Below are 70,776 nucleotides of genomic sequence, written 5' to 3'. Positions count from 1 at the left end.
AATACACAGAAGAAGTGTACAAAAAAGAGCTTCACGACCAAGATAATCACGATGGTGTGATCACTCACCTAGAGCCAAACATCCTGGAATGTGAAGTCAAGTGGGCCTTAGAAAGCATCATTATGAACAAAGCTAGTGGAGGCGATGGAATTCCAGTTGAGCTATCTCAAATCCTGAAAGACAATGCTGTGAAAGTGCTGCACTCAATTTGCCAGCAAATTTGGAAAACTCAGCAGTGGCCACAGGACTGGAAAAGGTTAGTTTTCATTCCAGTCCCAAAGAAAGGCAAGGAAAAGAATGCTCAAACTACCACACAATTGCACTCATCTCACACACTACTTAAGCAATGCTCAAAATTCTCCAAGCCAGGCTTCAGCACTACGTGAACCGTGAACTTCCAGATGTTCAAGCTGGTTTTAGAAAAGGCAGAGGAACCAGAGGTCAAATTGCCAACATCTGCTGAATCTTCAAAAAAGAAGAGTTCCAAAATAACCCATCTATTTCTGCTTTATTGACTATGCCAAAGCCTTTGACTGTGTGGACCACAATGAAGCGTGGAAAATTCTTCAAGAGATGAGAATACCAGACCTCCTGACCTGCCTCTTGAGAAACCTATATGCAGGTCAGGAAGCAACAGACTGGACAGGGACAACACACTGGTTCCAAATAGGAAAAGGAGAACATCAAGGCTGTATATTGACACCCTGCTTATTTAACTTCTATGCAGAGTACATCATGAGAAACGCTGGGCTGGAAGAAGCACAAGCTGGAATCAAGATTGCTGGGAGAAATATCATAACCTCAGATATGCAGATGACACCACCCTTATGGCAGAAAGTGAAGAGGAACTAGAAAGCCTCTTGATGAAAGTGAAAGAGGAGAGTGAAAAAGTTGGCATAAAGCTCAACATTCAGAAAACAAAGATCATGGCATCTCGTCCCATCACTTCATGGGAAATAGATGGGGAAACAGTTTCAGACTTTATTTTTCGGGTTCCAAAATCACTGCAGATGTTGACTGCAGCCATGAAATTAAAAGACGCTTTCACCCTGGAAGAAAATTTATGAGCAACGCAGATATCATATTCAAAAGCAGAGACATTACTTAGCCAATAAAGGTCCGTCTAGTCAAGGCTATGGTTTTTCCAGTAGTCATGTATGGGTGAGAGAGTTGGACTGTAAAGAAAGCTGAGCACTGAAGAATTGATGCTTTTGAACTGTGGTGTTGGAGAAGACTCTTGAGAGTCCCTTGGACTGCAAGGAGATCCAACTAGTCCATTCCAAAGGAGATCAGCCCTGGGTGTTCTTTGGAAGGAATGATGCTAAAGCTGAAGCTCCACTATTTTGGCCACCTCATGCAAAGAGTTGATTCTTTGGAAAAGACCCTTATACTGGGAGGGATTGGGGGCAGGAGGAGAAGGGGACGACCGAGGATGAGATGGCTGGATGGCATCACCGACTAGATGGATGTGAGTTTGAGTGAACTCCGGGAGATGGTGATGGACAGGGAGGCCTGGCGTGCTGCAGTTCATGGGGTCGCAGAGTTGGACACGACTGAGCGACTGAACTGAAATGAACTGAACTGAACTGAACTGAATTGAACTGAAGAACCAATGACTGAAAGAAAAACTTTATAGAATTTCGAACAATTTTGGATGAAGGAATATCTTTTAAGTTCAGGTATTGTTAATTTACAATAATTTGTTTGTCTAAGGTGTATAGCAAAGTGATTCAGTGATTCAGCCTCTCAGGTGCTTCCTTGGACAAAATTCATTCCCTCTGGGAGGCCCGTGGGCCATGCCCTCAACTCAGAACAGCTAAGAATCCTGAATACGCAAAGCAGCATGTGGTGGTGCTTGTGGGGGTTTTTAGACTGAATAAATTATTCTAACATGATACAAGTACCAAGCCCAGAGGTCAAGAGAGGATCTCATAACCTATCTTCAAACAGAAGGCCCTGCTCCCTTGAATGTGGGTGCGTGAAACAGCGCTTGGGAGGGAAAGAGGTGTGTCATGAATATTTTGCCTGCAGAGGACAAAGTGGTGTGTAGAGAGGATGCGCAGGCACGTCCCAGGACACTGAGCACACGGACACAGTGACTGGACTCTCAGCCCTGCTCTTGGGCATCGCACTGTCTCCACCGCTGACACAGGGGGAGCAACTCACCCGTGTCCTGGAGAGTATGGTCACATGACCTGAACCTGGCCAATCGGTGTGTTCTATCCCTCCTGGCCACCGTGATTGGCTCAGGACTGGTGCGGTGACCAGTCGGGGCCCAGGGCCGGGCCTCTCGCTGGAAGCAAGGGAAGAGGAGCTCGCCTTCTGCCAGAAGGGGTGGGGCTGGGTGAGGTCAGGCTCCAGCAGTGGGAGGGGCGTGAGGTCAGCCTGGGGCAGTTGGTGACCTTCCTGAGCCCATGAGGGCAGAGCTGCTGGCCTGAGAATGAGGGCGTTGCTGAGCCCAGGGGTTGAGAGCGCCGGTTCCTGCTGTGGTCCCGGAGCTCCACCTGAAACCGGAGGGAAGCGGTCTGCCTGTGAGTCCTCTCCTGCTTGCCTGTCAGCTTGTTTGAACCATGTTGGGTTTTCTGTCCAGCTGGCTAAGTGGAGACCCTGGAAATGCAGCTGTGTGGGTTTTGGCTGGCTTCAGGGAAGAAATGCCAGATGACACTTGGAGACACCAGTTTAATCTGGATTCAGGTCATATCTCTTGAAAATGAAGTGAAAGTCCCTCATTGGTGTATGATTCTTGTGACCCCATAGGCTATACAGTTCATGGAATTCTCCAGGCCAGAACACTGGAGCGGGTAGCCTTTCCCTTCTCCAGGGGATCTTCCCAGTCCAGGGATTGAACCCAGGTCTCCTGCATTGCAGGCAGATTCTTTACCAGCTGAGCCACAAGAGAAGCCCATGAATACTGGAGTGGGCAGCCTGTCCCTTCTGCAGTGGATCAGGATTCCCAGCCCAGGAATCAGACCTGGGACTCCTGCATGGCAAGAGGATTCTTTACCAGCTGAGCTATCAGGGAAGCGCAGTATCTCTTAAGGCCAGCTATTCATTGATATCTCTTAAGGCCAGCTATTAATTGTAGGATTACCCTAATTAGTCTTCACAGGATTAAGGTAGCAACCTGCTAAGGTAGCAATCGATGTCTTTTTTCTAGAGGACAAAACTGGGGCTCAGAGAAGCGGCTAACAGGTAACACAGCTACAGCAAGGAAGTGTGCACCTAGACAAACTCCCCAGATCCTGCTGTGAGAACCCAGGGCAGCCATATGGTGTGGCTTGTCCATGTGACAGGGGCTAAGGCACCCAGCCCACACTGGATACTGTGGGGACCTGACTCGGTAACTGCCGTCTGGAAGCTCTGAGACTCACAAAAGCAATTTGCACTGAAGAGAGGAAGGACACCTCCCTTCATCCGCCCCACCACACCCTCCGGGTTCTGCCATACCCTGCCCCCTTTCTCTTGCTTTGTGAGGGAATAAGAGTCACACTCATGTGACCACTATTGGCTGTCCACTGTTCATGAGCTACCAAGTGGAGCTGCTACAGGAGAGGCCACGAGCCTTTGCCCCTGAGTACCTCTCCTTCCTTTGCACCGTGGGAGCCCTCCTCCACACCTGCACACCAGAGGCCTTTTCTGAGACACGTAGGGACCCTCCCTCAGTTTGCAACAGATTGCATCCATCGCTGTCCTTTCAATGCCTCCCTTGAAACTCAGCTCATGAGCTCCTTTGTCTGCATCGCGGCCCACCTGGCTGCCACGGGAGGGACAGAGCTGACAATGAATCCAAAGCTCGAATCTCACAGCCAGGAATCTGTGTATAAAGGACCTGATCATTCACGCTGTAGAGGCTGTAGTAGGTTGCAGGGATCCGTAACCAGGGCTTAGGCCAAAGTGACTCCACAGCTGTTTTAATGCCTGGCGAGGGTTCTGGCTATAGTGTGGGTGGGGTGAGTCTCCTGAGGTTCTGAAGGCCCCCTGTGTGCAGGTTCATGGTGCAGAGAGAAGAGAAGGTGGAGTCCTTCCCTGGAGGTGGTCACAGCTCATGGACGAGCCAGACAGGCAGGCAGGGCTCGATAGCACCTGAGCTGCCTTCATGAGTGAATGGTGTGGGGGCAGAGGAAGAGAATCAGGTCTGCTCCCTTATGTGGTGCCCAGGGCAGGTTGTCACCAGAGTAAACACTTACTATGGTGATGACCATCACTGCTGTCTGCAGAGGGTTTACATTGGTGTGTGTCTACATCTGAGCAGTCAGGCCGTTGCTAAACCACACTGGCCATGGGCATTGCCTCTCCTTAGAACTTGATATGTTTCGTCTCTTCCTTACTGAACATTCATTGCCAAGAGGGTTTTGGGGCCACAAGGATATTGGCTTTTTCTCTAGCTTTGTCTCATGAGGGATGAGTTTCTGGTTGTTGGTGTGGTTTGTTTTTCCAGCTCCCTTTCTTGGCTTATTTTGTGAATTTGTTTCTGCCAGAGGAAGGGCTTAGGATCTGGCTTCTGGCTGAGATGTGACACTTACCACAGCAATGCCGACCTGGAGATCATGACCACATTTGCCAAAAGGGCTTTGTTTTGCAGAATACATCTCGAAAGTACCTACACTGTCCTTTCAGATACGCAAAGGCTATTTGAAATGAAATAAAAAACAAGAATTCTCAAGTTGACTCTTACAATATGCGGGGAATCAGAAAAATCCCCTGGAGAAGGGAACCACTACCCACTCCAGTATTCTGGCCTAGACAGTTCCTTGGAGTGTATAGTCCATGGGGTCACAAAGAATCAGACAAAATCGGATGACTGAACAACAACAGCAATGATGTCTCACCATTTGTCAAACAGAGATACCAACAGTATTTGCACGACTGTGTGCATGTTCAGGTGCTCATTTGTGTCCAACTCTTTGCAGCCCTGTGGCACCCAAGATCCTCTATCCGTGGAATTTTTCAGGCAAGAATACGGAAATGGATTGCCATTTCCACCTCCAGGGGATCTTCCCCACCCAGGGACTGAACCCAGGTCTCCTGCATTTCACAATCTACCCTGGCTGGCGGGTTCTTTTCTGCTGAACCGTCTGGGAAACAACTCATTACATCACTGGGTTATTCTAAAGTACTTCACTTAGAGTCTGGCACTCGGGAAGTTCTCATTGGTGATGTGAATATTCAGTCATGTATCATTATTGCTCATATGATAATGGAATGGCCACGCTCACAAAGGAGAAAGAAGAGCCTTTCCAAGTCCAGTTAAATCCTTCACCACACATATCTTCTTTAAATCTTCTGACTTTGAAATAAACATCAAGCATGAAGACATTGGTTATGGCCACCAGGAAAGATCGAGTTCTACTAGTAAGTGACGAGGCTTCTTCCAGTTCCAACATGCATGTGTTGTTTCCCCGGCATCACCCAGCACTTCTGTGACAGCAGCTGGGGGTCCTGCAACTTAACTCAGTGTGGACCCTGCCTATCTGGGGGTAGTTCCAGACCCCACAGGTTAAAGGCCCAGCCCTACAAGACTCTCCCCCCACTCCAGCCATCATTTGCAAGCCCAGATTGTCACCTGCGCTCCGACCCACTGGCTACCCGTTCAGAGGTTCTAATGACTTTGGGTTCTATTAATTTTTTGAGTGGTCGTGGAACTCAGAGAAACATGTTGCCTAGTAGATCACAGCCTTATTGTAAAAGGTCATAAACTCAGGAACAGCAGATGCAGGGGGATACATAGGACAGGGCGTGTGGGGGGGGGAGGCACAGAACTTCACGCTCTCCGAGCCTCACTTTCCCCAAATCTGCATGTGTTCCTCAACCCAGAAGCTGTCCAGACCCTGTTTGGGGATTTTTATGGAGGAGTCATCACACAAGCACAATTGATTAAATCAGTGGCTGTTGGTGATTGCTTCAACCAGAAGCCCTTTGGGCTTTCCCAGACATGGTCAGGGGAGGAGCGGGGCAGAGGAGGGACCGGAAATTCCAATCCTTAACCATGTGCTTAGTTGCCCTGGCAAACAGCGCCCCCCCTTTGGAAAGGAGGCACTCTCCGAAAAGCCACCTCATTCACCTAACAAGAGACACCTTGACTGCTCTCCCCACTTCGGTAATTGCCAGAGTTTTAGGAGCTCTGTGCCAGGACCGGGGGCAAAGACCAAAAATGTATTTCTTATTATTAATACAAATCACAAGGTCACGGTGACCCCAAACATCAGTGATAATTTGGTTCTATAGCCTTAAAAGTTTTTCAGCAGTTGAGTGGGCTTTTTTAAACAAAATTTGGGGGCCACCCCTCGAGGCATGCGGTGATCTTAGTTCCCCAACCAGGGATTGAACCCACTCTCCCTGCATTGGAAGGCAGAGTGTTAACCGCTGGACCACCAGGGAAGTCTCTGATTGGGCCCTTTTTAGGTGAAACTGTTATTGGCATAAACTAAATGGTTCAAGATTTCAAAAAAGCTGGAGCTGAGCATGAGCCATCTTCCTGTGGTGTCTTCATATCATTACCGACTTTTCCGTGGCCCCTGCAACCCTCAGCTTTCCCCTGAGATGAATCAGTCCCCAGGAAGCCTGTTGCCTGCCCCTGCTCGAGACCAGAGTCTATTCAGCGGCCACTGGGCACAGGCAGCGTGCGGGGTGTGTGCGGGTCCACACCAACCTGAGTAGTGGAGAGATGTCAGGGAAGACTCATTCCCGGGTGTGCTCTGATTACAAGAAGTGAGAAGGTTTGGGGAACCAAATAGCCTCGGAGAGAGCCCAGTCACACTACCTTGCCCACTGTGAAACAAAACTGGGGCTTCTGCATGCTTCCCCAGGGAGAAAGAAATCCATGGACTCCATTGGATACTCAAACAATGACCTCCAAAAGATGAAGAGTCTTAAAGTGGGGTTTCTCAGCCTTGGTGTTGTTGGCATTTAATATCTTGCAGCATTCATAAATGCAACTGAAAATGTCCCCAGATGTCACCAGTGTCCCCCGGGCCCAAACATGAGGGCCAGCTGGACAGGCTGGACCAGGAGCAAGGATGAAGGAAATGAAAGTCGCTCAGTCATGTCTAACTCTTGGCGACCCCATGGGCTATACAGTCGATGAAATTCTCCAGGCCAGAACACTGGACTGGGTAGCCTTTCCCAGGAGACCGAACCCAGGTCTCCTGCATTGCAGGCAGATTCTTTACCCGCTGAGCTCCAAGGGAGGCCCAAGGGAAGCCCAGAAGCAGGGGTGGGGGGATGCAAAAGGACAGGGAAGCAAGAGCAGTGGGGGCAGATAAGCAAGTCTGCCCTCCTGAAATGTCTGCGGGCCCGGTCGTCTGCAGTTATGACTGGGCAGGGTGTGGAGGGCACAGGGGCTCAGAGGTGTGTGACCCCCTTTGCTCCCCCTGGGCCAGCAGGTGTGTGAGGCTGAGCCGCTCTGAGGCAACATGGGCTTTGAGCCCCACACAGATGGGGCCCCTGTGTGCAGCGTGAGCCTTTCTCCCGAGTCAGGAGGTTTATTGTTGAGAAGACATCCCGTGATGACCGGGGGAAGACTGGCCTGGCTGAGGTAGCGGTCGATTGGTGGATCTTAGGGACACAGAACATTGAGTGTCCCAGGTGGGGCTTCTGATACTGACGACCACAAACTGGGGTGGTGGGGAGGCTTAAAACAATACTAATTGACAATCTCCCAGTTCTGGGGGCCAGAAGTCTAAAGTCAAGGGTCAGCAGGACCAGGCCCCCCGACCTGGGCTCTGGAGGAGCGTCACTCCCAGCTCTTCCAGTTTCTGGGGCTCCAGGTGTTCCTGGGTTTGTGGCCACATCCCCTCAGCCTCTGCTTCCTCCTCACATGGCCTCTTCCTCTCTGTGTGTCTCTCCTCTTCTTATAAAGACACCCATCATTCTGCATAAGGCCCACCTAATCCACTGTAACCTTATCTAACTTGATTTCCTCTGCAATGACCCGATTTACGAATAAAGGCCCCCTGGCAAATATGGGGAGTTGGGATGTGGGTGTCTCTTTTGGAGGGCACCATTCACCCCGCTACAAAGCTGAGTCTTGACACACAAGCAGGCATCCCAGGAATGGGGGGAGCTCACGCAGGACCCCTCGAGTACAGCCATGGATGGGTGTGGTTGGAGAGCTGAGCAGGGCAGGTGGTCTGGTGGGGACCAAGCCTTGGCCTGGCTGCCTCGGTGCAGGGTCCCGGGGTGTGCACGGAAGCCCCTGAGGTCGTCAAGATGCAGGTTCTGACTTTTAGCAGGTCTAGGAGTGCCCCACAGTGCGCTTCTCAGCTGGTCCCAGGGTGTATAAACTGCTGACCCTGGTCCATGCTTAGAGGTGCGAGGAGCGTGCAGGCCTGTTTCCCAGGAACTGTCAGAAACTTCCCCAAGGAAGGCCCCCGACTCCAGTGTCTATGCAAGTCCCCAATCCCCTGTCCAGTGCCCCAGATGTACCCCAGACAGAGACCCATACACAGCACTGGGTGCCTGGGTCAGGAACTCAGTGGAGGGGGAAGTGGTGGGTCTGGAAGAAACATGCTCATAACTTTGCGTATAGGATGGATGGAGGCTGAGCCTGGCCAACTGGCTGTGACCACAGGTGACCCACTTGCCCCCCGACCCTCCGCCAGGCACCGTGGGCCCAGAGGAGCTCAGCTTAAAAGTTGCTTCCCCAGCCACCAACGAGAGGGGCCCTCATTGTCAAATCAGGATCTGACCCCTTAATCCAGAGACGACCCCCGAAGTCAGTTTCACACATGAGGGTCCAGGAGGGATGTCATGTCAGAGACCCCTGGGACAGCAGACAGGATGGAAATGGGAGGAAAAGGTCCTGGAGGCAGGTGGCCCAGGCCTGCCTTCTGCAGGAGCGCCTCTTCCGCCCATTCCCCACTGCTCTGTCCCTCCGATGGCTGTGGGGTTAGCGGCCAGGGTTCCCAGGAAATGGACAAGAGCAGCTTGTGGGCCAACATGTTTCCTTGTAACTGAAACCCATCAGCATTTTTCAAGGGCAGACTCAAAGCCAGGGCATTATGTATGTCCACTGGTAATTGCTGAAAAGCCACACAGGAAAATCCCGACTATGTACTGGGGGTGACCGAGGCCCACACCTCCCTGATGTTGAACTTGACTCCGGATTTGGCCAGTTGTTAAGCCCGCGGACATGTGAACCCTACAAGGTCAGTTTGCTTTCAAGCTGCCGTTCAGGGCTCGCCACCGCACCCCACGGCTGGCAGGCTGTAGTTTCTCCTCATTCCTTCCCGGAGTTGGTGTGGGCCGTGGCGGTATCTGTTTCCCGTCTTTTGGATATTGCTTTTTTGAAAAGCAAGCGAGCAACTGCCTACTGGAGGGCGGGAGCCACCTCCACACCAGACTCCAGGATGGCTGGTCAGGCGGTAAGGGTACCTGAGCTCCCAGAGGGGCTCAGACCCCACACAGCCCGTGTGGCCATGTGTGCAGGTCCGGACCCAGCCCGGCCACTTCCTGAAGGCTGAGCAGCCTCAGGCAAGTGGCTTCCCCACTCGGGACCTTGGTTTTTCCACCTTAGAATGGAGGGGCTTTCACCTGCTGGGGGGTGGGCAGGGTTGCCATGGACATGGGACAGGGGAGAGGGCCATGTTTCTTGCAGTTTCCAGCTGAGGCTTTGTGGGCATGAGCTGGTGTCTGAGACAGTTCCCAGACTTGGCTAAGTGTGGTGATGAGCATGGAGTTGGGGGATGGGGGTCCGTCCCCATAGCCTGGACATTGGAGTGGGGGTTCTCGACTTAGGGGCACCTCAGGTCTAATTTCAACAACTCCATATGTAAGGATAATGCAGCAACAGATGTTCTCAGGGACTTGTCAGCCTGGATGCAAAGCCCCATCCCCACCCCACCTTCTGTGGGCATCCTGACCTGGCTTGTGGTAAAAGGGTCAGATCCCTTTACCCAAGGAAGGAACTGAGGCTCTGAGAGGTGGGGCAAGGAGATCAAGGCCACTGGGCCCGACAGGGGCAGTTGAACGTGGGTGCTGGGTTCTCACGTCAGACTCTTTGCCCTGAACCGTGAGAACTGGACTGTCGGGAGGGCTGAGTGCCAAAGAATTGATGCTTTTGAACTGTGGAGTTGGAGAAGACTCTTAAGAGTCCCTTGGACTGCAAGGACATCAAAGCAGTCAATCCTAAAGGAAATCAACCCTGAATATTCATTGGAAGGACTGATGCTGAAGCTGAAGCTCCAATACTTTGGCCAACCCGTGTGAAGAGCTGACTCATTGGAAAAGACCCTGATGCTGGGAAAGATTGAGGGCAGGAGGAAAAGGGGGCATCAGAGGATGAGATGGTTTGATGGCATCACGGAGTCAATAGACATGAGTTTGAGTAAGCTCTGGGAGGTGGTGAAGGACAGGGAAGCCTGGTGTGTTGCAGTCCATGGGATCTCAAAGAGTCGGACGTGACTTAGTGACTGAACAACAACAAAATGTGGTCTTCAGCCTCCATCTCACTCCTACCCCCAGGCTTAGTGCCTATGCCATGAGCCTCTCCGACAGTGAGGCGTCAGGGGCCATTGTCTAGTCCCAAAGCGATTCATATCTCTATTCATAATTCCACCATTACACATTCATTTCTCTGGCTGTAAAGTTTTTATGTCTCTTGAGTCTTAAGTGCTGAGGCTTTTCTACACCCCACCTGGCTCCCTCTGGGCCTCTCCTGGTTTTGTGGAAGCGTACTTGTTCTAAACTGGAGAAGGAAATGGCAAAGTTATCAAGTGAATTCTGGACATGTTTTAAGAGTCTTGTCTTTAAAGTTCCCCAAGGACGACTCTTCCCTGGTCCTAGGTAGTCGGGCTGAAATCTGTGCCCCTCTGGTTGCGGTTTTGATGTCCTCCCATGTCTCTAGGCCGGTTGTGTGCCAGAGTCAGCTCTCTCTGGCTCATCGGGAATTCTGCCAGCCGGGTGTTAACCCTTTGGTACATGAAACAGGCCACAGCGGGAGAATTTACACCATGGAAATTGGCAAATGATGCAGCTACAGATCAGGGTTCCTTCCTGGAGAGCAGGGGGTTGGGCAGGGGCCTGCATACATTATCAGCATGCCCCTGCTGAGTGGCCACGTGTCTCCTTTTCCTGAAGAGGCCAAGTGTCTTCAAACGCGTCTATTGTATTTTCACTTCTCGTTATGACACTTTTTTATTTCTGCTGGTTCTGTTTGGTTCTTTTCCAAGTTGGCTGTGTCATTTTCTTTAATGGTTTCCTGTCCTTGGCAGGACCTTTCTATCTTGAGGTTCATTTCTCTAAATGAGATGAGCTTAGCTGATTTATGAGATGTATTATCCATCAAATCCTCTCAGAATCCCAAAGCTGAGGGGGTCACTTCTGCTGGTTCTCCTCCAGCTGTCTTTCATCCTGGTGTGCCTGGCACTCTTCCATAACGGCCACCACTCTTCCATAACCCGTGGGGCAGTTCCCAAGCCTGGGAAGAAGGTGTCCTTATCCGGAAAGACTTGGCACTTGCATTCTCCACTCATCTGAGGGTGTTATGGATAGGGTTACCTTGAACCAAGGTCACGGGCTGACATGTCTGGACCCACTGGGGTCCTCACCTGCTCCTTCTCCTGCTCGGCACCAGAACCACCTTCCTTGTCATTCCCGAGGCTGGAGGAGGGAGGCCCTTTCTGGGTCACCTGAAAGTGTCGTCTCCTGGGAGTCCAGCTCCACGGGGGGGGGGGGGGGGGGGGGGAAGGAGTCTTCTGTTGGACTCCTCCTCTTGGGCAGTTGCTCCTCTGGGTCTTCTCAGGTCTTCACTAACTTTAAGGCATGACACTTTTTGATTGTTTTTGTTTTCCATGAGAGGGTGGATCTGAGTAACCTACCCACCAATCATCAAAGCAGAACTGTGAATGAATACATGTCTTTTATTCCTTCAAGAAGCCAGGCCTTAGGAACCAGACCCTATGCCGAACCTGAGGGGTAAATCTGCCCCAGCCGGTCCTGCAGCCCCAGCTCCCTGAGAGACTGCATTCTGGGTCCTGGCTCACTGGAGACAGTCAAGGGTACCATGTCCAGGATGTGGAGAAAGCATGCTTATGCCAGCACCCCATGTGACCACTCCTCCTGGGCGGTGCAGACGTGGTCAGCAGGAACCGCAGAGCAGGAATGCCTCCCTGCAGACCCTTTCCCAGGGACTGAGCACTTTGCTGTCCGCTTCGGGAGCCGTCCAGGTAGAGGGCAGGCGTGAGCAAGTCAGGGTCAGCCCCCAGGGCAGTCCCAGCCTGCCTCCTCGTCCACGAGTATTAAAATGAACCCAAGGACGCTGCCAGAGGTTGGGGAAGGACCTCAGGAGCATTCTCGGCCTGCACACAGTAGGAACTCAGCAGGACTGTGCCCCCGGCCCCATGCATCACTCAGCAAATATCCTCAACCAAGGCTCCTGTGAGGTGACACGTTCAGGTGACCCAGAAAGGGCCCCTGTCTTCCAAGTCCGGGAACTGGAAGGAGGGTGGTCCTGGCGCTGATCAGAAGGAGGGGATGAGGCCCACCCCATGCCAGACGCTCTCCCTCCCGGGGGGCACGTCTGTCACCTAAGCAGAGAGACTCAGCCTGGAACCAGCCTTTCAGCTCACACCCACGTGGGACCCCGGTGCCAACAGGAAGAGCAGGCAGGACCCAGGGCTGCCAAGAATGCACCCGGTCATTAGGGACAGACCAGCCATCACGTGCCTTGAACACATTCGAGGAGAACACGGCCTCTCCCACAGAGCGGCCCTGGCATCAGAGGCCCTCCGAGTGGTGGTATTATCCTTAGAGCTGAGGAAGCCGAGGGCACAGCGGGGAGGTTGACCAGTCCCCTGTGGTGGTCAGAAGTCCGACCCAGGCTTCCCACCGGGGCTCTGCGGCTTCCTGGCCCGGCGGTGCTCGGAAGCCGTCCTGTGTGTCCCTGCCATGTACACACGCTCCCCACAGCTCCTGCTGGACCATGAGCCAGTTGGGGTTCACACACAAGATGGCGTAGAAGCGTGCCCACCACCCTCAGGCCTGAGATGTGGCACCCCTAATTCCTTGATGGCAGTGACGGGGCCCTCTGGGGTGGGTGGCAGCTGTGGGGTCAGGGTGGGTTGGGGAGGTGTGCTGCCCGGGAGGCCTCTGGGGGGAGCTAAGGACCCCAGGCTTGGCCTCATTGAGGCCAACCTTCCAACAACCTAGGAGGCTGCCCTTCAGCGAAGATGGGTGACTGTGACATATAACACGGCGGCTCAGGCAGCCGTGGGGACGAATAGGGGCCCTTGGCATCCTCGACCACAAGGAATCCCCACGGGGATGTTTTTGCTTGTTCTGTGATTCCCTTCTTCCTTCTAAAAGGAAAGTGCCGGGAACACCTATGGTGAGGTCGCTGTTCCTGTGAGTTGAGCCGGGAGTGGAGGTTTAAACCAGTCCAGTCTGTGCTGGGCGAGCCTCCCCTTCCCCTCCCACACCTCGGACGGCACAGACCTGGTCACTCTTCTGGGCCTTCTTGGCTCTTTAGGAACTTTAAAGTATGACATTTGTTATTTCTTGTCTTTGTCCAGCATTTGGCAGCAGTCCACTGCAAGGGCCCTGACCCTGTCCTCTCCCCGAGCCCCTTGGCCCTTCCCATGCCCACGCCAAGGCTCAAGGCCCCTGCAGTTCTGTGGCCTCCAGACTCCCCACCCGAGGGGCCAGTCCGGCCAGAAGCCACCGCTCTGGGGCGTCCTCCTGGCGGAGGGGACCAGCATCTTATGGTTTCTTCCTGCCGGGAGCAGACTGCTGTCAGGCCAGGCACCAGGGTTTAAAACATCCTATATGTGTAAGAACGAGGACATCCCATACGTCCACCGAGTCCCACGACCCTTTCCCAATCCTGCCAGATGTTTTACTTGGAGGGACCCTGTCGCTTACATAAACAGCTGAGCGTGTTTTCCCAGGGATGTGGCCCGGGCACTGCTTCTTGACCAGCATCGAGAGAAATCTCCATGGACTCGGAGGAATATATTTTGGGTCTTTTCATGTGGCTGAACAGAACGCATAGAAATAAACGGGAGCTGTAACAGGAAAGACGGGGTTGGCCGTATGGGGCCATCCATGGTCACTCCCACTGCCCCATGTGGTCAACCCCGCGCCCGGGAGCCCCCAGGCTAGAGGCGTTGCTGCCTCTTGGGTCTCGGTGCCTCACGGCTTCCTATGGTAGGGGAAGCGGCTTCCAGCTTCTTTGCAAAGAGAGTCTGTGCAGGGGTGGACTTAGCGGCTTCAAGGTCGTGGAGATATGGCATAGCCCCAGCCACGGGGTTGGGCGGGGATGCTGAGAGCACCAAGATCTCCCCTCAACTGTGAAGCAAGTCACATATGGCAAAGATTTGCAGAGGAGCAATAGATGGTCTCAGAGAGGCTGAGTCACAGCAGCAGACCAGGACCGCGACCCCTGTCGTTTAAACCGCGGCTCCCTCCAGTGCCCGTCTGACCTGCCCCTTGAGGGCAGCAGGAAGATCTGGGCTTCCCCGGCCTGAGCGCCCATGCCTGCCTCCCCTCGTCTGTGCTGGGATGTGTCCATTCCCAAACCCATGCGCTATGTCCCCTGGCCCTGGGCTGTCATGTCAGGCTCCAGGTTCCCTGCAGGAGAGCCCCACGCCCACCAGCACACCTTGGAGCCCTGCTCATCTGTTCTCTGTGCCCAAATGTCCTGATGCTAACTGTCTTCTTGAGGCAGCCTTAGGACTGAAGTCCTGGAGCCCTGCTTCTTCGAAGCTCCCTGCACCAAGCCCAGTGAGGCTCTGCCCGGTGGCCTCATGACCAGTATGGTGGTTTGAGTGGTGGCCCCGAAAGCCATCCATCCTTCCACAGCCTGCAAATGTGACCTTATTCCTATGAATGGTCTCGGCAGATGGAAATAATTTACTGACCTCTGCACCAAATCACCCGGGATGCATGTGGACCCTAAATCCAATGGCAGGTGTGCTTGGAAGAGAAGAGGGAGTGATCTGAAGCGCAGAGCCACCCAGGGGAGAAGGTTTGGCACATGGACGCAGAGGTCGGGGTGATGTGGCCACAAGCCCGGGAAGGCCTGGGGTCCCCCAAGAGCTGGACCAGGCCAGAGGGACCCTCCCCTGGAGCCTCTGGAGGGAGCTGAGCCCTGCCCGCACCTTGATCACAGGTTTCTGACTCCAGAACTGGGGGTGAATGAGTTTGTGTTAAAGCTGTCCAGTCTGTGGCCAGTGGCTTCAGCCACCCCTGGACACTGAGAGTGAACTTGCCAGCTCCAAGGTGAGAACAGTGGCAGGACCGGCCCCTGCCCCCCACACACAGACACACAACTTTGTCATGAGGTTAAATGAGTTAATACGCACAGATGCCTGAATCAGGGGCTGACACTTGGACCTCCGCCCCCTTCACCTCTTCCTCCTCGTCGTCATCACTGTCATTGTTAGGGGCCCTCATCCACTCATTCAGTGGACCCACAGTGCTCCTGCACAGCCCTGATGTGAGCAGCAAGGCCAACGAGCTGGGAGGCTCCGCACAGGACTCACCCTGCCTGCTGGGGCCATGTGGAGAAGGCCTGTGCCGTGACACGGAGGCCCCGGGAGAGGCTGGATCCTCTGGTCGTGGGAGTCACGGGGGCCTCAGCATCAGAAGTGTAGGGGTGAGCCGGGTTAATCCAGGGGGTGCAGCCCTTCATTCAAAGTGGGGGAAGAATGCCATGTGTCACCCTGTGTCCGGGAGGCTGCCCTTGCCCTGGTGGGCTGCGGGCACAGCCTTGGATGACCAGGAGTCTGCATCTCAGTAGGGGCCAAGGCTGGCGCTGAGTGAATCTTCAGTGAGGTTTTTTCCTTAAAAAGCATGCCAAGTGACTTTGGCTCCATTGCTTTTTGCCAGATACCCAGAATGACCCCAAGAACTTTGTACACTCCAAGGGTGGTGACTGGGTGTGGAGCCCAGCACAGACCCGAGTCAGTCCTGCCCTGAGTCCCACACCATCCCCCTTCCATGGCCTGGCTTTCTTCTGCCATGACCTTCAGAATGGTGGAAAGGCAAGTGTGGCCTCAAGCTGGGGGCCCCAGCGTGGGCTCCTAGCCCCTGGGGGTCCCCTTGGGACACCTGGGGGACCATAGTCCCCACTGCCGTCGGGCAGCTCTGTCTCGGGAATGTCGAGTTTCTTTGCTTTTCTGTGTGATGCAGCACCCAGGGGTGATGGGGAAGTCTGCTGGTGTTACATGCTCCTGCCTTAAATGGGGAAACATTCTTGCTGCATTGACGCTGCTCACTCAATGCTGGGAATCTGTTAAACACAAATGGCAAGGGGAACAGAGGAAAACAGAAAAAGAAAAATGGAGAGTGGCTTGGTTGCTTCAGGTCTCACATGTGATTAAGAGAGTGTACAGCCTGCACATGAACCCGAGTTCCCACACCTGCCAGCTATAAGGTGCCAGGCCCTGATTTTAGAACCCTAGCTTCACTAAGCAGTCAGTGACAGAGACAGTTTTTGTGTATTTCAGGTCTACACTGTGATGACTTGATGCCCATAGACATCATGGAATGATTGCTCAACATACGCATCACCTCACACAGTGAACTCTGTGTGTGTGTGTGTGTGTGTGTGTGTGTGTGTGTGTGTGTGTGTATCTTTAATGTTCCTATAATCCATGGAGAAGGCAATGGCAACCCACTCCAGGACTCTTGCCGGGAAACTCCCATGGACGGAGGAGCCTGGTGGGCTGCACTGCATGGGATGGCTAAGAGTGTGACAGGACTGATCGACTTCCCTTTCACTTTTCACTTTCATGCATTGGAGATGGAAATGGCATCCCACTCCAGTGTTCTTGCCTGGAGAATCCCAGGGACAGGGGAACCTGGTGGGCTGCCGTCTGTGGGGTCACACAGAGTCGGACACGACTGAAGTGACTTAGCAGCAGTAGCAGTATGCTAGTCTTCGAAAACAAGGTGGAGAGTGTTCCTTGTTTACCCTGAGAGTTCCTGTGAGATTGCTGTTTTCTTCCCTAGATTTTTGGAAGCATTGATTGACAAAACCAGTTGGTTTCATTGTGGGGAGGCTTTTAATTTCAGATTTAGTTTTTTTCATGCAAATAACATTTTCTGATTTTGTATGTCTTCCTGGGTATGTTTAGGTAAGGCATTTCCCCTTTGCTAGGCCCGTAGACTCTCCTATGAGTAAGTGAACTGTGGTTCACACTATCTTTCTTTTCTGTAAGATGTGTTGTGCCCCCTTTTAAAGGTCCTTGATACTGGTGATTTGTGCTCTGTCTCTTTCTCTAACCAGTCTCCCTAGGGGTTTATCAGGTTTATCGGTCCTTTCCAAGAGCCGACGTCTGGCTTGTTTAAACAATTCCCTGTTTGCCCTGTGTTCCCTCATTTCCTGCTCCTTTTCTCCCATCCACCTTGTGCTCCACTCGCTGTGCTTTCTGTCTGGATTTTTGGGAGGAGGCTCAGCTGATTTCGGCCTTCCTTCTTTTCCAGTATATGTGTTTAAGGCTTTAGGTTACCATCTAAACACAGTTGGCTGGGTCCCACAAGTTTGAATAAGCCAAATTTTCATTATGTTTTATGTAAAAGTATTTTCTAATTTACATTGTGCTTTTTAAAATTATTATTCATGAAAGTCTACGAGAAGTCTGTGATTTATCTTCCCAATGTTTGGGGAGGTTTTTCTGGTGACCCATTTTTTGATCTCTGTTAATTCCATGAAGAGCCCCGTCTCGGTCTTTAGGGGCGACTGTTATGAATACCGTAGACCAGCTGATAAACAACAGAAAGTTGCTTCTTATAGTACCGGAGCCTGGGAAGTCCCAAGATCACCAGCAGGTGCCGCATCTGGTGAGGCCTGTTTCCTGGTTCCTAGACTGCCTGCTTCTTCTCCCTGTCCTGGCAGCACGGGAGCCCATTCCCTCCTGACCTGAGCCCTCCCAGAGTCCCTGCCTCCTGGTATCATCACCACGTGCAGGGTGAAGTTTGAGGGCACATAAGCCATCAGCCGATTGCAATCCGTAAGTATACCCTGCATTATCTCAGTCCTCTGAAATAATCTGAGCTTTCCTAAGGGCTCAATATATATTCATTTTGTTATATGTTCCTTGAGCTCTTAAAAATAATATCTATCAGTGGGAATGCAGTGTTACGTGCGTATCACTTAGATCAGATTTGTCAATCATAATTCAGATTTCGGTAGCCACGTTGAGTAAAGCAGAAGTAGCTGAAGTTACCTGTAATATATTTTATTTTAACATTCCCCAAATATTGTCATTTCAGTGTGTAATCAACCTGATAAAACCTAATGAAATATTTTACGTTCGTTTTCTCATGCTAAGTCTTTAAAATCCAGCGTGTGTTTCAGGCTTGAAGCACATCTCATCGTAGAGCCAGCCGCATTTCAGGTGCTTCGTGGCTGCAGGTGACGACGTCCCAGGGAGCCCAGTTCCCCGAGAGATGTGTCTTTAACATCTCCCACTGCAATTATGAACTTGGCTGTGACTGCTTTTCTATTTCTGTCAGTTTGTATGTATTGATGTTTTGAGGTTATGTTATTAGGGACATTCAGATTTAGAATCCTCATCGTCTTGGCAGACTGGACTTGCGTGAGCATGAGATGCTCCTCTTTATCGCTAGTGATGCTTCTGACCTTAGACTCTCTCTGACAGTGATGTTGCCGCGTCAGGTTTCTGCCCTTGTTCGCCTGGGCATCTTTTACTCTCACCTGTCTGTGGTCTTCCATCTTAACATGTGCCTCTGGGAAGAGTGTGTGGCTCTAATCTTAATCAGGGTGACGCTTTTATCTTTTAATGAGGACATTTGCTCTGTTTACAACTTTGATGTTTCTGTCTGTAGATACCGTGTTGCTGTGTGTTTTCTGTTTGTCCCACCTGTTCCGTGTTCTTTTCTCTTGCCTTCTTTTAGAAGGATGAGGTGTTTCTCTAGTTCTGTGCTCCTCTGCCAGGTTGGTGGGTGCACATTCGCAGACACAGCCTGTGTTTTACATTGAAGTCTAACTTAGTACTTTTACTGCCTCCCTGACACGACTGTTTCCTCCTTGTCACTGTTATCCTTTAAAATTTTAGATATATTGTCGGCGTTATCATCACTGTAGCATTAATATTTACCCTGACAGTTACCTCATTGTTGGTCTTTACTTGTTGTTTATATTTCAGTCAGAGACGGCTTTTCTTTCTCCCAAAGCACTGCCTTAATATTTTTTTAGTTCATGTCTGTGTTTGATGAATTGTCTCATTTCCATTTGCCCTACAAGTCTTTATTTTGCTTGCACTTTCGAAGAGTGTTTTTGTTGGGTATCGAATTCTAGGTTGGTGGTTATTTGTTTTTCAGCATTTTACAGATGCCAGTCCATTATCTTCTGACTTCCTTTTTCTTGAAATGTCAGCTCCTAGTGTTGCTGTGCCATTAAAAGCCACACCTTTTTTCCTCTGAGAGCTTGAACATTTTCTTCTTGCCTTAGGCACCTGCAGAGCTGCTGAAACCAATGTGTGGTTTTCATTTTTGAGTCAGTGCTCTGATTCTTGAACCAACTCTTGCCACTGTCCCTGTCAATCAGTTCAGTTGCTCAGTGTCTGACTCACTGCGACCCCATGGACTGCAGCCCACCAGGCTTCTCTGTCCATCACCGATTCCCGGAGCTTGCTCAAACTCATGTCCATCGAGTCAGTGATGCCATCCAAGCATCTCATCCTCTGTCTTCCCCTTCTCCTCCTGCCTTCAGTCTTCCCCAGCATCAGGTTCTTTTCCAAAGAGGCAGTTCTTCGCGTCAGGTGGCCAAAGTATTGGAGCTTCAGCATCAGTCTTTCCAATGAATATTCAGGACTGATTTGCTTTAGGATTAACTGGTTGGATCTCCTTGCAGTCCACGGGGCTCTTAAGAGTCTTTTCCAACACCACCGTTCAGAAGCATCGATTCTTTGGCGTTCAGCCTTCTTTATGCGCCAACTCTCACATCCATACATGACTACTGGAAAAACCATAGCTTTGACTGAATGAACCTTTGTCAGCAAAGGAATGTCTCTGCTTTTTAATGTGCTGTCTAGGTTTGTCATAGCTTTCCTTCCAAGGAGCAAGTGTCTTTTCATTTCACCGTCTGCAGTAATTTTGGAGCCCAAGAAATTAAAGACTGTCACTGTTTCCGTTGTTTCCCCATTTATTTGCCATGAAGTGATGGGGCCGGCTGCCATGATCTTCATTGTTTGAATGTTGAGTTTTATGCCAGCCTTTTCACTCTCCTCTTTCACTTTCATTAAGAGGCTCTTTAGTTTCAGGCCCTGGAGGCATTTCTTATTCCCCTGACTGTCTTTTCTCCACCATGAGGGGCCCCATTTATAGTTTTTAACAATGTAGTTTAACAGCGGGTTCCTTCGCTATATTCTGTACTTTTTTCCCTCATATATATTTTTTTAACCGATCCATTCCTCAGTTCACTGATCCTCTCTTCAGCTACACCCAACTTGATGTGAAGCCCAGAGCCTGAGTTCTTAAATTCAGTCACTGTTATTTGAAAGTTCTAGAATCGGTTTTGAGTCTCAGAAAGTTTTCCTTTGGTCAAGTATATTTTTGAACTGGTGAAGTTTGCATCTGATTCCTCTAGCATACCTCTGATATGCTGATATACATCAGATACCTCTGGACCTGTTTCCGTTCTTTTTCTCTTGGTCTTATTTGTTGTTACACCCTTATTTGCTTTTTTGGTTGCATGGTGGACGTTATCTACGGAAACCCTAGAGTTTCTGGTGATGCTGTCTTCTCCAGAGGTTCCTCTGATGCAGACCTCTAGTGAGGACAGAGCTGTCTGTTCACTCAGGGTCTGAGTGACTTGAGGCTGGGGTGTCTTTGTAAGCTGAGTCTCAGCAGCCTTCACCCACCTTCTCCCCCTGATCCCAGGGAGGAGCCCTCCAGCATCTCCATCTGGAAGCCTGGGGTGCCTCCCATGGCCCCTTCCCTTCTCGGCCGGTCCTGAAGCCCACCGTCTGTCTCCCGAGCACCACAAGGTGATTGATACTCAGCGCTCAGCCGGTTTGGGCAGAGTGCTGGGTATGTTTTCTGTGCCTCCCTTTTCTTGGGGAGCTTAGTCTCTACCATCCGGACTGACTTGTCAGGCCTGCAGTTGAATTTTTGTCTTCCCAGCCCAAGGAAGTGTCCAGAGCTGTTAGCCAGTCCCCTCTGCTTGACTTTTTCCCTGCCTTTTCTTCCCAGAGTCAGCTTTGTTCTGATGCCCCGAGGGACGGAGCGACCCTCTCAGTCTCCAACTCCCTCACTGGGCTTTTGTTTGAAATCTTGGATTGTGGCTGCCTAAGGACCTCTTTTGAAAAGTATTTAGCTTCTCTAGCTCTTGGTAGGCTGACCCACAAGCTGCTTGCATCTATAACTGGTAGTGGGGAAGCCCCGGGTGTCGTCTCTCATCTGAAGCCACATGTAAAATTCACAGTAATTATATTGATCATCTTTGGTGCTGGGGTAAACAAGAACCAGGGGCCCTTGCTTACTACCCACGGTTGTGTTTCTGATCAGAATCCCCAGCTTGCCTGGGCTGTTTCAGTGCCACTTGAACTTGGGAAGAAGGAGGGGCAAGCGGCCCATGCGGCCTGGGGACAGAGGAGCCAGTCTGCCCTCTTCCCTTGTCCCTGCCGGCCCAGGGCAGGCCTTGTGATGACAGGCGGCTGGTAGTGGAGGAGAAGGCTGAGGAGGAAGGGGTTGCGTGAACTGTATTCTGTGATGTGGTCAGGTGCGGGTTTTCTTTTTCAGTGTGAAAAAATGACTGCCTTGACTCTTCTCTCCAGTTTCACTTTAAGGTTGAAAATGAAGATTTTATCCTTAAAGTTGAGCACAGTGATTTTACAGTCTTTTTGAAAGCAACAGTTGAGGTTTTCAAAAGATATCTCAGAGAACTCTAGCAGATAAAGCGATAAAAAGAGAATGTGTTCAGGGTGAACTGCGGGCAGGACCCCAAACCGTACTCTGTATCTTCCAGAGTCTGTAACTGCTGAGATGGGTGGATATGGGGGCCTCAAGCCCCCGGGGGACAGAGGTCCTCAAGTGACAGCAGAGGCCCCGGCTGAGCCAGGAGCAGTATGGCCTGTGCCCTGGCGAGTGGAGAGCCGCGAGGCTGGGAGTGGGGCCAGGAGAGGGGGTGGGAGACTCGGGCGTGGAGGGAGGGGCAGCACCTGGCGGGGTCTGGGAGGCGCTGGCTGTCACGGCTCAAGGCAGGGACACCCCTGAACCTCCACCGTGCAGCCCCCACGGGGCAGAGTTGTCTGGCAGCCCAGGGTCAAAGTGAAGAGGGCGAGTTCGCAGCAGATTGACCGAAGCCCCGTACCCACTGTGAATTCATTTTAAGTGCCTGGAGCGAGGTTGGTCAAGCCCTTGCTGAAGTCAAGTGAGGGAGTCAGTCAGGGAGGACGGAGCTCAGGGTGAGTGAGGGGCAGCTAGTGCGGTGAGTCCTTGTCACCCGGGTGGGTTCCGGGGACACCCTTGAGTTCAGTGGTGCCCTTTCAGTAGCCTCCCTGGAGGCTTGTTTGGGGGGTAGAGGAGGCAGAAGCCCACTTAGAAGACGTGCTCATTCCTAGTGGTGGTGGTTTCTGAAGCAGTTTCTACTATTTGGTTCGACTGTGAACCAGTATCCTTGCAGGGTCAAGTCTGATGGTGGGCCTGAGCTGTGGGCACAGCCTTCCTTCTCCTGCACCCCACACTCATCTGTCATCTTTTGGGAAGCCCCTCCCCCCTCTCTGCACCCTTGATGGTGGGCCTGAGCCCAGCCCCCCTGTTACCACGGAGCCCCTTATGACCCAGTGGGTTCCAGGTGCCAGGCTCCTGGGAGACGTGCGGGAGGCAGAGCCTTCGTGCCATTTCTTCTAGAGACAGCAGCGCTGATGGTCGTGGTGTGAGAGCGGTGGTCCTAGTGTGAGAGCAGTGTGTCTGAGAGTGGTGTGTGAGAGTAGTGTGTGAGAGTGGTGTGTGAGAGCTGTGTGTGTGAGAGCGGTGGTCGTAGTGTGAATAGTGATGGTCGTAGTGTGAGATTGGTGGTGATAGCTCAGGTGCTGAGGTATCTAACCGTGAAACAGCAGTTGCCCCTGAGTGGGGGGCTGCCCCCATCCGCGAGGATGGGTCGCAGAAGGGCCCGTCTATGGGCACTTTTCCAGTGCTGCATCCCCAAGGCAAAGGCCAAGACAAGGAAGAACTTGGCCTCGGCCCAAGTCCTGGAAGCAGAGCGGCCTGAGGTGAGAGCAGCCGGGGGCTGGGCCCGTCGGATTGGCCTTCACCCAGCAAAGCGTTGGAGCTGTGTTTCATTTTGTTAGCGTGGTTGTAGGCCCTGCCGGCCAGGGCGTTTTGGCCTTCTGGGCAAGATCGACCCCAGCAGGTTGACCTTGTAAGTGGTTGTGCAGGTGCTGCGTGGAGGACGGGCGGGGGCCCCACAAGAAGGGAAACACTGTCTGGAGGAGTCACTGGGGCACATGGATTGAGCTATAGAGTCAGTCCTTGAAGCAGTAAGGCTAAGCCCCTTAACCTCTCCCATCTTACAAAGCACAGAACAGTGTGTCCAGTATCTTAATGACGGGTACCTACTGCTTATGTGTATAACATATACCCTCGTAGCTTCACATGTCTACTACATGCCTCGGAACAAGTGTTGGGCAGTGTTCTAGGTGCTGAATACTCAGTATGTAGTAGGGAATATGTAGCCCAGGATTTTTTTTTGTGTGTAAAGAAAACTAGAAGAATGAAAGACTCCATGTGGTTCAGTGTGAGCAAGTTCACCACGTGGACGGCACCGCGTGCATGAAAATTGTGATAAAATACATAAAACATGAATTTAACATTTTCTCCAGTTTATTGAATGACTGGGTGACTTCAGTGGAGTCAGGCTAACAGATGGCCTTGGGGTGCCATCAGCCTTTTTCCCAGAGGAACACTCCAAAGCCTGATGGCCTTGTAGATCTTACCTTTCTTCCTCACTCTCCCCAGCGGTTCTAGGTCACTTGTCTGTGTGTCGTTTAAGAATCTCTTTATCCACTTTGTTGTTAGGTTTATGTTTAGGGAAGTTTCTCAGACGTCCCTGGGTCTTGAGAAGGCAGGCTTGGATTCCGGGTTCTCCCCTGCCGCGTGCCTGCCAGGTCGAGGTGGAGGCTGAAGGCCGGTCTGAGTTGTGGTGGTCTGTGTGGTCTTGGGGTCAGTGGACCCCCTCTTCTCTGGAGGGGCAGGGAGACCCTTTGTGTGGAGCCTGGAGAGACTTGACAGGGTCAGTCTTCAGAGTCTCACTCTCTTTTTAATTTGTGTTTGCATTTAGTTACTTACTCATTTCACTGTTTTCTAGGAGTTGGCAACATCTATGGAAGAGCTCAATATATGCCGGGAACAGCTTCTTGCAAGAGAAGAAGAAATAGCTCTGCTGATAGCAGAGCGGAATAACATCATGGTCAGTAGGGGAATTCTCACATGTTGACATTTGCCCCGCGGGGTCACCGCTGGGCTCCGTGTTGCTGTCTTTAAACTCTTTCTGGTTTTCAAGTCATTTTTCACATCTTCCCACTGAGCAGACTAGGGTGGATCAGTTTGGAGTTCTCATACTTTGCTTCAAATTTATGATGAGAGCTACTATAATTTTAGTACATTTGAGGGCGGAATTCTCTTAACCTACAATTTTGTCCATGCTACAGTTTGTGTGGGGTCTTAGTTCCCTGACCAGGGATTAAAACCCATGACCCCTGCAGAAGTGTGGAGTCTTAACTACTGGGCCACTGGGGAAGTCCACTCTAACTTTAGACTGAAGTGGCGGGATTCCGACTTGCCTTAGCATGTTTCCGGCTGTAGCATGAGGCTGAGAGGGGTTGTCGGCCCTGAATTCAAGCATGAGGTTGATGGTGCTCCTTTGGCCCTGCCCTGCAGCTGCTGCTGGAGCACCTGGAGTTCCTGGTTTCCCGGTATTCACCGTCCCTCCAGACGACGGCGGGCAAGTGGCAGGCGCAGTCCCCAGCCGGCATGACCAGCGAGCTGGAGGTGATCAAGTCGCTGAAATTACTCTTTGAGCACCACAAGGCCCTGGACAAGAAGGTACCAGCCACCCGGCCATCCTGGATTTGTACACTTGCAGCCTTGTTAGGTGGATGATGCACGTATTTATGTAACTAGTTGACTTTTGAGCTTCTTGAATTCTTGTAAATACTTTTTTTCTGTAAGAAGTCAGAGTTTTATGTGGTTAAAAAGTGTTGCCTGCATACATGCTCAGTCATGTCCGAGTCTTTGCGACCCTGTGGACTGTAGCCCACCATGCTCCTCTTTTCCTGGGACTTCCCAGGCAAGAATACTGGAGTGGGTGGCCATCTTCTACTCCAGGGGATCTTCCCGACCCAAGGATTGAACCTGCCCTCTTGCATTGGCAGGTGGATTCTTTACCATTGGTCCACCTGGGAAGCCGCCAGTTGAAAAGTATTAGTTGGTATAAATGTCTCAAGATTTATTATGTTCTGTATATCAATTTGCAATAAAAAACTAAGTAATAGAGTTATTTTAGGAAACATTTTTTTTCCTCTCAAACTTAGAATTTAAAGCTGTTAATAAGCAGATTTTTTGATGTTAAGATCAATGAGATACATTAAATGTATTCTGTTATAGTAGCCGCGTATTAGGGTGAGTATACAATGGCAACCCACTCCAGTACTCCTGCCTGGAAAATCTCATGGGTGGAGGAGCCTGGTAGGCTTCCGTCCGTGGGGTCGCGAAGAGTCGGACACTGCTGAGCAACTTCACTTTCACTTTTCCCTTTCATGCACTGGAGAAGGAAATGGCAACCCACTCCAGTGTTCTTGCCTGGAGAATCCCAGGGACAGGGAAGCCTGGTGGGCTGCCATCTATGGGGTCGCACAGAGTCAGACACGACTGGAGCGACTTAGCAGCAGCAGCAGCAGCAGCATACGCTAAGAAGTGCACTCACGTATATACACACATCAACACAGGAGGAGCACTTGAAAGGTGTAGTTTGTTAGAAGAATTAGCTGCCACACATAACAAGGTAAGTTGGATCATTCATCGTGTAATTTCAGTTAGTTCAGTTCAGTTCAGTTCAGTCACTCAGTCGTGTCCGACTCTTTGCGACCCCATGAATCGCAGCACGCCAGGCCTCCCTGTGCATCACCATCTCCCGGAGTTCACTCAAACTCACGTCCATCGAGTCGGTGATGCCATCCAGCCATCTCATCCTCGGTCGTCCCCTTCTCCTCCTGCCCCCAATCCCTCCCAGCATCAGTCTTTTCCAATGAGTCAAGTCTTCGCATGAGGTGGCCAAAGTACTGGAGTTTCAGCTTTCGCATCATTCCTTCCAAAGAAATCCCAGGGCTGATCTCCTTCAGAATGGACTGGTTGGATCTCCTTGCAGTCCAAGGGTTTGTCATTTGTATCCTTTCATTTTAAAAAAGTGTGAAGGCTGTAGTGGTGGACATCAGATGTTCTTTATCTTTCTGATTGAGGACCAGCCCACCTGGGTTATTTTAATGACTAGTAAACTAGACTTGTGGCTCAGAGCTGCAGGATCTCTTAAGCACCCCTTTGTCTAGTCGGAGACAAATTCTGACTCGAATCACCTGTTTCTATTCGGGATGGATAACATCACCATGTATTTTCTTTTTATGCTGTATTTTCAGTTTTGAGTTGAGTTTTTCCAAATGGAGTTTTGCTGTCTTTACTTATTTCTTTATTCTGATTCAATTTTTTGGTTTTCACTGATGATTCTTAAAGAGAAGAATAACCCGAAAAAGATACTAATGGACGGGGTGCTTGATGTAAATCACAAGCAAGAAAACATGCCAAGCGCCAATGGAAAGGCATGTCCTCGGTCTCACTCTCTGTCTGGTTCTCGTCTTACTATCCAGTCTGTGCGGGGCTGCTGAGACCTTTCACCAATGCATCATGTAGGTCTGAGTGGCCGTGAGGGTCGTGTGAGCTCCAGAGCGCAGAAGGCAGTTTTGACTTCACCGATTTTCCGGAAGTGCTGTGTTCCCTCCCTCCCAAAACAAGGCTGTCTAAGGTTTCCTTTCCCCCTTAGAGAACCCGCGACGAAGACCTGGCTCAGGGGCCCGAGCTCCAGGAAATCATCGAGAAGAAGTCACGGGAGCAGAGAGAGATAAAGGACCGCCTGGCAGCCCTCTCTGCCCACGTAACAGAGCTGGAGAACGACCTGGACACGGCCAGGAAGGACCTCCTCAAGTCTAAGGAAGTGAATGTGAAATTACAGCAGGACGTCCGTGAAGTGAGTGACAGTGGACGTGTCTGTTGTCCTGAGGCGGAATGTGGGTCCCTTGTTCTCCCCGTGATCTCAGCCTTGGCACGGCTGCGTGAGCAAGAGCAGAGCACTGGCGAGACCGCCACTGGCTGCCTTCCCGCCTCTGCGTCGAGGTCTCTGGGGTAGAAGAGGCCTGGTCCAGGCGGCCCGTTGGCAGTGGACCAACATGGCTGTGCTGCACCCTGGGTGTGGACTCCTCATTTCCACAAGTTCTAGGGGGCCCAGTGTGTTCCTTTTTAAAAAATTCATTCATCCACTCATTCATTTATTGGAGTTGATTTACCCTGCTGTGTCAATTTCTGCTGTACAGCAATGTGAACCAATCATATATATATATATATATACACACACACACACACACACACACACAAATCTCCCTGTGTTTTAGGTTTCCTACCCATTAACCTCACCACAGAGCACTGATAGAGTGCCCTGTGCTGTTCAGTAGGCCCTCACTCGTTGCTGACTTGATGCATAGTATCAGTAGTGTGTATATGTCAACCCCAGTCTCCCAGTTCATCCCCCTACCTGCCTGCTGAACATATTCCCGATGATGCTGAAATTTCCTTCTGATTCACTCAGGTGAGTCTGAACATCTGTGGAGCCCGCTCTCCCAGAGAGATGGGAACATGCTGTGTGGGCTCTGCTGAGGCAGCTTGCCTGGCCATCTTCTCTAGTTTTCTGAGGTTCCGCTCCTTGAAAGGATGTGTGACAGTGATACCAGCGGTCAGACAAGTCGAGTGGCTTTTGCTCACCCTCAGATCCTCAGGCCCGTGCTGTGTAACCAAGGCAGAATCAGGATGTTTCTGGCGGTCATGTCTGCGGGTGTCGTGATTTATGAGAAGCTCCCTAACGGTCACTGTGAAAACAGAAGAGAGCTGGGGGCTCAGGCCTCCTCCTGTGAGCCTCGCCTCTCCTCTCTGCACAGAGAGACAGCGCCCACTCTGCCCCACCCCTCCCCGGTGAGACTGTCTCAGAGGGCACCCCTCCAACATGTGGTACAGCAGGTGTACTTGTTTAGTAGCTCGGTGTGAGAACTCAAAACAGAAATATTTGCACACGTTTGTATAACGTGTTCACACTACTCTTTGGCAACAGGAGGAGATTAGGTGGCAGAGATTAATACACAGAGAATTCTGGAAAAAGCGTTTTTAAGACCTTTCACTTTTAATGTTAGGACAACATCGGTTACTTAGTGAGCACGGAGGGACCTGAAATGGATTTTGAGCCAGTGGACAGGAGTCGCATCGGCAGCAAGCTCTGCTCCTGGTTTGGGCGTTTCCTCCATGTGGTGTAACTGCTTGAGGAGGACTCGGCTGGAGAAGGCTGCTCCCAGTTGTGTAACACTGTGACTTCTGTTTCTACTCATTGATATTCTTATGTAATTTTGAGGAAATTGCATGAGATTTTTCCAACTTTTACCTGAGGAAATGAGCCTCAGAGCTCCCGGTAGGATCTGTTGAAGGTCCCTCCCTGTTCTGGGTCAAGCCCGCCTGTATGGTGTAGGAGATAGAGATCCTCATTTCATGCCAGATACCTTCCCTCCTGGAATTCTTGCAATGACAGAGTAGTTTAGTGTACTTTTTGTTTGCTGGTCGGGTTTATGATGTAGAAAAGAAGCTTGGTAAATCGAGTGGCCAGACAGACGTTAAGACAGATGGGTTCCATTGTGGCAAATGTGACATTTGAGGTAGGTGCGTTTTTGCTCACATCTCAGAAAACTGCCATGTCTAGGACTTTATTTTTGAGGACACTAATTTTATGTTTGATTTGAAACTTAGGATTTAGTCCAGCTTTTTTACTCTTAATTGTATTGCAGTATTCTATGATAATGACTTACCTTTTCTCCTCTGCAATGCCTGGTTGTAGGCTATGGCCCAGAAGGAGGACATGGAGAAGAGAATCACTACACTTGAGAAACGCTGCCTCGCTGCACAGCACAAAGCCATCTCTGTGCACAACCTCGATGATAAACTTGAAAATGAAATCGCAAATAAGGATTCTATGCATCGACAGGTAATGGCTTTTCCTGAACTGTGTCTGACTTCTGTAGTAGTGAATACTGAGGAAGGAAGGTAAAGACCTTTTCATGTGACTCCCATGTTGGAAATCAAGTCCCAGTGTAAAGTTCTTATGACCCTAAAATACTGCGTTCAAAAGTGTGGATGTACATCATGATCAATCAGCTGTACTGAAAGGAAATACATTTTTTAAAAATTGAGGGTGACTGCAACTTAGAGGTTTGAATTATTTGGGATGTGGGTTAACCATTTTGTGGAATTCCACTCCTGACTCTTGTCTCACTTGACTTGAATCTATTGGCTTGTTAGCATTTTTCCTGAAAGAGCAGAGAGCAGCAGGGAACTTCACAGCAGCTGGCTGCCTGTTAGGAACTTGGGTCACTGTGACAAAAGGCAGGGTTAGAGCTCCAGTCTGATTAGGATTTGTACTTCCTGTGGTTTGGTGAGCTTTACTTGCTCCTGTTCCTGTGTGGGTCTCACATAATCAGGACTTAATCAGGAAAACCAAATCTGGCTTCTCCAAAACAAAGTGAGTCAGTCTGGTGTGTGACAATGTATATCATTGGCCCCACTACAAAAATAAAATACTAGAAAGCCATTGAAATGTATGATGTGGAATGCTAATTAAGAGCATTCTGATATACAAAATAATGGCTGTAAAAGGCAGATCAGAAAATACTACGTACCATATGCTGTTGTTTTCTGAGGGTTTTAAAGCACATCTTATTGTTTATGTACGTACATAGAGTAATACACACAGAGAAAAAATAAGAAAGCTGCTTAGAAATAAATGCTAACCTCTCAGGAACCCGAGCGTATAGATCATTTCATTTTTTTTCTTTTTCAAAAAAGAATCTGTCTAAATGTTCTACACTGAAAGTTTTCAGAGGAAGAAGATCTATTAAAAGAATAATCATGCATTTACAAATGTTAGTTGACTGACATTTCCCCAGGCACACTCTGGTCAGGTTTGTATTTCAGAGGAGATGAAAGCCATATTTTGGCTTACAAGCCCATGGCCGTCTGCGGTCGGTAGGGTTCCCTTCAAATGATGATTCTGGTGATGTTTTAAGAAGGGTCAGTACTGACCCATAACTTGTCAATAAGAATGAATAAGCTTCTATAGAAACCTGATCTTCTTTAATATATAAGAACTTTTTTTTTTCTTTAAAGACTTCTTTGGAGACGTTTAGGAAAAGCAAATACTCTGGCAGAAGGTGTTCTGCCCACTGAGACCAAGCCCAGGAACACTGAGAGAAAAATTACCGTCACGCGGCTTCCGAAACAGAACTAATCCTGTAGACACATGCATTTAGGTTTTGTCTCAGCTTACTAGGAGGCTGCACCACTTGGCCCGTTTTGATGTTCTGCTTTCCCTTTGTAGAAGGAGGATAAAGACCGACAGCTGCAGCTGTGCCTGGAGCCGGCAGAGCAGAAGCTGCAGCAGATGCTGACAGAAGTGGAGGCTGAGCTGGCTCAGGGGGTGGCTGCGCTCTCCAAGGTGCTTCTCTTGGTCCCCAGGGGGCGGGCGCGGGGAGGGCCTGTTCCCTTGCTGTCCCACTGTGTCACTCCCGGTGCTGCTCAGTCCACAAAGGAGCGCAGACGCGGGGGTCCTGCTGCCCGTCTGCGATGGGAGCGCTCCCTGAGTGTCAGACAGTCCCCGCTCCCATGTCATCCCTACGTTAACTTCCCTGCAGTTTTGTCCTGTGCTCTGTGTGTCCGCAGGATGCTTCAGCTCCGAGTCACTGCTGCTCAGAGTTCAGTCAGCAACTCAAAGCCTAGCAGGATACAGAACGAGAAAAATCCCATTCTCGTTAAGAGATGGCCAAAATAGCTCTGTCATGAACACAGTTTTAAGTCTTTATTCATACACTGTTGAATAAGTCACAGCGGGGCACGGTGCAGACCCAGGGCCCCACTCCCAGCTTGCAGTCCCCGGGAGCCCACGGGTGAGAGGCCGCGTCCAGGAGACGTGGCGCTGCTAGGGATATGGTGCCCACAGCCAGCTAGCCACCCCATCCTTCTGGTGGGAAAGGTGTTGCCCCGCACTGCTGGTGGGCACTGGCTGGGCATGGAGAGGCAGGCCGGGCCTGTGCTGGCCTGGCTGTTGGAGCATTGCCTGGAGCTCAGGGAGCACCTGAGGGGCCGGCCGGTTTCCGGAGGCGGGTGGTGTCCTGTGCTCGCAAACCCTCCCCGAGCAGGGTCACTAACAGCCGCCAGGGGGCGCCCTTCTGCCTGTGATCTTCCCCTCAAGGGCTGGTTTCTTCTCTCCCCTGGCATCTTTGCTGTCTGTCCCCCGGTCGGCCTTGTAGTCTGAACTTTTGTCTTCCGGAAGCTCTGCCACTAAGGAGGCGAAACTGTTCGAACTTACCTCCCAGCTTAGGAAGGAGGAACGTGTGCCCTCGTGTGTCCCGTGCTTGCCACTGCCTGCTGCCCGCGCTGGCTCGCCCCAGGCAGTCTGAGGAGGGGGTCTGGGGCCAGGGGGAGCACCTCTCCTCTCACGAGCCGGTCACCAGCACCCTCCGTCACCCACGTGTCACACACGAAGCCGCGCCGGCTGCGTGAGCAGGCGTGCGGGTGTGCCCCCCGCGAACCCGGGGCCAGTGGTCCGCACAGAGCATGGCCCGCTTGCCGCCCCTGCGGTCACAGCCCGCGTGCCGTCAGGACAGGGTCGTTGCGAGCGGAGCTGACGCTGTTCTTGGCCGACAGGCGGGAGAGAGACACAGCAGCATGGAGGAGAGGGGCGTGTGGGCCGGAGACGCGGCTGGGCGGGGCCGGCGCTGCCTTTCTCCGCCGCTCCTGTCTCTGGCGTCCAGTGTGCGTGTGTGGCCCTGTCTGCTGATCCAGGCACCCAACCTCGGGAGCAGGGCCAGATGTGGTCGCCCGTAGGTGGTGGGCAGGGGCCAGGGGGTCCCCACGTTCAAGGAGGACGCGTGTTGCTCTGACCAGCCAGGCCGGGGAGCTGCTCAGCATACAGTTGGACCTTCCGAGTGGCCCTCCAACCTGAGGGAGCCAGCCCGAGGCCCGTGAAACGGAAGGCATGGTGCCCAGGTGTGGAGGTGCTTGCCTCGGACGTGGCGCTGGAGTCCCACATGCCAAACTGCCGGTCCAGACGTGGGGTGTGTGTGTAGGATGGCTGCTCCTAGACAGGAGGAGAACCGTAGTTGCGCTGCGACAGAAGGCGCTCCAGGAAAGGGCGATGGTGGAGGCTCGCATCAGAGAGCCCTGAGAGAGGTTTCCCGGAAGGGTTGGCCACACAGCGGTACCGAACATCCAGGAAATGGAGTGGGGATCCCAGGTCCAGCCTCAGGGGTCAGTACTATCCCCACCATAGCTGTGTTCTTGGGCCTGGACTGCAGAGCCTCACATGTGGGCTCCCAGGGGGCTGTGGTTCTGAACTCCCATCATGAGACCTCGGTGGGGCTCCCTCTCTGCTTAAGCAGAGAGCTCAATGTCTCCCGATCAGGGGTGCACTTCCTTACTTTCAGAACTGCTGCTCAGAGGCTGTTGAGATTGGGGTGCTGTTTATGACTGAGCCAATTCAAAGTAAACTTTTGGTTTGCTTTAAAAATATTTGAATGCCGATGCCTTATTGGGAAAGCTGTGACAGGTTTTATTTCCTTGGGCTCAAAAATCACTGCAGACGGTGGCTGCAGCCATGAGATTAAAAAATGCTTGCTCCTTGGAAAGCTACGACAAAGCTAGACAGCATATTGTAAAGTAGAGACATTGCTTTGCCGACAAAGGTCCGTATAGTCAAAGCTATCGTTTTTCCAGTAGTCACGTATGGATGTGAGAGTTGGACCGTAAAGAAGGCTGAACACTGAAGAACTGATGCTTTTGAATTGTGTTGCTGGAGAAGACACTGTTTTAACAGAAAATATTTAGCAGAAAATAACCTGTCAACCCACTCCAGTACTCTTGCCCGGAAAATCCCATGGACGGAGGAGCCTGGTGGGCTGCAGTCCATGGGGTCGTGAAGAGTGGGACACTGCTGAGTGACTTCACTTTCACTTTTCACTTTCATGCATTGGAGAAGGAAATGGCAACCCACTCCAGTGTTCTTGCCTGGAGAATCCCAGGGACGGCGGAGCCTGGTGGGCTGCCATCTGTGGGGTCGCACAGAGTCGGACACGACTGAAGCGACTTAGCAGCAGCAGCAGCAGCAACCTGTTTTTTGATTTTTTATGATGGGATATTTCAAACATGCACAAAAGTGGACGGAGTAGTATAATAAATGCCCATGACCAATCAATTGGCCTCAGCAATTTCTAACACGGGGCCAATCTCAAATCTAGCATTCTTTTGTCTTCTCTCCATTCTTTTTTATACAGTAGGTCCTAAAACAGCTTTTTAAACCATGAAATTGATGCTCATTTTATAAATCACAGACTTTCCAATACAATTAAAAATTGCTTGAGGTAATTATTTCCAGTTTTTTAATATGAATTTTCATCTTGGAAAAGACCCTGATGTTGGGAAAGATTGAAGGCAAGAAGAGAATGGATGACAGAGGATGAGATGGTTGGATGGCAGTTCTGGGAGTTGGTGATGGGCAGGGAAGCCTGGCATGCTGCAGTCCATGGGGGTCCTAGAGTCAAACATGACTGAGCAACTGAACTGAACTGAATATGAATTATCATTAGAAGAAAAGCTATGACCAACCTAGACAGCATATTAAAAAGCAGAGATATTACTTTGCCATCAAAGGAACACTTAGTTAAAGCTATGGTTTTTCCAGTAGTCATGTCTGGATGTGAGAGTTGGACCGTAAAGAAGGCTGAGCACCAAAGAATGGATGCTTTTGAACTGAGGTGTTGGAGAAGACTCTTGAGAGTCCACTGGACTGCAAGGAGATCAAACCAATGAGTCCTAAGGGAAATCAGTCCTGACTATTCATTGGAGGGACTGATGCTGAGGCTGAAGCTTCAATACTTTGGCCACCTGATGTGAAGAACTGACTCACTGGAAAAGACCCTGATGCTGGGAAAGACTGAAGACAGGAGGAGAAGGTGCAACAGAGGACGAGATGGTTGGATGTCATCACTGACTCAAAGGACGTGAGTTTGAGCAACTTCTGGGAGACAGTGAAGGACAGGGAAGCCTGGCGTGCTATAGTCCATGGGGTCACAAAGAGTCAGACACGACTGAGGGACTGAACAAGAGCAATCATTACAAAGAATTCAAGTGATGTTTCATGTAAAGGAAAATATGTGAAAGTCTATCTCCACTGGCTTTTTTTCCAAAATGAATTTTCTCACTTTTTGCTTTATAAATTGAATTCATTTTACACCCTTAACCCAGAATCAAGCTTCTATTTATATACTGGGAAATTCCTCCACCGACGTGTGTGTAAGCCGATCCCCTTTCAAGTGTACTTGTTTCTGAGTGTAACTCTGCTTGCTCCTCGAGCCGCTTCCACAGGAAATGGCTGGTGACACTAAGGTCCCCCAGGTGCTCTGCCAAAGAGAAGTGTTGGGAGTGACCTTTGACCAGTGAAGTCCCTGCCTCCCTCTGCACCCGCCCGTCTGCTCTGGGGATGCTCAAGAGCCCACCAGAGGTGGCCGTGGGAGGGGACCGCCTCGGGAACCAGGGCACAGGCCGCTCACGTCGCGGCTCCCTGGTGCTTTTAAAAGAACGACTGTGCTTGCTTTTGAAGTTTATGAGTTTTTGTTTTTCCTGTTTTAGGCAAGGCAAAGAGAAAAAATGAATGAAGAACACAACGAACACTCATCGGATACCGTGGATAAGCTTCTGTCTGTTTCAGAGGAGAGGCTTCAGCTTCATCTGAAGGAGAGAATGGCTGCTCTGGAGGATAAGGTGAGCCAGCTTCATGGCCCCTTTACAAGAGGCGCATGTGGCCTGGCCTGGCTCGGCCCGGTCTGTGTGTGGCGGGGGTGAGAGGGGGAATCTCCAGGACAGGAGTTGGGAAACTCCCATAGAGGGCCCCAGAGTGAATGTCTTTGCTGGTTGGAGTAGCAGCATTTCACGCTAGTCAATAAGCGTGACAGCATCCACAGGCAGTGTGTAAAGGAACAGATGTAGATGTGTGCCCACAACCCTTCCAGAAAGCCTCAGTGAGGCGGAATCACCAGTGGCCCCGATGTTACCAGCCGCTGTGCTAGAACATTCTTCTAGGTCCACCCTCACCCCTTCGTTTCTTTCTTAGAAGTTTATTTCTGGGATTTGCTGGCAGTCCAGTGGCTGGGAGCCTGCCTTGCAAGGTCAGGGACGCAGGTTCGATCCCTGGTTGGTGAGCTAAGATTCCACGTGCCACGCGGCAATCACATCAAAGGAATCGCGCATGATGCAGCTAAGGCCCGATGCAGCCAAATCAATAAGTTTAGTTCAGGATCTTTTATATAATGTGATAGAAAAGATTGAAGCAAGTAAAAGCAAGCATTCTCATATTCCAACTCCAGCCATCTCTCTTTTTATTTGCTTTGGAAAATGTCTGAGAACCTCTATCAGAGCAGCTCAGTGGGCAACAGTCTGGTTGAGGTTCGGTGAAAACCTGTCCCAGCTGCACCAGTGCCCTAAAGACGAGGCCCAGAACCTTCACCGAGGTCGGCGCTTGGGCAAGGCTTGTCTGAGAGAGACCCATGGTCACTACAAGTTCTGCGGCACATTTTTCCCCCACAAAACCCAAGATGATACCCACACCTCACTAGAGAGCTCACTTCACCCTGACCTGTGGGCTGGCCCTGAGGTGGGGAGAGTTTTGTCTCAGGTTTGAATTTTACATGTGAAACCTGCTCCAGTTTCCTGAGTGACCACTGAACTGCAAAAGCTGAAAGCAAGTATAAAGCAGTTTCACTTACCCCAGGGACCTGGCCTCCTTGGATCTAGAAGATCAGTCGGGGAAGGAGGAGTTTTTCTGTGTACAAGTTAGCGTTAACAGTTGTCATCCGGCTTCGTGCCGACACTTCGCTCTGGGCGCGAGGTCCGCCCCTCATCCCGAGGTGCTTTATGCTTTCAGACAGGAGAGTAGCCATCCCGCAGTCCACGCAACGTCTGTTAAGAATTGACTCGAAAGCACTGTATGTATCTTTTTCAGAATTCTCTCCTATGGGAAGTTGAAAATGCAAAAAAGCATTTAGAAGAAATGCAAAACGACAAGGTCCTTAAATCTCTAAATCCTTTAGAAATGTGTTAAGAGCTGAACTGACCTGGGTTCACTGTTACAGTTACTGCAGACGCTTCGCGGAAGTGGAGTTACATTTTCCTTATGGCTAGTCCACTGCTGTAACGTGTATAGCGTTTTCTGGTTTTGAACATTGAATGTGATTTGCATTATAGGTGGATTGAGAGTGTGTGGCCGTTGTGTGTGGTTCAGAATTCTAAGTAGTCCTTTCTGGGTTCACCCGAAAGCTGAGACAAAGCATGAGCCTTTCACGTGGACAGTGCTGTCCGTCAGAAAGATAATATGAGCCACATACACAATCTAAAATTTCCTAAAAATGAGCGGGCTGCTTTTCATGCTTTTTTCACTGCGAGTCTTGAAATCTGTGTGATTTCCACATCGAGCTTTGCACCGGCCTGCGTCACATCCTCAGTGTGCTGCACAAGGCGAGTGACTGCCGTGGCCGACAGCACAGAGCTGCCAGGTTGAGTCGAGTGACTCGGAAACTTGGCCGTTTGACTTGTTTTGCCCCGTGAGGAAGTGAAGTGGGGTGTAGAGGAATGAATGTGAGCGATGCCCAGGAATGAATGTGAGGTCCATGGAGACAGTCTAAAGCAATGGGAGGAGCGAGGGCAATAGAGTGAGTCCTGTCCCCCACCACCCGACCCCCGACCCCAAGTCCAGCTTCTCTCCATAGACTTCGTTGTCGTCAATGGCTGGCCATGTTTCCTCCAGAAGCTTTTCTACACCTGAGATGTGACTTCTTATTCATTATGGTTTATAAGGGTTAGTATTGTTCTGAGTGTTTCTCTTTGCGATGGAACACTTAGAGTACAATTTCTCAGAATTAAGTGTTCAAAAATGTGCGATTTTAAGGCGAGAGAATGGAGAGGATGTGCTCATCAGGCTGATGGGGGTGAACCCATAGGCAGCTAGTTCGCCAGAGCAGAGCAGGAATGATGGCAGGTGGTCCTGGAGCCAGGAAAAGGGGTGGCCCAGCCCTGGGGAGGGGTCGTGACGAAGACAGAAAGCGAAGGTACTGGCCACGGGGGACAGGGAGCCGGCAAGCCAGCAGCTCGAGGCTGCCCCTCCGTTGCTTTGAGGTCATGTCTGGGAAAACAAGGCAGGACCTGGGTGAGAGTGGGGCAGGGGGAGATTTGCGGAGAGAAGGGAGTGAGGTGTGAGGAGAGCGGGAGGGTGGCACGGGGCCCAGCAGGCACTCTTGCATGCGTCTCAGATGACAGAGGCGCCCTTGAGGTGTGCGGGGCCATCCCCAGAACAGCCCGAGGGCCTGTGCCCTGAGAGGAGAGCCACGGGAGGCTGGCCCTCCCGTCCCCTGGCTGCCCCTGCTCACTCCTGTCTGTGCGTGTTCAGACCAGCCTGGAAAACGGAGGGCTGGGAACCCGCGAGGACGGCACTCCTTGGCGAACTAGTACCAGTGATGACCGGTGGGGTGGACCCAGCGGCTGCGGAGCTGAAGGGTTTTTTTTTCTAATTTTCCTTCAGCCTGGCTGATGGAAGCAAGGATATATATTTGCAATTTTCGGTTTTTGTCTCTGACTCCATCAGCCCACCCTTGTGAATAACCTCATAGGATTGCCTTCCGTCCACGCTGAGACCTGAATGTCACCAGGCCATCTAGGAACTGGATTCTCCTCCTGCCCGTTTCTTCAGTACTGCTCGCTTAAGAGATGGCAGTGTCTCATAAGCATGGCCCATTTGTCCAAAGTCAGGGCTTCCATGTAAAATTGTGTTCAGTCCCTGATAGACTTGAGGTGCCCAGAATGTTGCTGACGAGATGTGGTCCTCTCGTGCCCCAGGTGCAGCCCCTGAAAGATCAGGACCAAGAGCGCGGGAAGCAAGCCAGCATGCTGGCCAACGTGGGCCAGGTGTTGGAGAGGGACGAGGGCATGTCAGACGGCGAGGGCGACAGGGTCACCGTCTTCAGCTCGCCTGCTCTGCTGTCGCCCAGCGGCCAGGCCGATGCCGAGACTCTGGCCATGAGGACTCAGGAGCAGCTGGACAAGATCAATGAAGAGATCTGGTGGGTGCGCCTGAGCCCAGCTCCCCGGAGACTCGGCTTCTCTGAGGAGCTGTCTTCTGCTTAGAGAAGTCTGAGTGTTCCATAGTGAGAAAACTGACTTCAGGTCTGCTTCAGGAATTTTCAGTTCTGAGATTGCCCTTGATTATAGAGCTCAGTCAGCCAGGGCATTCTGTCCACAGTGTGGTGTCAGCACTCTGTGGGGGGGCATTGTGGGGTGTCCCCCCCTCAGCTCTGGGCCCCAAGGTGGGTGAGGTCCCGAGGCAGTGTCCCCTGTGGCCCGTGCACCCTCCAGCACTGAGGGTTCGCCCTCGTGTGTCCCTCGGAGCCTTCTACGTTCTGGTGAAAAGCCACCTGGAACAGAAAAGCTGGGGTTCTGGGCTTGGCAAATTCCCACTCAGATCTGCATTTTCCTTTTTAGCTTAATACATTGTGAAGATTGGCTTGTTGTAAGACAGTGATCCATGGACCTGTGTTTGAGTTTTTCTCATCTCATCAGTATATTTAAAATGTTTTCTTTAGACCCAGTCTTGGCAGTTAGAACAGTTTACAAAACAGGATAGAACCCAAAGGCCCGCCTCGTGGTGAGCAGGGGGCCCTGGGTCTGGGGGCAGCCGGGTGGCTGGGGCCCCGAGGCCTGCCTGGTGCCACACCCGCACAGCTGTGCCTCCTGTCCCGAGTCCACGTTCAGAGTGGCCGCAGGCCGGTGACCCTGCACAGGACCTGGCAGAGCTGCTGCTCAGATTGTTCTCATCCTGTCACCCCTGGCCGAGGTGCCCATTCCCGCTGGTCGAGTGCGGGGAGCTCGGGGAAAAGGCAGGGGTGAATGGCACAACCAGAAAACACAGATGGTGCCACCTGTACTTTTGACGCTGAGACAGACTGCTTTGTGGGCCGTGTTTGAGCACAGACAAGCTCAGAAAGATTGTCTTTCCTCATCCCCGTAGGAAATTGGGAACACTTCTGTATTAATATTTTTATTTTTAGAGCAAGTTGTCAGGTAAAAATGATTTTTCCTTATGCAACAAGTTGACTTGATGTAAATGGTAAATTCTGTCCATCAACTTGTCAACAGTGAAAAACTTTCAAGATGTATAAGTAGAAGTGAAACTGGAGAGTTTACTACCTGTAAGGATCTTGTATTTTAATGGGAAAATCATTTTACTTGCATAATCATGCATGTAATCTGTATATAAAATCATCCATGACACATTAGGGGAGAAGAGCAGTAACTGTGAATTCTAGGTTAATGCAGCACATTGACCTGAATCCAGAAACTCACACAAAGCTGGTGGAGAATTTCATCAAGTGATGCGTTTGCACATACACAAGCTTAAAACAAAATGAAAAGTTCAACTCAGCACTTCATCTGGTCTGGAGACGTGTTTAGAAACTCCAGCTTGCTCGTGAATCGCTGTTTTGGTTATACGGAGTTCCGGATTCCCAGTGGAAAAGATCTGAGGCACTGACGTGCATCTCTGCCCTGAGAGCAGGGAAGGTAAAGGTGGTCAGCTTCAGGTATCTCCTCACAGGGAGAGTCACCACACAGGCCCCATCAGAATGTTAGAGTAAATAAAATCAAACGTGAATGATGAGGGGACACTTTGTAAGACTCAATGATAAGTTATTGTAAGTTTGAGAATATTCCAAAGAGGGAAAGCTGAACCTTTTTGCTGAGATGTTAATTGAGCACCTCTTCCTGGAATTTGCTAATGGTGACACAGAATGCAAGCCCAAATTTGCTGTCCAGACATGTTCCTCTGCTGACAAAGGCAGGTGATGATTTTATTCTGTTTTAGGTTCATCCCAAAAGACAAAGAGAACACGAATCAGCGGGCGGAGGGGATTGAGAGCAGGGTGGGCAGTGGGAGCTTCAGCAACCTTCGGCGCTTTAAATGCTCCAACTCCCTCAACCTGGATCTCGCCTCCTGGTATGCCAACTCCTTCCCGCCCAGCGGAGGGCGCTCCATGCCCAAAAGGAGGCAGCCCAGCCTTGAGCCAGAAGAAGACAAGCTGGGCTTCATGACGCTGGTATGTGTCTGCCTCCTCCCTGCCGCGTCCCTCCCCGAGCACACTGGTTTTCTTTTGTTTGTTTGTTTTTTCTCTTTTTACCCAGAAGAAAATCAGGTACGTTTGCTACGCTCAGAGGTCTAAGATTTTTAAAACTGCCTAGTCTTGAATCGGGCTTCCCTGGTGCCTCAGACGGTAAAGCGTCTGTGTGCAATGCAGGAGACCCGGGTTCGATCCCTGGGTTGGGAAGATCCTCTGGAGAAAGAAATGGCAGCCCACTCCAGTATTCTTGCCTGGAAAATCCCATGGACCGCGAAGCCTGGTAGGCCACTGTCCATGGGGCCACAAAGAGTCGGACGCGACTGAGCGAAATCATTCCACAATCACACAGCGACAAATTAGTCTTGATATTTGGACCCCTGGCTTAGGAATCTCAACTGGTCTGCTCACTGATGCGCCTGGCCGTGCCCTCAGGCCAGCTCTGCTAGTGAAACCAGGTTCAAAGCCCGGTGCCCCAGGGCCCTAGTGAAGAAGTCTGGCTTCCTCACTCTTCCGAGTCTGAAAACGGGATGACGACCTAGGGCTTTTGGTGACAGAGTGTGCGGCTCTAAAGCACATGTTCCAGCTTTCTTCCATGTTTAGCTTAGGTTTTGCGAGTGCATTGCTGTTTACCCCATGAACTCGTGTTTACAACTGCACTTGTATTTTCACTTTTTTTTTGGTTACCACCCGTTTCATGTTAGCTGCATTGTTAGTCGGCATATCATTAAATTAACTGTGAATCATTTAGCGGCATGTGAAGTGGTAACTAGTCCATTTTGTGGTCTTTGGAGACACTGTTTTTATAATTTGCATCGTTGGCTAATTAGTTGATATTTAAAATTCTTTGACGATTTCTCTGTAGTTTCACGATTGATTTATTTCCGAGTGTTTGTAAAAGAACAGTTCTGTATATTCTGTCCTGCTGTTGGAGTTCTCTGATGGTGTGTCTGCTTTCATCATTGGTTGTGATTTCCTGGCTCATCCTGTTGTCTGCTCAGTGGTTGTCAGTCCAGACCCCAGCTTCCCACCACTGCCCCGCCTCGCCCCCGAGGCTGCAGTTGACCCATCCATCTCCCCTTCCCCGTCCTCCCACCTGCTCTGGTCATAGCAGTGCTGTGGTCCACAGCAGGCGTCCCCTTAGTTGGGTTTGTGCTTTGTCTTCATGTCTCATCAAATGGTGTTTTTCCCCATAGCAGTAAGTTTGAATTAACATATCACTATGCAGTTACAAGCATAATGTAGATGGATCCTAAACCGCATATCATGTGTCATTCATAAATGAGATTATCCTTACCTAAAGAAATGATCTTAAGTGTAGAATTAATGGACTTTTGACACAATATCCTTTCTGTGTCGGTGCTTGTTTTTAAGACTATAAATCTCATCAGCTTTTGCACAGTGAATGTCTCTACTAGACTCTTTAAAAAGCATCTTCTATGGTTAATAAAATGGAAAGACTGCACCTGCTATTATGCTAGCTTGCTTTCTTACATATTTTCACAGGGAACGTGCTTTAATACATTTATTTTGAGAACTTTTAAATCAAATTCTAGGTAAGCATTTTATGTTAATGTCCAATAGGTGGTTCGATTTGTTCAGTGTTCAAATAGGTATTAATGGTAACTTCCTCATCAGTTAAATTACTATTTTAAAGTATAACATGTTTTTTATGAAGAGAAACTAACTTATAGAGAAGTTTGGCTGAGAATAGACAACTGTTAAGGGCCTTTATTGTACAGAATGCTGTGCTTTAATAAATCATGATGTTGTAATAGAATTGTATCTTCCTGAGTAATAATTTATAGTGTTTCTCTAGTAAAACTTGAATAGCTTATTTAATTTCTGTGGTCAAAAGAAATGTTCTGTTTCCAGTTACATGTTCTCTAAGTCTTCATCTCACTTGTAAGTTTGCCATCATTTTTGCTATACTGTGTTTGTCTGTACTGATTCTTGAATTTTTAGCTTCAAAGTCGCAAGAAATCTGGTTTCTCTTCATTTCTTTGCATGCATCTATCAGCCTAGTGATTTAAGGAAGCATTGTCAAAAGGTAAACTATTTAGTAATTTAGCATGCCTCTGTTTCTCTGTGAAGTATTAGAGAGTCCTTATCATTTTACACGAATGAACCCTGTGTGGTTGTGTACTGGTGAATAATTGACATTTTAATGGAAGTAATGAAACTCACCCACCACTTAAAGTATGCTGATGGTTCTGTTGGAAATAGGTCATTTGATGGGACAATTGTAACAGTTTGCCCATCTCCCACGTGTTTGCCTTCTAATCATCTCATGCTTATTTATAATAGACATAGTATTATTTATTATTTTAAAATTTGTCTTTACTTATATTTTTGGCCATGCTGCACAGCTTATAGGATCTTAGTTCCGCAACCAGGGATCATACCAGTGTCCTGGCAGTGAAAGTGGCAAGTCCTAACATCTGGACCACCGTGGAATTTCCGCTTAGAGTATTTTTTTAAACAAATGACTGAATCAGAGCCATAGAAGTTAGATTTGGGGGAAGGCGATTTAATGACGGTGGGTAGCAGTGTGCAGGAGACTCTGTGCGCCAGGCACCTTGTCGAGTGCTTTCCGAGTCTGTCATCTAATCCCGCAGACGCCAGGTGAGGTCCAGGCTGCTGTTATCCCCATTCAGCAGACAGGGACACTGAGGCTTAGAGAGGCCGAGCACCGTGCCCAGGCTCCCACACCCAGCAGTGTGGTTCGGACTGGTCTGATCAGAGCCTGGACACTTCCTGTGGTGCCGTCCAGCCCACTTTGCTCCAGAGGCTCTCGTGTTCATCACGGCATCCCTGATGGAGGGAGCATCAGGAGGGAGCTCGCTGCCTCTCCCGTTTGGTCACTTGGTTGAGCCCCTGTTGTTGGAGTCCAGTGCCCCGAGGGCTGGCCTTCCTTGTCCCTCTCCCACTCCCAGCCCGCTGATGGAGCACTCCTGGGGCCTTCCTGCAGGACTCGGGCAGCCGTGCTCCAGTTCAGGCAGCTCAGTGCCCGGGAGCCCTTCTGCTGGGCACAGCAGAGCAGCGTCATCACCCTGGGGTTGGTGCCCTGGGTGTGCCGCTCGCCCGCTTTGTGGCCTGCTTTGCCCTCCTGGTAAGTGAGGACACGGCACTGCCCATCCTAGTCACGTGGGCAGCAGTGGGGCGGCTCCCACCCTGGGGGAGGGCGGCCAGGCTGCGGACCCAGAGCCTTCCTTAGGAGGAGGCCCGGGGGAAGGGGCTGGCCGTGGTCCCTGACTCTAAGGCAGGTGTTTGTCTCCACTGAGTCCATAGTCAACCCAGGTGTGTCACTTCCCTGCTCTGTTCTTTGTTGTTTTCTGATTTTTAGAAGTGCTTATTTTAACTTGAATTTGAGATTGATCCCTGTTCAGTTCCATGTGGATAATTTCTAGCCTTTGTAGCCTTCTGTTGTCTGAGGTTTCTTGGTAGAGGTCAGGGGAGGGTGCCCAGTTTATCCAGCTGCTGTTAAATGAGTCCAGCTGTATTTTGCACTAAGTCACTTTGTTGTCACCAAGCTCCTGTGGGGCTGCACGGGACCAGTATTCTTTACAGAATCCCATTAAAAAAGGACTGGTTAGTTGGTTAAAACAACGCACTCATTGTTTATAAAAATACTTGCCATGCATGTTTCCTCAAACCTCCCCTGCTTAACCACACACCCAAATGTATACGTGAGACCTGTCTGGACCCCGAGGGGTTCATCTGTTCCCCACGCTGTTGCCACCAGTGTCTTTCCTAGCTTCAGACCCAGGACTAGCGGAAGAGCTGGGAGTCCAGGCGAGATCATCTTTTTCTTTTTTTTAATTAGTTTACTTTTTAATGGAAGGATAATTGCTTTACAGAATTTTGTTCTTTTCTGTCAAACCTCAACATGAACCATCCATAGGTACACATACATCCCTTCCCTTTCGAACCTCCCTCCCATCTCCCTCCCTATCCCACCCCTCTAGGTTGATACAAGATTATTTCTTAGTGAAGACCTAGGAGAGCTTTATGTAAACCCCAGGGAGCAAATGACACTCAAACTGGGTGTAAGCACTTCAGTGTGTAGCCCCCGGTCTGTATGTTACTGAGAAATACAAGCCAGACACATGGTGTTCGCATGGAGGGCTTAGGTACCTTTTCTGTGTTTCACTTGTTGTCCTGGGCTCAGTAACCTGCATCATCACTACAGATGATCTTGGGTGGTGGTACAAGCTGTTTCCTTTCCTCCTTCAAATCGAAAGGTCTGGACGGCTTTGCTGAGAGGTTTCTTACTCTTGCTAGTGGTGCTTCTGAGCAGCATCTGGCGATGAGCACAGTCCTTTCATCAGGGCAGTTCATGCCATGCAGGGTTCTCGGTGCTGGCGTGGCTCTGCTGTCCTGCCTGGCAGGGCCATCTGTTCGCTGGATTTCAGGGAGTGCAGAGCCCGGCTGCAGGGAGGCTCCCGTCCGGGGTCTCTGCAGTCAGTGGGGTGCTCTCGCTGCTCCACGGCCCCGCTTCTCTTGAACAAACAGTCCTTTAAGATGGCATTAAGCTAGAACAAGGCATTTTTTGTACTTGGCGGATAGCATAGCTGATATATTTTCAAGTAAGTTTCTGGTTATAATGTAAAGCCTGTGTGATTGCCTTTTTCGACACAGTCTATTGTTGGCCAATTTTACACTTACCTCACTCCCTCAGCTGCCAGCCATACAGGAAGAGGTAGAAGATGACACCATCAAATGTGAAACCTCGACCTCCGCCTCGCTGCGGTCCTTTCGGCTGGACCGGCTCACGGGCTCACTGCGCACAGCCAGCGATGAGGACATCAGGGACGCCCGCAAGTAAGGGGCCTGCTCGCCTCGTCGTCAGTTTCAGGAGCCCTGTGGCTCTTGTCTTGAAAGAGTTGCAAGGATGGTTGTAAAGGAATCCCACTGGATTCGGTGCCTGTGTTTAGTGGTGAACTTCAGGTGCCGGGGTAGAAGAGCTCAGTGACCTCAGTGATTTTAGAAAACATCTGTCTCTACGTGTTGACTCCTGTGGGAGGTCTCTTCCTGCTCTAGCTAGAGGTCTGCCAGGCCTGGGGCGCGTTCCTGATGGTTACGGCTCCATGCCTCTCGGCTTTGCTCTTGAGGGTCCCTCCCTTTTCCTCAGGGGTCTCCTCTCAGGAGACTGTCTGTCCCCTCCTGTGACTGACACTGTCCTCATTCAGAGCCCAACCTGCTGAGCTCCCGTCGTGAGCCAGGCAGCACTTGATGGAGGGCACATGTGGTCACCTGCCCAGCAGCCCTGCACAGTGACCGTCGCTCTCCTGCCACGGCCGAGGACGGTCACCCTGCAGGAGGCGGGGGGAACTGCCCAGAACTGGGGAGCTCGCCTTCTCTGGGAGCGTTGTCACCTGCCGAGCAGCGACCCTGAGGGAGGGTCGGGGCGCCCTCTGCACCAGCTCGTCTGGAGTGAAGACCTCCCTCCTTGGGGGAGGGCTCCAGTCAGAGAATCTCAGCTTCCTGGGGCCATTGGTTGTGGCCGGAAGCCTGCATCGCTCGTGTGGAGTGTGGTTGGTGAAGGAGACTCCACTATCTGCTGCGAGGTTGAGGCGTGGGTGTTGCTAGGTGTCCGGTTCTATCAGTAGGTCTTATGGAGGGGTGTGTGTTTGCACAAGGGTGCCAGTTAAAGGTCATTTTCTCTCCCCGAAGCACGACAGGCTCTCAGGACGGTCTCGGGGGCAACCCCAGCAACAGCAACAGCAGCCAGGACTCGCTGCAGAAAGCCCCAAAGGAGAAGGGCATCAAGTCCTCCATCGCTCGTTGGTTTGGCAAGAAGGAAAAGGGCCGGCCTGGACACACCAGCAAGGAGGCGTTAGGACCAGGTGGGTGCTTCACCGTTCAGAGGGAGGAGGGTCTGCATGTATGTCCCTTCTGTGTCTCCCCCACTGTCCCCACGAGGCTCCTGTCACTCACGCTGGGTGTCCTCCTGGGAGGAGCGGAGGAGGCGTCTGTCTTCTCTAGGGTCCGAGATGATCAGATCAGTTGATGAGTGGATGGGTGGATGGGTGGATGAACAGATGGTTGGCTGGATGGGTGGGTGAACGGAGCATGGAATGAGTAAAGCAGATGCTTACTCCGATGAGAAACGTATTCTACGAAACGGGTTGAGTAGGAGCCGGGCGATGACTGTTTCCTCCAGAACAGTGACAAGTGTTTGGAAATGGCCTAAGTGCTCATCAGAGAGGAGTGAGGTACAATCTGTGGGCACCCCACAAGGAACAGCATCCCCTCCTTCCTGCCACTTTCCCCATCCCCAGGAGCTCATGAGGGGTTCTGCCCATGCCCCCCGCCCAGCCCACAGCCACGCAGGTCCTCCTGGGGTCTCCTCATCACACAGTGTTATCATCAGGCCCCCGTCTCGCTCGGCTTCATCTCCTTAAGGACAGGGTATGTTCCTGCCTCTTCAGCCAGATATTTGTTGAGTGTCTTCCTTTTGCTGGGTGTGGGATTTACAGGGTGAGTAAAACAGATGTGGTCTGGAGCACAGTGAAGGGAGAAGAGAGAAAAAGGAGCAGATTGTTCAGTGCTATCCCTCTTGTTAGTGAATACAACACTGAGCTGGATGGTGCATTGATTGTATACCAGACGCTGTGTGTGCCCCTTACCAAGCAGGTGCTGCCACCTCCCGATTTACAGGGGAGGAGACAGTGATGGTCACGCGGTGAGGCAGTGGTGAGGGCAGGTTCACATCCACGCAGTGGGACCATGCACTTTGCCGAGCCCCAGCCACCTCTCTGGTGGATGCAGCAGGAATGAGATGGTTCTATGGCATCACTGATTCGATGGACATGAGTTTGAGCAAACTCCAGGAGAGTGAATTACAGCAAAGCCTGGAGTGCTGCAGTCCATGGAGTGGCAAAGAGTTGGACACAACTGAGTGACTGAACTAAAACCTGAGTTTGTGCTAAACTGCTTCAGTCATGTCTGACTCTTTGTGACCCCAGGGACTGTAGCCCAGTAGCTCCTCTGTCCGTGGGATTCTCCAGGCAAGAATACTGGAGTGGGTTGCCATGCCCTTCTCCAGGGCATCTTCTCAACCCAGGGATCGACCCCACATCTCTCGTTATCTCTTGCAGTGGAAGGCAGGATGTTTACCGCTAGCGGCACCTGGAAAGCCCCAGGGAACGCTGACAACTAGGAAATGCAGAAAATCAGGGGGCTGCTCCTAAGTTAAACTGGAAGAGCAGCAAGCACAGGATGAGAAGAGGAAAACACACGAAGAGCAGCAACAGTGCCGACAGAAACAAGCCGGGATGTGTTCACCCACAAAGAAAATATCTGTGCCATTCGGAGGAGGAGCCCGCCAGCCCTTGGAGGGACAGTCGGAACGGGAATGAAAACCGAGGCCATGGTCAACAGTGCCCACCCACACGGCCCGAGTGGCGTGGTGTCACTCACCGGCTTCCTGTGTCCCCAGAGCTGCTGGGGTGACATCTGAGTTCTGAGGCCAGGCAATGTCCCCAGTGAGCTAAGGCATCCCTGCTCTCCTTCCAGTGCTGCTGTGGGGCTCTCTGTTGACGGCCACACTCATCGCCTGCTCTGCCACCTGCTGGGGCCCGGCTGTCCCCCTGGGATCCTTTCAGCTCTTGAGCTTGGATGTTCCCAGCCCTCTGCCACGCCGGACTGGGACGCAACTCAGGACTTGGGCTTGAGATATCAAGGAGACCGTGAATCTGGAAGGACACAGCCCTGGGGCCCTGGAGTGAGCATGTGAGAAGAGCAGGAGAGCAAAGCCCCCTCGGGGAGGAAGCAGAGCTGGGGAACGTGCCCACACCCACCGCTGCCTCTGGCACAAGTGCCTCTTCTTTGCCTCTCCTTGGCCTGAAACAGACCCCAGCTGCTGCTGCTCCGCAGGTGATTCCTAAAGATGCACATCCTGCAAGAGCTATTGTCCTGCTGCTCTGGGGCTGCCTAAGTGTGCTCAGGAGCGTCAGACAAGTGGGGCTGCCACGCCTGATGCTGGGGGAGGGCCTGATGCTGGGGGAGGGCCTGATGCTGGGGCAGGAACATCTGATGCTGGACCAGGGTCTGATGCTGGGGGAGGGCCTGATGCTGGGGGAGGGCCTGATGCTGGGGGAGGGCCTGTTGCTGGGGGAGGGCCTGTTGCTGGGGGAGGGCCTGTTGCTGGGGGAGGGCCTGATGCTGGACTAAGGCCTGATGCTGGGGGTTAAACGTCTGATGCTGGTGGGAAGGTCTGATGGTGGTGGGCAGCCTCCTCCCAGATGTACACAGAGTTGTGATTATAAATCTCTATGAGAAATCTTTTTTTCATACTTTCCTGACCACCTTGCTATGTTCTTTTTTTCTGAAGCATAATTGCTGTGCAATATCGGTTTGATTTCTGCCGTACAGCAACATGAATTAGCCATAGGTGTACGTGTGTCCCCTCCCTCTTGAATCTCCCTCGCACCTCCCCCTGCTACATTCTTGTTTCTATGGATATATGAATAACAAAGACTGGTGACCAAAATAACATGAAAAGCTCCCACACACAAGTGTGCACACGTACACTCCCTAGTGCATCATTCGGGTCCACGTCAGGGTTGCCCTCGGCCACCCCACCCTGGGATCCACGGTGAGCCTCGACACCTGCACTTTGTTCCCACCCTCGGCCCGCTGCCCACGCCTCAGCAGCAGAGGGGCCCTGTCCCCGCAGGTGCTGAAGTGATGGAGTCCCTTGTCTCCGGATCCAAGGACATGAATACCAGGTTGGTTGTCCTCTGGGGACACCTATACTTCCGCCTTCTAGCCTTTCCATTGTATCCACCTGTTTCTCTTCACAGAATGTCTGTGTGATGACACGGGCTCCCATTACCAGCTCTGGTCTGTTCTCATTGAGAATACAGCTTACCCTCGGCACTCTTTATTGGCAGTGGGAAATTTTGCTTCAGTACTTTATTGAAAGAAAGCAATAAATAATACTGTGATAACAAATAGTTCAAAAGTAGACTGTACATACTTTGTCACATATTCAGGAAGTTCACAAAAGATAGAAAATTAGAATGTTAACAATGAATTGTACAAGGAAAGGCAGAACACACATGTAAAGAGACATGCCGTCTGTGTCTGCTGAGATATCAGCTGCATAAAGGCACCATGAACTGAATGCATCTCTTGCTGGCTGCTTTAATGTGCTGCTGAAAAAGTAAAAGTTACATTTGCTACTTACACTATCCAAAATGGCTATGTCATCAAAATCTAAGAATGTATGCCTAGGTCCATTCTTTAACCATGTTTACAAACAGATGTAAAAAGATGATTTACATCAGAAAAATAAGGCCTTTGTCAGAGCTGCACTATGCTGTCTGTCTGTCGGGGATGTGGTGCCCTCACTGTCCAGCTCGATGGCTCCGCAGCGGGTGCAGGGCATCGCGACTGGTCCTCGAAGAGTCTCACCGGAGAGGAGGGATCTGGGTCCACAGAGACTGGGTTACAGGAGAGATTTTCATAGTCGTCTTCTAGTTATCCTTTCAGCCCAAATTCCATTAGAAGCTCACATTTAACACCCAGTACTTTTAAATGGCTTCACGCTGCAGACAAAAAGCATTTCTTCCCAGAAACAAAGTACAGTTTAGGTCAGTCGTTAAAATACAACAATTGGTTGAAATTAAGTTCGCTCATTTCAGAGTGATTGTTGGAGAGCTTGGTTATATTCTGGAAGGATAATGCACACTGTGTCATGATGATTTTACAATCGCAGTAAAACCCCTTCTCTCATGGCTTAACATTTAAAAATTAAACAAGAATGATGACAATAAATGCATCATTTGCAAAAGCCCTATATTTGTTCATAGGATTTATACAGACAAGTATTAGGGTATAATCATTTGAAAGACTAAAATCAGGTATCAGAACATGAACTGATCTGAAAGGATATTCATAGCCTGGATAGACAAGAAAAAGGAAGTATATCAATGAAGTCATAAGTTTACACAAATATAAGAAACATTAAATTTTAAAATATTTTCTCTATGGTATTCATGAATTTTTCACTAATTAAAAACTCTGTAATAAAATAACTTCTGGTCCATATAACAAGTATTGACAGATTAAAGATTGCATCAAGTTCAAAATGTAGCCTTTGTCGTATTCTGGACGCTGTATAATCAGCTACAGAAGTAGTGCGGGTAAACTGGAAACAAACACATAGACGAGTCAGTCCTGGGACGGCAGCTGGTGCCCGAGCCCCTCCTCTCCAGACACCCCGCCCCAACCCATTCTGGGCTTCAGCTGCTTTGAGAATTCAGAGAAATGTGAAGGACCAAGCAGATCAAGGAGAGAACTCTGTGGCTGACTTTATTCTGACATATAGCTAAAAGCTGCTGGTAAAAAACTTAAAGCCCAATCCAGCTTTCTAGCTGAGACGTGAACAGGACAGAGCAGACAGCCTCCTGCTCTCAGAGTGGCTCGAGCAGGGCTGGGCTCCCGGGCTGGACCCACCAGAGGACCGCCCAGAGCAGCACCTGCAAGGAAGGGTGGCTCCTCAGCGGTGGCTGACCCCCAGATGCCAGGGCGCTTCTGTGTTAAACACTGGCCTCTGGATGAAGAGGCCCAGGGCAGGGCAGCCCTGTGAACCCTGATGCTCTGTGCCCTGTTCTCTCCGAGAACGTGCACACAGGGCATGGCCAGCAGCACTGCTGCTGTGGGAGGGACACCCGTGTGCACGGACGCCAGGGAGACTCAGGCCATGTTCTGACCACTCAGGTGGCCGGCGAGCGCCAAGGTCACGTTCTCTGCTGCTGAGGGCTCCTCTCCCGGCGCGACCTCTGGAGACCTGCTGACCCTCCACTCCTAGGGAGTGGCCTCCGTGCCCCCGCGGGACCAGGCCGACGTGTACTCACCGCAAAGCTCAGCAGGAGTAAGTCAGGAGTAAGCTCAGCCTCTGTGTTCCCTCCACGCTGCTTGGTCCCAAGAGCACAGGAGGAAGCGTGCAAACACAAACTGGTTAGTCATGCAATATCACACGGGGCACGAGGACACACACACACCTGCAGCGCCCACGCCTACTGAGGGTGGGGAAACTTCTAGAGGGTGGATGAGCTGGAGAGAGCAAGCCTGGGGGCTCCCACGTGGGGGTCCCTGCCACCCGGAGGGGGGGCGGGACGGTCACACTGGAGCATCAACGGCACATTCAATGACAGAAACGCCGACATGGGGACAGCTACTCCACAGCTACTCAGCTATTCACAGAGCTCCAGATCACATATTCAACACAGTCTATTGTCACCCAGTTTTACACTTACCTCATTCCCTCAGCTGCCAGCTTTACGGGAAGAGGTACGAGATGACAAGACCACCATCAAAAGTGAAACCTCGAGCCCCACCTCTCTGCGGTCCCTTCGGCTGGACCGGCTGCAGATGGGGCGCTGCGCACGGCCAGCCACGAGGACATGAGGGACACCCACAAGTGAGGAGCCTGCGCGCCTTGTCGCCAGTTTCAGGAGCCCTGTGCCTCTTGTCTTGAAAGTGATGGAAGGATAATTTTAAAGGAATCCCAGTGGATTCGGTGCCTGTGTTTAGGGATGTGTGTGTGTGTGTGTGTGTGTGTGTTTTCTGGTAGGCAGGTTTCTCTAGATCTGGCGTTAAGGTAGACGTCTTACTCTGTGTGTGTGTGTTCGTGTGTGGGCGTGCACAAGTGGGTTTTTCTTTGCTCTGTTGCTACACCATGGCAAATTCTAGGATGCTCTGGTGGCTTCCCAGAGAACAATTCAAAGTACGAGGATTTTCTGACCACAGTGGGTAATCTCAGCTCTGTCAGTCAACCAGAGACAACATTGACTACAGGGAAAATGCCTTATCTATAAAACGTGAAAAAATATTTTAGTATTCCAGAAAAAATATCACTTGAATATAGTTTAACATTTATGGCATTATAGATGTGAGAATCAGTTTGTTTCTCAAAACTATTTTCTTTCTATTAAGCCCCAATTTGTCTCAAAGGTATTCTTTTAATTGCTAAATTTACGCAGCCAATGCATCCACTTTCAGAGAATTTTTGAGGGTTGGTGAATCTCAGACTTTCACATTCTGTGGAAACTCCCAGGGAGAGCAGTGCGGGCTCACCAGGTGCTGGACGTGCTCCATGAGGAGTGGAGGCCAAGGCCGCCGTGTCCCTGTTGGTCACCGCAGTGTCCTGGGCGTGCGGGGACTCCCCTCGGGCATCGTGTACCTCCTGCTCTAAATGCTGTCTTTCCTCTTCCCCTTGGTGGACACTGTCGTGTGCCAGCTCGCAGGGGAAGCCGAGTCAGCAGGTCTGCTGAGCTGTGTGCGTCCTGAAGCCTCCCCGTGGGGCTCGTCCCCAGCTCCAGGCTCTGAGCTGAGCAGCGCTGCAGGAGTAGGGCACGGTGTTGGTGAAGGGAAGCCCAGCGACCCCTCGTAGGAGGTGCTGGGCTGTGCGGACGGTCAGTCTCAGGAAACAAGGCCACACCTGTTGTCTGGGTGGTGCCACGTGTGTAGCATTTGATGGGAAGAAACTCACACAGCCATCTTGTTAGGAAAGACAGCTTGACCGTGGCGCTCATATCCTGCTTTAAAGTGCCCGTTGTCAGCCACAGAGGGTGTGGCTTTCTCTTGGGCGTATCTGTTCCCCATAGAGTTCACTGTATTTCCGAATGTCTTTCTCCTGTGACTCTAATTTTAAGGCGAGGAAGCATGCCACGTCAGTTTACTGCTAAGCAAGTGTTTTAATGAATTGCACTTGGGGACTCCAATTTCATCCTCGAGGGGGCAGAGGCGGTCCTAGCTAAGCAGCCCCGCAGGGCGGGCTGAGCAGGGTCATTGCAGCAGAACAGGCAGCCCCCCAGGCTCGTCTCTGAAGCTGTCTCTGTAAAGAGAGGTTTCAGCTGAGAGTGAGCCGTTGACAGCAGAGTGATGCGATATCTTGTAGCCGAGGAAGGAAATAAACCCCAGCAGAAGCCAGGCGAGTCTTCCATTTGCTTCTGGATGGTGGTTGTGGTTGGGACGCAAACTCCAGGCATGTGGTACATGCTCGTTCCCCTGGGATACGGGAATTTTAAAAGTTTGCCTTTTTTCAAAACTCTCTTTGAGCTATTAAGGGGCTTCCCTGGTAGCTCAGATGGTAAAGCATATGCCTGCAATGTGGGAAATCTGGGTTTGATCCCTGGGAGATCCAAGATCCCCTGGAGAAGGAAACGGTAACCCACTCTAGTACTCTTGCCTGGAAAATTCCACGGAGGGAGGAGCCTGCTAGGCTACAGTCCATGGGGTCGCCAAAAGTTGGACACGACTGAGCGAAAACACTTCCACTTTCACTTTTTGAGCTATTAAGATACATGTTGTGTTTTCTGGTATAATTATTCCCAGAAAATAGAGTATTTACTCTTCTAGGAAACCTAAGGTTGAAGTAAAGGAACAGTTACTTGACATTTGATGTGAAGCATTTCGAGCTTTAACCATACATAGACTTCACAGTCTGAAGTAAAGTCTGATGCTATTTGAGTGTATTGAAAAGCCACTGTGTATCTTCAGGGAATTCCCTAGCAGTCGAGTAGCTAGAACTCTGCACTTCCACTGCAGGAGGCCTGGGGTTTGATTCCTGGTTGGAGAACTAGGGTCCTGCAAGCCACACAGTGGCCTAGTCAAAAAAGAATAACCAGTATCTTAATTTAGCACAGAGCTAGTTAGCTGAACAGCAGTGCAGGAGAAAAACAGCCCCCATCCAGCCCTCTCCTTGCTTGCTGTGTTATAGCGTTCTGTGTTGAAAGTCTGTGTTGCTCTTTGTGCGTCTGTTGTGAAATGGTGTGCATTCCTGAAGCTCTCTCAGGGACAGATGCCTCTGCTCAGATCTCGGTGTGGTTTCCTCTTCTACGTATCTGTCCTCACTGTTTAGAAAGGGAAGAGTGGATGTTTTTCCTTGACTACCCTCCTCCCTTGGATGTGCAGACTTCTGAATCCTTTAAGGCTGGCAATAATTCTTTCATCGGGAAGGAGGTGATTCTGTAAGGAATTGCGGGGACTCAGTCAGCATTTCATGACTCAGGGGTTCTTTGTCATATGTCTGAACTCTCATTAAGTAGATGGTTTAGAAGATTAAAGGAAAATGGTGAGATACATACTCTTTCACTTTTCAAATTTATAAAGAAAATAAATACTTAGGTTAACTTGTTTTATACCCGTGTGTAGTAGTGATTCTTGAATTTTGAATGTTTCGTTACTTGCAGGCATGAGTTGCTGGAGGAACCCGGGAGACAAGGCGTGCCTTGGCACAGTGGGACGGGCCAACTGTTGTGGTCTGGCTGGAGGTGTGTAGGCGCCCCACCCCCACCCGCACCCGCACCCCCGTCCTGGCCTGGGTGTGTCAGTCCCTCCACAGCCACGCATAACCTCCTGCCTCCTGTCTCCTGTCCCCAGCGCTGGGTCGGGATCCCGGCCTGGTAGGTGGCTGCTTGCCAGCCAACGTGAGGAGCGGTGCCATCATGTCCACCCTGTCGCCCTGTTGGACACAGAGATCCAGGGTGAGATCGGCATCAGCAACCCGCTGCACCAGCTGAAGCTGCGGCTGGCGATCCAGGGGAGCATGTCCCTGACCGGCCGCTCCGCCCCGTCCAGAACGGTATGCCTCCCTCCTTCCCTAGGGAGAGTTCGCGCCCGGTTTGTGTCGCTTCCAGGGATCTCTATACACACAGCCACTGTTCCAGCTTAAAGTTCTAGCATTCAAAACCATGACAGCTTTTCATTTGCAGCAGTAGTGTTGTTAAAAGATAGATGATTGAATACTTCAGACTGATTATTTTTGTAACAGAAGGGCTGCGGTGGCATTGTGAATAGAGAAATGGGAGTTTTTGAAAACATAAAAAAGGGACTTTTGAAAATGTGAAAATTGAAAAAAAAAAAAAAAGGAAGTTTTTGAAAATGTATTAAAAGAAACGTAAATATAAATGTCAAGAAAGTGAAAGAGAAAAGGCTTAGCCCCCAGGCTGCATTGTTTTTCCCTTATTTACCTTGTCCGGCCTGTCCTCTTGGGCAGTTCCCTTTTCGGGAGCTGTAGACCCTGGGCTCTCAGGGTTTTAAGAGTCCAAACATCCGCTAGGTCACACCAAGTCGTATCGTGCTCATCCAAGTATCCTCCACGTGGGAAGGCCTTGAAAGTCCTGTAAGAGGGTCCTCCTAGTTGGAAAAATTAAAACGAATCTGGTGGAAATGTGGATTGTTGCCAGGAGATGAGGGCCGGCCAGCTCCTCATTTCTCGAGTGCAGACTCAGGACACAGCTCAGTCCCCACGCTCGGTGTGTCCACTCTGGAGAGGAACCCTGGTGAGGAGACGTGACCTCCCAGATGTACCTGCCCTGAGGAGCAGGTGGAGCCTGACTCAGGCTCATGGTTATTTTACACAAAAAGCGTGAAGGCTTTCTCGTCCGTTTGTCTTCCTTGTTTCTAAGGGTGAGCGTGAGGGTGGATAACTCACCCCGCACTGATGCAATTGTTCTCAGCGTATCTGCTCTGCTCTCTGTGCCCCAGAGGGTTCACTAGAGCCACCTTTTTAGAAATGAAGGTGCTGAGGGTTCCCCGGAGGTTTTATTAAAGTATCTCAGTAAAGGGAGCGTCTTATGAATTGAGTTTAATGGGTGGTGAACTCAAGCAGCATCCCCCCTCCGACCGTGAGGATGGGCTTGGGGACGGGACATCGGCAGAACCCCTGATGAACTCCTGGGGATGGGGAAGGTGGCAGGAAGGAGGGGGAGGTCTCTTCCTTGTGGGGTGTCCACAGATTGTACCTCACCCCTCACTGATGAGCACTTAGGCCCTTTCCAAACAATTGCCACTGTTCTGGAGAAAACAATCATTGCCCAGCTCCTACTCAGTTTCGTAGAATATGTTTCTAGGATGGAGTGTAAACATCTGCTTTATTCATTCCATCCTCTCTTCATCCACCCACCCATCCAGCCAGCCAGCCATCTGTTCATCCATCCGTCCACTCACTAATTCATCCCTCCACCCATCCATCCATCCACCTGTCCACCCAGTCAGCCAGTCATCTGTCCATCCATCTATCTACTCACTAATCCATTTATCCACCCATCCATCCATCCTCCATCTATCAATCCATCCATCTATCCAACCGCCCATCTGTCCACGCATCTATCCAAGCACCCATCCATCCATCCACCCATCCACCCATCCACCCATCCACTCATTAATCCATCCATCCACCCACCCATCTATACAAACTTCCTTCCTCCCTCCCCCGACCCCTTCCTTCCATCCTTGGCTCCTCAGTAGATCTTTACATTTTCGTGCAGATTGGTATTTTATTCCTCTTAAGTTTAATCACAGGGTATTTCTATTCCCCCACCACCTTGCTCTTTTGGATTGCATCCTTTCTCCACTGCAATTTCCAGCAGTTACATGATTCTTTTGCCAACAGTAACTCTGGAGAGTTGTTAGCATCTGACTCCCTGACAGAGCTCTTCTATTATCACCAGGTTTCAGCTGATACTTTTTGGTTTTCCAGGTAGGCCATCATATCATCTTTAATCAGTGGCTATTTTATTTCCCTCTTTCAGTAACCACAATTATTATTGACTTTTCTTGCCTGATAGCACATTCTAGAACTTGCAGAGCATTGATAATTCACGGAGGTGATCACAGCATCCTTGACTTGTCCCTGACTTTGATGAGACCACTTGTGACACATCACTATTCAGTGTGACTTTGGCCCTTGGCTTGAAATAGATGTTTTTAAAGAGTTTTTAGCAGGAAGATGTTCAGTTCTATCCAATGAAGTGGGCGACAGAGGATGAGATGGTCAGGTGGCATCACAGACTCAATGGACGTGAGTTTGAGCAAACTCCAGGAGACAGTGGAGGACAGGGAGGCCTGGGGTGCTGTAGTTCATGGTGGAGTAGATTGTAGGAGGCCATGATTCTCCTGCCCTGGCCTGTAACTGCCCCGTTTGCCACACTACATTGCAACATTTCCCGTTAAGAGGCACAGCGTATTTCTGCAGCTCCTGGGCTGGCCTTGTGACTTGGCTTAGCCGACAGAAAGAGGCAAAGTGACAAGCTTCACAGGGCCTTGAGAGCTTTACTCTCTGGCCACTCCCCTGTGAACAAGCCCAGGCCAGCCTGCTGGAGGACAAGACTCCCATCATCACCCCTGCCAACAGCCAGCTTGTCCATCGTGAACCATGGCTACCCTTGAGCGGCCAAGCTCAGCTGACCCACCAGCTGACTGTAGATGCAGGACTGTCCCCACTGGAGATCGACCACACATCTGGCCCCAGTCAGCTCCCCGACCCACAGCCTGATGAGAGATAATGGGTGGCTGTTTGCAGCCACTAAGTTCTGGGTGGTTCACTGTGCAACAGTAGATAATCATACAATGGCTGTTCTCTTTTGGCCTGCTGAACATGAACTGATGTTTACTGTTGTGTCCTGGAAATCATAGAATGAGCCTGTATGTGCGATTGGGCCCAATTTTTTGACATGCTGCCGAGTTGCCAAAAACTCAGCGAATGTGACCAGGCACTCTTTATCAGAATTGGCTGAGACTTTATAAAATCGAAGGCTCATTTTGTCTTATTGCTTCAAAAAATGCTGCTACTGGGATTTCCCTGATGCTCTGGTGGCTAAGACCCCATGCGCCCAATGCAGAGGGCCTGGGTTTGACCCCTGCTCAGGGAATTAGATCCCACGGGCCACGACTAAAGATCCCATGTGCTGTGACTGAAAGATCCAGCACGATGCAGCTAAGACCCAGCAGGGTCCAGTAAACAAGTGTTTAAACACTGGTGCTGGAGTCAACTTGTGGGAGAGGATGGGGTGTGGTCCCTGGGTTGCCCAGGATGCTGGGTTCCGGGTGTGCGATGCTTAGAGGAGAATGAGTGTGATCTCCAGAGTGAGGATACGGTGGCCGACACCCAGAGGTCTTAGGCCCTGTAGACACAGCCAGCTGAGGCCACTTTCTGACTGGTGAGGTGGGAGGGGGGCTAGCGACAGTTGATACCATCCCATAGTTGGTCACAAAGTCTAAGCTGAAAGAAGCTCCCAGAATACTGCTGTCCCTGGGGTTTTGCTGTGGTGGTTTTAAATGGTGTCCTCAAGTTTGGGGGTATTCCTGTGCTCAGAAAGGAACCCAATCTCCCTCCCCTTAAGTATGGACCGAGCCTAGTGACTCACTTCTAATGAATAGCATAAGGTAGAAATGACAGCATGGAACTACTGAAAAGAGGGCCGTCAGAGGCATTTCAGACTCTTCCTCACTTTCTTGGACTTCCTGCCCTGGGTGAAGCCAGCCCCCATGTTGTGAGGACGCTCAAGCAGCCTGAGGAGAGGTCCATGTGGTGAGGAGCTGAGGCTCCACCAACAGCCCTGTGAGTGTGCCATCTTGCAGGCTGACCTTCCAGCCCCAGAACCACCTTCAGATACCTGCAGCCCTACATGACATCTTGACGATAACCTCATGAGGGACTCCCAAGCCAGAATCGCACAGCTAAGCCATTTCTGAATTTCTGACCCCACCGAAAGAACCTGAAATAATAAATACACAGTATTTTAAGCCACTAGGTTCTGAGGTTGTTTGTTACACAGTGCAAGCTAACTAATATACTTCTTGTGGTGGCTCTGGGTGGTGAGTTCATCCATGTCAACTTGTTCTCTTTCATGGACTTAAGGTTCTGGCACAGTTGTCTCCGCTCTAAGATCCCACTAGCATAGACCTCTTAGATTACTGGATACCCTCCTTAAAATGTATGCCAACTCTTTGCTTGATCAAGAGTGAGTTTGGGTTTCTGAGACTGGTGTTGTTCCTGAGAAGCAGGTCTCTGACCAAGGCTTTTCTACGGACCTCTGCAGGAGAAGACCCCAGAAGCTGCCTGACATCTATCCTATAGGGTTTGGTGGCAAGCTCAACACAGGATACCCCGTGTAGACAGAAGCCATGTCACAGATAATTCCATGGTGGGATTATGTGGTTGGCGAGAATGCCGAGGTAGCTTGAAGCAGGGGTGGGTTCCAGTACTGCCCTCTCCTGAGGTCTTAAAACCATCTTGTGGGAGCTTCACTTGCACGTGGCCAGCACCCAGGTAGCCCCCTTCCTGACCCCCAAGGGGAAACCACTAGCCCAATTCTTGTCTGCTCGCAACGCTTCACTCACCTGGTCCACTCTGTCCCGCTGGACACCAAACTTGCCTCCAAACCCCCAGACAGAATCAACCTGCAAGCAGTGCTTGGAGAGCTTTGACTGATACTCGTGGCCGACAGCTGACTGGAACAGGGGCAAAAGTGAAACATCAGACACCCACCAGCGTTGCCACACTGGACACGCCCCCACGACCCTGCCCGACCCTGAGGCAGCCTGCACTTCTGCTCAGTGTGGGTGTTGCAAACAAAGTCACTCAACGTGGAAGCCGGCCCAGAGGGAGGTATCTCCAGGGGGCATCGCAACTCCAGGGCCCCCCAGTCAGATGTTCCTGAACCCTTTCCACACCAGGCTCCCCGGAAGTCTCCCAAGAACCCCAGCCATAGGGGGCCTTCTGAGGTGCCTGGGCTTGAAGAAACAGGAGGCCAGCCCCCAACCAGAACCACAGAGCCAGCAGCCTGCCAACGACTCGTGAGCCCACTTCCAGGAAGACTGCTGTCAGTGATCACCCTCTTCAGGTGGGACATTGTCAAAGCACGTGACCCAGGAATCAGGGCACACACTGGAACACAGATGGCAGGCTTCAGGCACACGGCACGGTCAGTGTCAACACCTGCCACACGTCCAGCCCACCCAGGTGTGCAGTGGGGCCTGCCAGCGCCTCATCACCCCCCAGTCAGGGAAGTGGGTCTGGTGACCTCTCCAGGCCACACGCTGACCGAGCAGTCCACCCTGAGCTTTCCGCTGTGTGGTCAGGATGCCATGGCCCGTGGCCCACATCCAGCACCGAGGTTCTTTGTAAATAAAGCTATCTGGAACATGCAGATGTTTCAGAACATCTGTTCATTTACAGAAAATCTATGCATAACTTTGTGTCAAGACAATATAGCTAGTTCAGGAGTCGCTCGAGACCCTGTGGCGTCCAGGAAGCTAAAAATACTTACACCCCGAACTCTGAGTATATCACATGCTAATTCATGGGGTCACCACTCTCTGGTTTCCCCAAGACCAAGTTCAGGTCATTTAATTTGTAATTTAATCTTTATTTTATAGTGAAGTAGAAATTGATTTCCATTGTTTCATTGGTTTTCGGCGTACAGAAATTTGATTTGATTTTTACATAGAAGTATATCTATTCTTTTCCTGTTTTTTTTCCTCATATAGGTTACTACAGTTTTTTCAGTTGAGTTCCCTGTTCTACTATTTAGTAGGTTCTATTTGATTATCAATTTGATAAATATTAGTGTTTATATATTAATGAAAATTCTTAATTTATCCCTCCCTTCTAATTTTGTTTTGATAATCAGAATTTGTTTTTCTCAATCTGTGAGTCCGTTTCTGTTTTGTACATTAGTTCATTGGTATGAATTTATAGATCTCACCTGAGTGTGATATCTTAGGATGTTTGTCTGTTTCTCTCTGACTTTCCTCACTTGGTTTGAAAATTTCTCAGTCCATCCATGCTGCTGCCAATATCTTCATTTCATTCTCTTTGATGGCTGAGTAGTAGTCCGACGTATAGACATACCGTGCAGTCTTCATTTCTCTGTCAGTGGACCTTTTGGTGGATTCTATGTCTTGGCTGTTGTAAATAGTGCTGGCCTGAAAATTGGGGAGCATGTGTCATTCTGAATGAGAATTTCTCCAGATCTAAACCTGGGAGTGGGGGTTCAGGATCATATGCTACCTGCATGTTTAGTGTGCAAGGAAACTCTTGCTGTTCTCCACAGTGGTTTCACCAGCTACATTCCCACCACGGCTGCACGACCCCCTCTCCAGGACCCCTTTCTGTACGTCCTCTGCAGCGTTCATTCTTTGTCGATCTTCTCCACGATGGCCGTTGTGACCCGTGTGAGGAGATGCTTCACTGCAGTTGTGATTGGCATTGACTTAATAATTACTGATGTGGAGTATGTTTTCACATGTTTTTGTAATTTTTTTGTTATGTGCTTTTGTTATTTGTTATTGTACATCTTGTGAGTACAATTTACTTCTTGAATCCGCTTTCCTGAAAGTTGGCCCTGTATGGAATTCTTTTCTGACAATTTACCCCAGGACATTTCTTGAGGGCGGGTGTCATTTACAGCCCTGTCAGACTTGTGACTATTAAGATCCCATCAGCACATTTTTTATGGTATATATATTAATCTGAACCAGCTAATGGCTCTCTGCCCCCTGAAACTTTATTCTTTGGTAACCATAGTTTCTTTTCTAAGTCTCTGAGGCTGATTCTCCTGTAGAAAGTTCATTTGTGTCCATTTTCAGATTCCACCACACCTGTCTTTCCTTGTCTCACGTAGTTCACTTAGTATGACCATCTCTAGTTTCTTCCCTGTACCTGGAAACGGCATTATCTCATCCCTCTTTCTTTCTGAGTATTATTGCATTGTGTATATGTAGCCCACCTTCTGGATCCATTCAGCTGTCCTTGTACACTTAAGTTGCTTCCCTGTCTCTGCTATTGTACCTAGTGCTGCTGTGATCGTTAGAGTGCAGGTGTCTTTTAAAATTTTGGTTTTCTCTGGATCTATGCCTAGGTATGGAGTTGCTGGGTCACTTGGTACTTCTCTGTTTAGTTTTTATGTTTAGTTGGAGAACCTCCATATTGTTTTGTTTTGTTACATTATGTTATGTTTTGTTATGTTATGTTATATTTTGTTATGTTATATTGTTATATTTTGTTTTGTTATGTTTTGTTATGTTATGTTATTATGGAGAACCTCCATAATGTTCTCCCTAGTGGATGTACCCATTTGTATTCCCACTAATGGTGGTAGGGTTTTCTTCTCTCCACACCTTCTGCAGGATTTATTGTTGTAGATTTTTTGAGATGATCATTCTGATCGATGTGAAGTGATACCTCATTAGACAACTGCCCTGCCTTTCTCAAAGAGCGAGCGATGCTAGAATCTTGTCTTGTACTCTACGGCCATCTCCACGACTTCTGTGGAGAAATGTGCATTTAGATCTTTGGCCAGTTTTTTATTGGATTGTTTGTTTTTTGATGTTGAGCTGTACAAATTGTTTGTATGTGTAGAGAGAAATTCCCTGTGGCTATCTTCATTTAAACGAATTTTTTCCATTCTTGGTTGTCTTTTTTTCTTTCACTGATGGTTTCCTTTGTTGTGCAAATGCTTTTAACATCTATTATGTCCCATTTGTTTATTTTCGTGTTTTTTATGTCCTGATTCCTAGAGGTGGATCACAGAAGATCTTCCTGCATTTTATGTTAAAGTGTGTCCTGCTTTTTTCCCTCAAGAGTTCCCCTGTATCTGTCCTTCTGTTTGGACCTTTGATCTACTTGCAGTTTGTTTTTGTGTGTGGTGTTAGGAGACCATCTGATCTCACCCTCCTTCTCATGCTGAGGAAGCTGCCTGGCGTCCTCCCTCCGCAGTGGCTGCTCCCAGTTTCCATCCCCAGCACAGAGCAGGAGGGCTCCCTGTGCTCTACACCCGCTCCAGGATTTACTGCTTCTAGAGTTTCTGCTCCAGAGAAGGCAATGCCTCCCCCCTCCAGTACTCTTGCCTGGAAAATCCCATGGATGGAGGAGCCTGGTGGGCTGCAGTCCATGGGGTCGGTAGGAGTCAGACACGACTGAGTGACTTCACTTTCACTTTCATGCATTGGAGAAGGAAATAGCAACTCACTCCAGTGTTCTTGCCTGGAGAATCCCAGGGACATGGGAGCCTGGTGGGCTGCCATCTATGGAGTCGCACAGAGTCAGACACGACTGAAGCAACTTAGCAGCAGCAGCAGTAGCAGCAGAGTTTCTGCTTATGGCCATTGTGACTGGTGTGAGGTGATACCTTGTTGAAGTTTTGATTTGCACTTCTCTCATATTTAGTGATGTTAGCATCTTTGTATGTGATTTTTTAAAACAGTGTAAGTTAAACTTACTCAAACTGGCTTCTTGAATGATTTCCTTGCTTTAGTATTTTTCCAATGACCTCCCCTAGGACGTTTCTTGAGGGCAGGTATATTTTTACTTACAGCCCCTTGGGCCTTGTGAATGTTAAGTCCCCGTGAGCAATGGTTTCAAAGTTGTTGTTATGACAAATGGCCACAAGGCGGCAGCATGTCTTTATGTCCAATTCTGGTTACTGGGGGAACCACCAGAGCCTTGGGAAAATCCTGTTCCTGGACTGTCAGTTAGAGTGGAATGTGCCAGAAAAACCACTTAAAGCTTGTGGCCCATTCCTTCTTCCTTCCCTACCCCTGACACCTGGACAAATCCCAATTCTTGCAACACCACTCTGGGGAGGGTGATTTCATCCATAGGTGGGGCGACCCTAAGGAAGGAGGCTGGAGGGGGAAACTCCAACACCGGGAGACATGGGGCCCACAGGGCTTTTCAGAGCTCTTCCAGCCCAGAGGTCACACATCCTTTGGAAGCAGTGGCATAGTTTCACTGCAAGAGGACGTGCCTGCATCTGGAGGCTGTGGGCTGATGCAGAGGGGAAGAGGCTCGCCAGGTCCATGGGGCAGGGCTCATTGGCTGGCACGCCCTCCGCAGCTCCGTCAGCCCCGTGACAGTCCATCCTTGGGAACCAAGTCTGCCCAGGCTTCAGGGATGTGACAGCAGCCCAGGCCACCAAGGCCTGAGGGGAACAGAGTTGACATTCACTCTTGGTAATTTGTATTTTGTATTGGTGTATAGGTGACTTTGGAGAAGGAAATGGCAACCCACTCCAGTGTTCTTGCCTGGAGAATCCCAGGGACGGGGGAGCCTGGTGGGCTGCCGCCTATGGGGTTGCACAGAGTCGGACACGACTGAAGCAACTTAGCAGCAGCAGCAGCGGCGGCACAACTCTTCATCATGTAATGACAGAACATGGTCACAAGGTGGCAGCACTTCCTTACATCACACGGGTTTTAGGGGGTCTTTTTTTTTCTTTTTTCTTTTTTTGTTTTTTTTTACTGTAATTTCCTTGCTATTTTATATTGGAATAGAGTTGATTTCTGATGTGGTATTTGTTTCCAGTGTCCAGGAATTCAATTTAGTTATATATAGACGTTTCTCTATCCTCTTTCAGGTTCCTTTTTGCATATAGGTGATTACAGTGTGTTCAATAAACTTCCCTCTGCTTTCCAGTAGTTCCTTTTGAGATCAACTCTTTGATATATATTACTGTGTATATATTAATTCTAAACTCCTAGTTTCTCACACCTGTATCTGGGGGCGCTGCAGAAGGCAAAGGCACTCCAGGTCCATTGTGGAGGCACACTGCCTGCCACATGCTCGGAGCTCCCTCAGACCTGGGACGGTCCAGCCTTGGGACCCAAGCCAGTCAGGCTCCGGGGATTTGACCACAGCTTGGGTCACTATGACCTGAGGGGAAGAGAGTCAGCGTTTCTTTTTATTTTTTCTTTTGATGTTTTTAACCTGTAATTTGAACTGGAGTATATAGATGAATTACAATCATGTGGGTCATTATTTTTTTTCTTCCTTTTCAATCCAGGATAACTTGATTCACGTCTACATAGAGTATATACATTATTTTTCGGGTTTTTTTATGTGTAGATAATCACACAGCGTTGCATATGTTTACCTGAGTTACACAGTAGGTCCTGGCGACTTTTTAAATAGTAGTGCGCATATACGAGTGTGAAGCAGCTCGGTTCTCCCTCATCCGTAGCCTTCTATGTTGGAGAGCAGTTGTTTCTTTTCTAAGTCTGTGAGGCTGTGTCTCTTTAAGAAAGAAGTTCATTTTCATCCGGTTTAGATTACATCCAGAAGTGATATCATATGATGCTGTCTGTCCCTGTCTCCCTTACTTCACTTCCAATGGTCATCTCAACTTTCTTCTCTGTGACTGGACTTGGCATTGTTCCCTACTTCTTTCTGGTTGAGAAATAGTCCATTGTGTGTATGTACCCCATCGTGTGTCCATTCATCTGAAATTTCTGCAATTAACTTGCTTCCCAGACTTGGCTCTTGCGTCTTTGGCCATGATTGCAGGAGTGTATTTTACATTTTTTAATTTTCTCTGGATTTATGCCCATGCATGGGATTCCTGGGTCCTAAAATACTTCTGTGTTATTTTTCAAATGAACCTCCATATTATTCTCCCTACTGGATGAACCTATGTTCATTGCGATCAATAGTGCAGGAGGGTTTCCTTGTCTCTACACCCTCTCCAGCATTTATTATTTTCTAAGGAGATCCAACCAGTCCATTCTGAAGGAGATCAGCCCTGGGATTTCTTTGGACGGAATGATGCGAAAGCTGAAACTCCAGTACTTTGGCCACCTCATGCAAAGAGTTGACTCATTGGAAAAGATTCTGATGCTGGGAGGGATTGGGGGCAGGAGGAGAAGGGGACAACCGAGGATGAGATGGCTGGATGGCATCACCGACTCGATGGACGTGAGTCTGAGTGAACTCCGGGAGTTGATGATGGACAGGGAGGCCTGGCATGCTGCGATTCATGGGGTCGCAGAGTTAGACACGACTGAGCGACTGAACTGAACTGAAGTAATTTTACTTATTCATTTGTCTTTGGTTGCACTGGGCCTCGGTTGCAGAAATCCAGCTCTCTCTATCTGCAGTGAGTGGGGCTCCTCTCTAGTTTCACTGTAGAATAAGGCTACTCATTGTGGAGGCTTCTGGCTGCAGAACGCGGGCTCTAGAGCCCCAGGCTTCAGGAGTTGCGGCGGGAGGCCTCAGTAGTTGTAGTTCAGGGGTCTAGAGCACAGGCTCCAGAGAAGGCAATGGCAACCCACTCCGGTGTTCTTGCCTGGAGAATCCCAGGGACGGGGAGCCTCGTGGGCTGCCGTCTATGGGGTCGCACAGAATCGGACACAACTGAAGCGACTTAGCAGCAACAGCAGCAGCAGCAGCAGCAGAGCACAGGCTCCGCAGTTGTGGCCCATGGGGGCTTAGTGGCCCCACTGATGTGGAATCTTCTGAGACCACGGTTCCAAACTGTGTCTCCTGCATTGGCAGGCACATTCTTAACACTGCACCACCAGGGAAGTCCTAGCATTTATTCTTTAAGATGTTTTAAGATGACCGTTGTGACCAATGTAAGTGCCTAGCTCATTGGATTTGGATTTGTGTTTTCCTAATAATGAGTGATTCTGAGCATATGTTCATGTGCCTAAGTGCAATCTATAGACCTTCCTGAGAGAATTAACCGTTTTAATCTTTGGCTGATTTTGTTCTTGGTTATACGTATTGTTGATATGAAGTTGTACAAGCTGTTTGTATGTTTTGGAGATGAATCCCTTGTGGGTATCTCCTTTGCCAAATATTTTTTCCTATTCTGAGGATTGTCCTTGTCTTTCCTTGAGGGATTCCTTTAGGAATGCAAATGCTTTTAAGGTTAATTCAGTCCCACTCTCTGATTTGTGAGGTGGACCCATAAAGAACTTGCTGCATTTTATGTCAGATTGTGTCCTGTTTATATTTTTCTCAAGAATTTCATAGTATCCATCATTACGTTTAGATATTTATGCTCTCTGCCATTTATTTTGTGTTTGGTGTTGGGATGTTTTCTAATTTCATTCTCCTTTTCATGGTTGAGGGAATCCTCACGGTGTCCTCCGGAGTGGCTGTTACCCATGTACATCCCAAGCATCAGTGGAGGAGGGCTCCCTTGTCTGCACATCTTCTCCAGCACTGCCTGTTTGCAGAGTGTCTGGCAACGGCCATTCCTCCTGGTGTGGTGTGATACCTCATTGTAGTTTAGAATTGCATTTCTCTAATGTTTAGTGATGTCGACATCTTTTCATGTGATTCTTTTAGAGTGTGACTTAAACTTACATCTTGAAATTGGCTTCTTTAACACCTGCCTTGTGTTGGATTCTTTTTCGATGACAACCCAAGGACAGTCCTGGAGTACGGGTGTTTTTTACTTAAAGCCCCTGGATCCTTGTGAATGTTAAATTCCCGGGACACAGCTCTTAGTGGTGTTATTACATAGAATGGCCACAAGGCGGCAGCACTACCTCATGCCACATTTTTTTCTCCTCTAAATTCCTTGTTATTCTCTATGGGCTTAGAGTGGATTTCTGATGTCGTGTTTGTTTTAGGTGTGCAGGAACTCGACTCAGTTATACATAAACGTTTATCTATTCTCTTTAAGGTTCTTTTTTGCATATAGATGATTACAGTTTCAATAATTGCCTAAGCTATTCAGTAGGTACTTTTAATCATCTATTTGATATATATTAATATGTATATGTTAATTCCAATCTCTTAATTTCTCCTGCCTATCTCTGGAGGTTGGGGTCTCTCCAGGGGGCAACAGGCACTCCAGGTCCATTTTGGAGACACACTGCCTGCTACATGCTCCCAGCTCCCTCAGCCCCAGGACACTCCAGCCTTGGGTCCCAAACCAGCCAGGCTCCAAGGATGCGACACCAGCCCAGCTCTGTATGTCCTAAGGAGAATAGAATCAGAATTTCTTTTTTTTATTTTTCTGTTTTCATTTCATCATTTGAACTGGAGTATACAGTGACTTACAATCTCGTGGGTGTATTGTTTTTTCATTTTCTTTCTACCCCAAATTGTTTCACTTTTACATAGGTGTATATATGATTTGTTGGGTTTTTTCTTTACAGGTTAATACAGAGTGTGGAGTAAGTTTCCTTGTGTTACACAGTGAGTCCTGGTCACTTACTTTATCAATAGTAGTGTGCATATCTTAGTCTGAAGCAGCTCATTTCTCCATGGCCCACATCTTTATATCTTGGTGACCGGAAGTTTCTTTTCTAGGTTTGTAAGCCTGTGTCTCCAGGCAATAAGTTAATCTGTATCCATCTTTAGTTTATAGCTAGAAGTGTTATCACAAGATACTTGTCTTTCCTCGTCTCCCTCACTTCACTTGGAATGATCATCTCCACTGTCTTTCCTGAGGCTGGACTTGGCATTATTTCCTGCCTCTTTATGGTTGAGAAATATTCCGCTGTGTACATGGACTTGTCTGAATCCATTTGTCTGTGCTTCTACAATTAGCTTGCTTTCCTGTCTTGGCTGTTGTACCTAGTGGGGCCGAAATCGCGGGTTACGTGTCTCTATTAAAATTTTGGTTGTCTCAACCTGGCTGTCTCGACTCCAGCCCAGTCCAGACACGAGACTCAAGCCTGCTCAGGCTCCAGCAATGGGAGAGCAGCCCAACTCAGGGAGGTCGTGGGGAATAAACTAGGCACTGCTTTTCTATTCCTTTTCTTTAGTCTCGTGCCTGTGCTGTCTTGGAATAGAGTCAATTTGCAGTTTTGTGCTTGTCTTCAGCTGATTCGCTTATGATATATACATACAGCTTACCTGACCTTTTATGGATTCTATTGCCATAGAGGTTATTGCAGAAGGTTGAGCAAAGTATCCTGTGCTGACCATGAGGTCCTTCCTGAGTATCTATTACAGATACAGATTTCGGTGTATATTTGGCAAGAAGGAAGGAAGGAAAGAGATAATCCTTCTGGATTGTATATTACAGATACAGATTACCGTGTATATGTTAGCCCTGACGTCCTGACATCACTTTTTCTTGGAAACTTCTGATTGTGTCGAATTCTCAGAGTCACTTTTTGTGTTGTAAATTTGTTCCTTTGTATCTCTTTTTGTATTTTGCCTACAAGGGACATCATATGCTATTGTCTTTCTCCATCTGACTGATTTTGCTTAGTCTATGATCCTCCAAGGTCGATCCTTGTGACAATTAGTAGCATAATTTCAGTGGCCACTTTTCATGACTGAGTAATAGTCCATTGTGTGTATGTACACATCTTCTTTAACCTTTGATCCATTGGGTGACATCTGGCTGGTTCTGTGTCCTGGCTCTGTAGTGAATGATGGGGTGCCTGTGTCTTTTTCGCTGGCAGTTTTCTCAGGATACTGGCCCAGGTGTGGGTATGTCAGGCCATGGGCTGAGCCCTTTTGAAGTTTAGTTTCTGCCCTGAGGAGACTGTCCTTTCTCGGGGCTGTTTCCAGTGTCCATTCTGACCGCGTAGAGGGGTTTCCTGTCCACCTGACTCTCTCCCCTGTTTATTGTTTGTAGACTTGTGAGGATGACCATTCTGACAGGGAAGGATTGATTTCTTGGTGTCTTTTAGATTGGCATTCCTCCTGGAATAATTAGGAATGTTGAGCATCTTGTCCTGTGGCCGTTTGGGGATTTTTCTTTTCTGTAAAGGGTGTGAGGAAAGTTTACCTGTTGCAATGGACTTCTTGAAAGTTGGTTGTGTTTGGAATTTATTTCTGCAGTAACCATCTCAGGACCTTTCCTGAGGGCAGCTGTTATTAACAGCCCACAGATACTGTGAACTGGAGGGCTAGTACGCGCCAGTGTTTAAGTTGTAGTTACAGGAAATGTCCACAAGGGAGCAGCACTTTTTCATGTCCAACTCTGGTTCCACCTGCAACCAGAGCCTTAGGGAAAGCTGGCTTCCTGGGTTGTGAATTGGGGTGGAATATGCCTGAGCAAACACCCAACAGCTCGTATCTCACTATTTCTTTTCTCTGAAGCTTCACCCCTCCCCTCTAGCCTCATGCCAACCTGGGGCACTGCTCTCTGTTGAGGTGCCCAGGAGGCTGCTCTCTCAGGAAGGAGTCTTAAGCTGGGGACCCCAGCACCAGGAGACTTGGGGTCTGGGTGATTTTCCATGTTCCTCCAAGTCAGAGCATCAGTCCATTAGGATTTGGGTTCACTAGGGATTGTGGCCCCAGCCAGGGCAAACCAGACAGTACAGGTTTAAGGGGGTTATCTAAGATGGGCACCCTGCTCAGCTGTCTCGACCCCACCCCAGTCCAGCCCTGGAACCCAAGCCTACTCAGGTGCCAGGATTTGGATAGCATCCTAAGTCAAGCAGGTCACAGGGAATAAACTAGGCATTGCTTTTCTTTCCTTTAATTTCATGCCGATGCTATGTTGAAGTCTAGTTGGTTTTCAATTTTGTCCTTGTCTGCAGTGTACAATGGACTGATCCAGCTATGACATACGCATTACAGGCTTTAGTATTTTTATTTATTCTTTTGCCATAGTATTTTTATTTATTCTTTTGCCAAGGTTGAGTAAAGTTCTCTGTGCTGAACACCAGATCCCTGTGGGACATTTATTAGAGGTACAGTTTTTTTTGTACATGTGCAAGAAACGAAGAAGGAGATAGTTCTTGTGGATTATCTATTACAGCTATAGATATCTTTGTATATGTTAAAGATAAATATTTCTCTGGATACATGATT

The 70,776-nt window shown here is 49.8% G+C and overlaps 1 protein-coding gene across 1 annotated transcript; it reads left to right on the top strand.

Annotated features, from left to right (window-relative positions):
- The first annotated feature begins 23,060 nt into the window (after positions 1-23,060).
- Positions 23,061-51,887, top strand: LOC138094964 (liprin-alpha-1-like). Its single transcript, XM_068990961.1, has 19 exons — positions 23,061-23,177; positions 24,272-24,373; positions 24,844-25,008; positions 25,573-25,588; positions 25,911-25,965; positions 26,672-26,774; positions 26,996-27,199; positions 29,102-29,248; positions 30,638-30,754; positions 31,963-32,070; positions 34,942-35,073; positions 38,197-38,420; positions 40,217-40,448; positions 42,487-42,516; positions 45,148-45,290; positions 46,143-46,353; positions 51,099-51,197; positions 51,289-51,351; positions 51,750-51,887. Exons 1-19 carry the CDS (start codon positions 23,061-23,063, stop codon positions 51,885-51,887), a joined length of 2,406 nt encoding a protein of 801 aa, XP_068847062.1.
- Positions 51,888-70,776: the final 18,889 nt, after the last annotated feature.

This window comes from Capricornis sumatraensis, chromosome 19, assembly GCF_032405125.1.
Source record: "Capricornis sumatraensis isolate serow.1 chromosome 19, serow.2, whole genome shotgun sequence".
NCBI lineage: Eukaryota > Metazoa > Chordata > Mammalia > Artiodactyla > Bovidae > Capricornis > Capricornis sumatraensis.
Note: the sequence above shows the minus strand (reverse complement) of the source record. Positions and strands in the feature narration are given on the sequence as shown.

Excerpts from the sequence above, each read along its gene's own strand:
- LOC138094964 (XM_068990961.1), top strand. The coding sequence starts at position 23,061 with ATGGGTCGCAGAAGGGCCCGTCTATGGGCACTTTTCCAGTGCTGCATC. Across the intron at positions 32,071-34,941 it reads TCCTGTCTCTGGCGTCCAGT|GCAAGGCAAAGAGAAAAAAT; the intron begins GTGCGTGTGTGG and ends TTCCTGTTTTAG. Across the intron at positions 46,354-51,098 it reads AGAGGGAGGAGGGTCTGCAT|AACGTGCACACAGGGCATGG; the intron begins GTATGTCCCTTC and ends GTTCTCTCCGAG.